Source organism: Sciurus vulgaris, assembly GCF_902686455.1.
Source record: "Sciurus vulgaris genome assembly, contig: HiC_scaffold_261_arrow_ctg1, whole genome shotgun sequence".
Lineage (NCBI taxonomy): Eukaryota > Metazoa > Chordata > Mammalia > Rodentia > Sciuridae > Sciurus > Sciurus vulgaris.
The window spans coordinates 7,352,012-7,423,225 of record NW_027632793.1 but is presented as its reverse complement, the minus strand read 5'-3'; the positions used below and the strand labels follow the sequence as shown (position 1 = coordinate 7,423,225).

General features: G+C 49.6%; 1 pseudogene across 1 annotated transcript; it reads left to right on the top strand.

Moving 5' to 3' along the window:
- Window positions 1-17,710: 17,710 nt before the first annotated feature.
- LOC306652514 (phosphatidylinositol 3,4,5-trisphosphate-dependent Rac exchanger 1 protein-like) lies at window positions 17,711-56,452 on the top strand (annotated as a pseudogene). The gene is made up of 30 exons: window positions 17,711-17,797; window positions 19,059-19,192; window positions 23,913-24,031; window positions 24,830-24,979; window positions 26,732-26,878; window positions 26,956-27,145; window positions 29,992-30,069; window positions 31,501-31,577; window positions 32,193-32,274; window positions 34,865-34,949; window positions 36,256-36,442; window positions 36,648-36,809; window positions 36,895-37,060; window positions 37,654-37,988; window positions 38,913-39,031; window positions 39,604-39,843; window positions 42,426-42,514; window positions 43,608-43,693; window positions 43,791-43,890; window positions 45,693-45,821; window positions 47,210-47,251; window positions 47,913-48,052; window positions 49,427-49,523; window positions 51,046-51,189; window positions 51,254-51,395; window positions 52,519-52,585; window positions 53,441-53,613; window positions 55,196-55,298; window positions 55,499-55,566; window positions 56,377-56,452. The product of its transcript is annotated as a phosphatidylinositol 3,4,5-trisphosphate-dependent Rac exchanger 1 protein-like (transcript).
- The last annotated feature ends 14,762 nt before the right edge of the window (window positions 56,453-71,214 follow it).

Sequence of the window (71,214 nt, the reverse complement as noted above, 5' to 3'; positions counted from 1 at the left end):
AACTTGCCCAGAACAAAGGGTTCCATGGATGTCACAGGAGAAGACACAGACGTTATGAGGTTGCAAGGTCCCTGGGGGTGGTTCACCCCCCACTGCCTTGCTCTGCACTATCTGGTCTGCCAACTCCCTCCTGGATCTCAGAGGCTCCACTTCTTTCCTTGGTTTGAAACTGCTTTTCCCAGGCCAAGATCTATCTAATTAGGAAATGTGCAAACAGTAAAGAGTTCAGGCTTTTAAGATAAAGGATATGACTCAGATTGCCACTTGCAATATGACTGGGAAGTTCATACCAATTCTGACTCCATTTCCCGGTCTTTGAGAAGCAGATAAAGACCACGGAGACAGCAGCCATCATGGCAGCCTCCCTCCTCACCAGGGTGTTTGCAGGGGGCCGGGGCAGCACAGCACCCAGGTTAGTGACTGCGGCCCTGTGTGTGTCAACCTGTGGGAAAGTCCTCTGAGCACCAGAGCTTGTAAACTTCTCACTGGGATTAGAGAGGGAAGAAGAGGAAGTCCACAAGCAGGTGTGTGATGTGCTGAGTCCACAGGAGTGAGAGACCCAGTCACCTTGCCCTCACTGCCAGTGGCTGGGCCTGCACATCATCTCTGCTCTGCTCAGGTTCCCTGGCTGGGCTGTTGGTGTTGCACCACCATGTCTGGGAGGCTGCTAATGAGTTGGGTTCTCTCTCTATTTTGCATATTAATCCCTTCTTAGATACATAATTTGCAAATATTTTCTCCCATTTCATAAACTCTATTTTCACTCTATTGATTGTTTTTACTTTTGCTTTGATGCTTGTGGGGTCACAACCCAAAAATCTTTCCCAAGACTAATATCACAGACCCCCACTTTTCTTACAGTGGTTGTACAGTCTACATTCTTCCTTTAGGTCTTTGACCTGTTGTGGGTTGTTTTCCCTTTGGCATAGGGCACCTAGCTCGCTCGTTGTGTGCAAACATCCAGTTTCTCAGTGGATTATTGGAGAGGAAGCTATCCCCATGAAAATACTCCTTCCCACAGAGGAGGACAGAGCCACATGACTGGCCTGGGCTTTCTGACACCCAAGTGGGTGCAGGTAGACCCCAGGTGTCCCTGAGGGCTCCCGTGGGAGACCAGGCAGGTGTGTCTGAGGGTCATGTTCAGATTAGGGGAGCTGCAGCCTACCTAGCAGATGGATCCCCCAAAGGATCAGGCATTGGAAGGACTGTGGTGGTAATTGCGGCAGGCAGGGTGTGGCTGCGGAGGTGACCAGAGGTGTCCCTTCAGCTTTGTGTTTTGTCCTGGTGCCCCACCCCTGCCTCTCTCTGCTTCCTGGGCAGGTCTCCTCTGCTGGGCCCTTCCCCATGACATGGGGATCACCTCAGACCCAGAGCCCTGCAGCAGGCCAGCCATGGACTGGGACCCCAGAAGCTAGGAGTCTGAAATCAACGTTTCTTCCTCTGAGTTCTTCTGGTCACATGTTTTTGTCATGGCCATGAAGCTGACTAGCACATGTTATCTTTGAGTTCTGCCTTAACACTTTGTGACTCTCCTTATGAAAGTTGACTTGTCCCCAGAAAAGGAAGCCTCAAGATGGAGCTCTTCCAGGGACCTCTGCTGATCCAGTTGGCAGATGGCCCACCTGGTCCTGACTCGGAACCCTGCTGAGCTACACAGTGCAGATCCACTGTGGAACACAGCCAGTCCTGGAGTCCCCATCCCCCCTCATCAGACCCAGGAGTCCGGCCAGCCTGCTGCTCCCAGCTGAGAAGAAGGAGAAGGCTGTGCTGAGTGCCAGGCTCCATCCGTCCAGATGACCCACAGACTGCTCTGCCCTGTGCTGACTCAGCTCCAGAGTGACTCCATTTGTCACCTCCAGGTTGCTGATTCTTGGTGGGGATGAAAACATAGACCAAGTTTTCCAAACAGAGGATCCTGAGTCCAGACGAAAGGAAACATAAGAAGCAGGGCTGGGTGAGGGAATTCCGAGGAATAGGAGTCCCCTTTCCAAGGTGGTTTCTGTAAGTGCTTGAAATTACTACAATTAAGCATCTAAGCCTCCCCAAAACATGGCTCAGACACGTGGGTAGCAGATGGTAATTGGGCTTGTTTTGAATCGAATATTTACCCCGAGTTTTCCTCCAGCTTTCAGTGAGAAGATCAACACCAAATATCTAAGACATGCTGTCTTATATTTTAAAAAAGTAAAGCAAAGGAAGGGGAAATTGCCAATTTTTTAACTTCAAAATTAAATTATAGATACACAGAAAAGTGTTCTCTTAATAGTTTTGCCTCCATGACTGCCCCACTCCTGCCTGGCCCCTTCATTAACTTCCAGAGCAGATGTCTGAGGTATCTGTGTTCTTGCTGCTGATTATGAGGAAAGCAAAAGTGAAGGTGAGTCCCAGGCTTCAAGAAAGAGACTCACTGGGCTGGAAAGGGGACAGACAATGACAGGTGGTGGCTGGAGCTGCACAGGAATAGGGGGAAGAGGTGGGGGTGACCGGGCAAGGCTGTTCAGAAGGAAGGGCCAGAGAGCACCTCTGGGAGACAGGCTCTCTGAGTTGCCATCTAAAAGAAGCATGGGGAGACCTGGAGGACCTCCAGGGGAAGGTGCTTCTATCCCCTTTGGTGATACACATGGTGTACTAAGGAAAAGTGATGAATCAGTGTGGCTAAGGCAGATGACAGGAGACTGTGCAGAAGCTGAGCTTGGATGGTGACTCTTAGTCCATTTTCTGTTCCTCTAATGGAGTATCTGAGGCTTGGTTATTTATAAAGGAAAGAGGTCCTTTGACTCTTGGTTCTAGAGGCTAGATGTCCAAGGGTGTGACCAGCTGCTCTCCACACTCTGGTGGTTCTCCTTTTGCTTCGGCTCCTGGTGAAGAACAGAAGGGCCAGCAGACCTGTGTGGAGGAGAGAAGAGGCCATGGCAGGAGGAGACTTTAGCCAGCTCTTGGGTCTCCACCTGTGGCTCACATTCCTCCCACACACCCACCTCCCAACACTGCCTCCCCGAGGTTTGAGGATCTGACTTATGACCTTCCAGGGCACTCCAGCCCCAGCAAAGGGCTTTGCTGAGGACTGTGAATATCCAGCATGAGGGGAATGTGCTGTAGAAACTTGAGGAGGGAAGAGATGTGATCCTGTCTACATGTAAGACTCCTTTGGTCTGCCATGCAGGGACAATCATCAGTGGAGACGCAGCAGGGCACCTGTTAAGCAGGTGCTCAGAGTTCACACTGGAAGTGAGGGTGACATAGAAAGAACTGGAAGCTGTGAAGACTGGGAAGTGTTTGACTTGGGATGAACCTTAAGGCAGAGTCCATGAAAGGCTCATGTCATGGGTGGGATCATGGCCTTCCAAAGGTGTGTCCTTAGCTCTGTCCTGGAACATGTGGATGTGGTCTTATTTGAAAAAGAATCTTTGCAGAGATAAGTTCCAGATCTTGAGATGAATATCCTGGATGACTCAAAGGGTCCTAAATCCAATGCATTATGGGTCCTCATAGGGGGCAGAAAGAAGAAGACAGATCAGGAAGAGAAGGCCGATGAGTTCAAGGCAGAGTGGAGCTGGCAGGGCCAGCAGGGTCCCCATGGTTTTGGCGGTGTACAGCCCTGGGTTCAGACTTCCAGCCTGAACTGTGAGAGAGTAACTATTGTTTGCAGCCACCAGCAGCTCTGGACAACAGGTTGGGAGACTAGGTATGGTGTGTGAGTCTGTAGCTCAGGGGAGCCCAGGGCTGGAGATGCATCTCTCCAGTTGGTATCTATGAATACTCGCTTTACAGCCGGGGCTCAGAGCATCTCAGGGGAGGTGGTGTGGGTGCAGGAGGGACTGCATGCCTGGTCCCAGAGCAGGCCAACTCCAGAGGTCAGCAAGAGAGGAGGCATGGTGGATGGAGCTGGGCCCTCTGTCAGGAGAACCAAGGAGGAACCTTGTCACTGAAGCTCAAGGAGGTGTATACAGGAGGGAGGGAGCATTGCTTCTCTAAAAGCTGACAGCTTAACTGAGACAAGGAGACTTTAGCCTGACAGCAAACCCAGCTCCTGTTTATAGGTCATATACAGAAGACACTTAGGCAGAAGTGATCAGAAAGACCAAGCAAAAGGCATAGCAAGTAAAGAGTCTCGGAAGGTATCTGTCAGGAGTCAAGCAGGCATTGACTCAGAGTAGAACCTCGGTGAGGGTGGATCCTCAAAACTCAGTGGGGTAGCCAAACTGGATTATCTATACACCACATAATGCACAAGCAGTTCACACAAGGAGAAATGCCTAGGATGCAGAGGAAAGAGAAATGCCCAAAATGCAGAGAAAGGAGAAACACCCAGGATGCAAAGGAAAGAGACAAACCTGGGGTGCAGAGAAAGGAGAAGCACCCGGGGTGCAAAGAAAGGAGAAACACCCAGGGTGCAGAGACTGGGACACACTGACATGTCCAAGTAGATAGAAGTTAAGGTTACAGAAGATCTGAGCAACATAAGGAGGCCCATTGTGTGTGTGTGTGTGTGTGTGTGTGTGTGTGTGTGTGTGTGTGTGTGTGTGTGTGTGTGTATGTGTGTGTGTGTTCACATTGCTTGATAACAAAGAACACAGCTTTCTTTCTAGCACACATAGGCCACTGGAGAACTTCACCATGTTGGGTCACAAAGAAAACCTTGCCAAGTGCCTGTAGTGGGCAGAATGTCCCCAAAGACATCTACGCCTAGAACTGGCACCCTGCCAGTCCTGCAAAATCCCTGCATGTCTGGAGGGCTTGGCAGGTGTCAGGAGGACTATAAACCCTAAAGTGTGGAGATTATGTTAGATTATTGGGGTATGCCCAGTCTAATCAAGGAACCCTGGACATCTGGAATGGTAGGGTTGAGTGGAAGGAGAATACTGAAGATTCAAAGCAGGAGAGACTCACTACTGTTGCTTGGAGGAGCCTGTGGAAGACAGAGGAGTAATGTGGGAAGCTCCATAAGCAGATCAGCAATGGCTGCAACCAGCCATGGAACAGGTACCACAGACCCAGGGCTGTGTGGACCTGAGCCCTGCCTAGGCCTCGGGAGATTAGAGACAGAGTCCCTCCAGATCCACCAGATAAGAGCCCAGACTGTGGGCCTCTTGATTTCAGCCCTGGAGGACCAGGACTGAGAAACAAGTCAGGCCCATCTGGACTTCTGCCTGCAGAATAGTGTACAATAAGATTGTCTTATTTTACTACACTGACTTCATGAGGATTTTTATGGCAGCCATAGAAAAATGAGACAATTTCAAATAGCTGAAATGATTTGAATAGCCATTTCTGAGCACAGGATACAACAAAAAATTAATTAATAAAAACAAAATTTGGGGTCAATGACAAACACACCCCAGACTGCAAAATTTCTGAAAGAAAATTAAAATGAAATTTTATAGAACTGAATTCTTAAAGCACAAAAAAGAAAATTTATAGCCTTAAATATTTATGTCAATAGAACAGAGAGTTAAATATCTACCACAGAAGAGTAAAAAATGTATCAAAATAAACTAAATGAGTAAAACAACATAATAAATCACTCTTTGAAAATTGTATAACAGAAATTAATCAGTAATTTTCAAAGTGAAAAACATTAGTACACAAATAAATGATAAAGGAAAAATATAATTTAGTAATTTCATAAGAAACTATTTTACACAAGTCTAAATACATTTGACAACCAAATGAAGTGGAATGTTTTCTATGGAAATACAATATGTCAAAACTGCTGCCTATGGAGAGAAATTTAAAAGCCAATTTCCATAGAACACATAGAGAAAATCTCAAAGATGCAGACCAGTAGAGTTTCATGGGTCATCTACCAAATCATTTTGTTGCTGTTGTTCTTTATAGACACATGTGACAGCAGACTGAATTTTGGCATATTGTACACACATGGAGTATGCCTTATTCTAGCTGGGATCCCATTCTTGGTATTGCACATGATGTGGAGATACCCTGGTCAAAAATGTGATGTCCGATTTACTCTACTGTCCTTTCCAGTTCCATCCTCCCCTTCCCTTCCTTCCCCTTTGTCTAATCCAATGGACTTCTATTCTTCCCCACCCCACCATCCCTGTAGTGTGTTAGCATTAGCATATCAGAGAGAACATTTTGCCTTTGGTTTTTTGGGATTGGCTTATCTCACTTACCATGATATTCTCCAGTTCTATTTACCCACAAATGCCATAATTTCATTCTTCTTTATGGTTATGTAATATTCCATTGTGTATGTGCACCACATTTTCTTTATACATTCATATTTTGAAGGATACTTAGGTTTGTTCCTTGGCTTAGATATTGTGACTTGAGCTGCTGTAAATATTGATGTGACTATGTCACTGTAACATGCTGACTTCAAGTCCTTTGGGCATAAACTGAGGAGTGGGATAACTGGGCTAAATGGTGGTTCCATTCCAAGTTTTCTGAGGAATCTCCATACTGCTTTCCATAGTGGTTGCACTAATTTGCATTCCTACCAGCAATGTATGAGTGTACCTTTTCCCCCACATCCTCACCAACATTTGTTATAATTTTATCCTTCATAATTGCCATTCTGACTGGGGTAAGTGGAAATCTGAGTGTAGTTTTAATTTGCATTTCTCAGTTGCTAGAGATGTGGAACATTTTTTCACCATTCATGTTTCTTCTTCCATGAAGTTCTTGTTCAATTCCTCTGCCCATTTATTGATTGGGTCCTTCCTTTTTTTTTTTTTTTTTTTTTTTTTTTTGGTGTTAATTTTTTGAGTTCTTTATCCTGAAGATTAGTGCTTTATCTGAGGTACAGGAGGTAAACATTTTCTCCCATTCTGTAGGTTCTGTTTGCGTGTTCTTGATTATTTCCTTTGCAGCAAAGAAGATTTTGAGTTTGATACCATCCCATTTATTGATTCTTAATTTTTCTTCTTGAGTTCTATGAGTCTTATTGAGGATGTCAATTCCAAAGCTGAGGTGGTGAAGATTTGGGCCTACACTTTCTTCTAGTAAGTGTAGGGTCTCTGGTCTAATGCTTAGGTCCCTGATCCACTCCCCTGCAGGGTGAGAGTTGGGGTTCAATTTCATTCTGTTGTATATGGATTTCCAGTTTTCCCAGCATCATTTATTGAAGAGGCTATTTTTCTCCAATGTATGTTTATGGAACCTTTGTCTTGTACAAGATCACTGTATTTATTTGGGTTTGTCTCTGTCTCTTCTATTCTGTTCCATTGGCCTTCATGTCTGTTTTGCTGCAAATACTGTGCTGTTTTGTTTCTATAGTTCTGTAGTATTGTTTAAGGTCTGGTGTTGTGATACCTTCACTCTTCCTGCTAAGAATCACTTTGGCTATTCTGGGCCTCTTATTTTTCCAAATTAATTTCATGACTGCTTTTACTACTTCTAAGAAGAATGTCATTGGAATTTTAACAGGAATTGCATTAAATCTGAATAGAACTTTTGGTAGTATGACCATTTTGATAATATTAATTCTACCTATCCAAAAGCATAGTAGATCTTCCATTTTCTGAGGTCTTCTTCAACTTCTTTCTTTATTGTTCTGTAGTTTTCATTGTAAAGGTCTTTTGCCTCTTTTGTTAGATTGATTCCCAAGTATTTTAATTTTTTGATGCTATTCAGAGAGGGATAGCTTTCCTGATTTCTCTTTCAGATGACTCATCATTGGTGTATAGGAATGCAATTGATATATGGGTGTTGATTTTATAGCTTATTGCTTTGCTGAATCCATTCATGAGTTCTAGAAGCTATCTGGTAGATTTATTTTTTTTTTTTGGATCTTCTAAATATACAATCATGTCATTGGCAAATAGTAATAATTTGAGCTCTTCTCTTTATATTTATATTCCTATAATTTTAAGACCAGATAATCCCACATGCAAATTAAACTTTTCAAGAAAAATTGTGATGGCCTGATAGATCTGGCTCCATGAGAATGTTATAGGCCAGACTATAAGGGAATTAACTAAACAGACTCCATTTTGCTCTGAGACTCCATGTTATGTAGGAAATAAGTTTCTCCCAGGGGAACACCCCACCTCTGTACCCATAATCAGTTACTTAGTGTGACATGTTTAACAATACAGAAGGACAATTCCTATATAAAGAACAATTGCTCTCTTTTGATTCCTATTGCTCCTAACCAATGCACCATGTAAACAGTAACGTGTGGATGTTAGTAACCATTCTTTAGTTTGTACCTAGGTAAGGGTCATTTTGACCCACTTCTCCCTCTGTTCATGAGCATTCGGTGTATAATAACTCACATCAAAGCAGGTTGGTAATAAACAATTTTTAATTAATAAGGGTATATTTTTAGGAAAAAAAACAGTTTTGTATAATAGTCACACACTTTTCTGCAAAAACATTGGCATAAAATCTGTGACAATTTGGGGATGAAATATAGTAAAATCTGGTCAATCTGGAAAGCCTCCTTGGGTCTCCCAGATTCCTCCAAGGCCCACAGAGCACGGATTCTCTGGGGCATCTTGGAAAACATGGAAAACATTTGAATACTCTCTGGTTTGTATGCAGTCTTTATTCTTCCTAGACTTTGAAATTAGTCAAAATAATCTTCTCAAATTAGAAATGTCTTACTATGTGCTCAGAATTAATTTTAAGTATAAAATCTCAAATAGCACTTGCGTGTGAACACTGAGTAGGGCACACCTGGACCCCTGGACCCCAGGGAGAGGTCTTGGGAACAGGATGCTGGAGGACAGGTCCTGCTCGGCCAGGGCCTTACCCTGCCTCCCTCACACAGGAAGCCAGGAGCAGCACAGTCCCGCTGGCTCCCAGCTCAGCACAGCTAACTGCTGGTGGGGTCACTATGAGTGGTCTCAGCTGGGCAAATGAAAGTGTAAAAGAAGGAGAGCAGAACAGCTGCAAGGCACTGGGGTTGTTGGTGACGAGGGGCCTCACAGGCAGGTCAAGGGTGATGCCAGATGTGAAGGACATTTACAAAATCAGAAAAATAGCCTGAGTGAAGCTAAGCCCTTATCATAAAGCAGTTCATCACAGATTTTCCCTGGGCAAGCCTGTCTGTGTGGGAGCCTCCAAGCCCAGCACCTCTGAGGTAAGTGTGTGCCCAGAGCTCTCAGGCACAAGGCCTGGCCATGCCACCTGTCCCAACCAGACATCCCCAAAGCTCAGCTGTTCTACAGTTATCCTTTTGAGATCTGGATTCAATGTTTGGAAACCAGAATCTTCAAAGCCAGGCATGTGGACAGGGTGAAGATGGGTGGGATGTCTGGCCTCAGTTTGGGCTGAGGGGTTGGCTGGTCTCAGCTTCAGTCTGCTGGAACCACTGGCATGCTCATCAATTGAGGAATTATTTGTAATGACAGTTTTAAGTTGGTTATAAAAATCTAAATTTTATAGGCCAGCATGTGGCTCAAAGGGGAAGCCCACTGCCCACGGCCCATGGTGTACCATCTCCCCATCCTGTGCCCCAGTTACAGCTGCTCAATTTCTGTGTGAAGCAATTTGGTTTATAAGAGTTTTTAAAAGTAGTCCACTACAATTTAGATGAAAATATGTAGCACACATAACTGAGAAAATAAATGTTTAAAATTTCCCCATTAGCTTTACACGTTGTGAATGGGACATGGATGTTAATCATGAATCAGACTGCCAAGGTGGAAATGAGTTCACCAGCATCTGCACTCCAGATCACAGACTGGGGTGAGGCTGGGAATGCACTGGGACTTTCAATTAGAGCCACAACCAGTCACCCTGCCTCCTAGTTTAATCTGGGTAATGATAGCTGATATTTGCTAAATGTCACTGCATGCTGGGTACCATACAGAAGCCTTATATGGAATAATTCAGTAGCCTGTGAGGCAGATGCTGCAATGGCCTAAATCTGGACTGAGGAAAGAGGGGGACAAAGACATGAAGCAACCCACCCAAACTCTAGCAAATAAATGACAGTACAGGTGAACCCAGGGTGTTCCAGGATGTACATGACTATTCATGGGAAGGTGGAGAATGCCTGGCTGCCTCCTGATGGAGTATGAGACAGAACCAGAAATTTAGTGCACTCTCAATACAGGTGTGAAAACTGTCCCAGGGAACGAATATGTTGATCACTGAGTGATCACTACCCAACATGTGCGTGCATTAAAAGGTCCCACATACCTCACAAATATATGGAAGTGCTATGACATCAATCAAAACAACAAATACAAATTGCACATGAAAGCAATCCAAACACTACAAAGTACTACATAAGGTACAGTGGCAAGCATATATAGAAGTGAGAAAATAAATGCTGAGTCTAAAGGCAGTATTTGATCACTGTGTTCCAAAGTACCTTCTCCAAAGGTACTTTGGAGAATCAAGACACATTGTATAACTTAAACTGGTGGATATATATTTCAATTAAGTACACTTATGTGCACACAACCAAGAAGTTAATTCCATACAATTTTCAGTATAATTACAAATATCTATATTTGATATCCGTTACTTGGTAAAATTAAGTAAAACATAAAATTAGGGTAAAAAGACACTCAAGTGCAAATATTTCCCATTGTGATATTTGGGTCTGTTATGGTTTGGATCTGGAATGTCTCCCAGAGTCACGTGTCAGAGACTGGATCACCAGGATTCTGACCTCATTGGAGGATTGATCCACCAGATGGATTACTGGGAGATGGTGGCAGTTGGGGGCAGGAGGGCCATAGGTGCAGGAAGTAGGTCTGTCTTGTTCCTGCCCCCTCCTGGCCACTGTCCCCAGCTTTCCACTGCATGCCCTCCCACCATCCTGTTCAGCAACCACAACATAGAGCAATGGAGCCAGCTGACCATGGACCCAACCTCTGAAACCCTGAACCAAAATAAATGTCTCCTCTCCTAAGTTGCTTTCCTCAGATATTTGTCACAGCAACACAAAGCTATGATGTGGATGGTCCCTATAATGAAATGCCATCTCTCAGGAAGAGTGGGAACTCACTAATCTAAGATGATAGGCAGGACTTTGGAGCAGGACAATGAGAGTGATGTAGAAACCAGCGTCCTGTGTCCCTGCTTTACCTCTGGTGGCATCGAAAACCCATGATTGTCACTGCAGGCAAGGAAACAGACAGGTGATGATGAGACCAGGGAAGTTTGTGTCTGGAAGATGAGTTCCAGCAGGAGGGAGTGAGTCAGAGGGACCCAGCCTTCCAAGACCCCATCCACAGGCTCCTGGTCACAGGCACATAAGCTGGGTCAACTGATTGTCACTGGTGTCCCCAGAGCAACCTAAACACTCACTTGCATGCAGCTCAGATGAAGACCCCAGCCCCTGGTGTCTAAAATAAAATACCATAAGTTCTGAGCTGCTGGACTCCATTAGTGAGGACTCCATTTCCCAGGAGGGAAGAGAAAGCTCCAGATGGGAGACCCCAGTCATCTGCCCTTCTGGGAAGACCCTGGACCCCAGGTTCTATGTGGGTGCAGACCTGTGTCACTGTGTCAGACACTGTAAAGGATGGAGCTTAAAGCAGAGTGGGCAGGTGAAGCTTGCTTCTGCCATTTGGGTCACCTCCCCTAGTCACCTCTACTGAGTCATCTCACCTAACCCACCTCCCCTGAATCCTCTCCCAAGTCACCTCCCCCAAGTCCTCTCCTCTGAGCAGCCTCCCCTGAGTCCCCTCCCTGATCTCCTCCCCTGAGTTCTCTCCACTGAGTCCCTTACCTGATCCCCTCCTCTGAGTCCCCTCCCCTGAGTCCTCTCCCCGATCTCCTCCTCTGAGTCCCCTCCTTGAATCCTCTCCCCACATCCCCTCTCCTTTCCTGATCCTTTGGACCCGTATAGCTGAAGCTCCCGCCATGCTCTGACAGTGTGGTGCCAGCAGGGTCTCACCACAAAACCTGCTCAGGGGGCCATTGGCCCATTGAGACAGGGCTTGTGACCAGTGCCCCAGAGCTCCTGAGCTACAAGGTGCCACCGGTGCTCCCCAAGCACTTCCATCCCAGGGGTAGACCCTGCTGAATTTGGGCCTGGGCTTCTGGACTCTGGGAAGCCAGAGCCCAGGACGGCATGAACATTTTCCAGGGGCAGACACTGACCAAGACTCCTAATTTAAAAGGCTATCTCTGCCTTGAACAGAGCCAACCCAGACAACTCTGAGAAGTGCTGACTGATGCACTGTCATGACTAACTGTGTATCGAGGCTGTGCCTGGCACACAAGAGGAAAAAGCAAACCAGGGTTGCCACGGCAGATGCCAACACTCCTGGAGACCCAGGGCACTGGGTGAAGTCACGCACTGCCCGTCATTTAACATCCTTGTAGGATGTTAAACCCTCCAGGGAGGGTGTTGTCAAGTGGTCCTCAGGCAGGTGGCAATGCCCTGGGCAGCAGGTTTTCTGAAGCAATTTTTGTCTTGTTTTCTCCCCTCTGAAAGCCAGAGGTGGGGCCTGACTGATCACACCATTGTTTCTGGTTCCAGTTCTTACCCACGATGGAGTCAGGGAGATATCTAACCCAGAGCCACGAGGAGCGAAGGGCACCCCTGGGTGACTTACAGACACGAATGGTTTAAGCCTGGTAACTGCTTTTCAAGGAAGGTCCTTTAATGGTCTCTGCAGAGGAAGAAACTGTGCCCAGGTTTCCCCAGCAGGCATGTGTCAGAGTCAAAACAGAGACCCAGGCACTGATGAGTCATGCCTGGCATAACGTGCTGCCTCCCACACCGACCTGCCGAGACTGACAGCAGGTGTGATCTGCACATTTCATTGTGCACTGAAATTCAGGTGACCACACAGTGGTCGTGAGTTCCAGGTACCTCTTTCTCCTGAGAGCTGGCAAGATCCAATAAGGAGAGCAGCTAAGGAGCTCTTGCCTCAAGGAAGAGTCTGAACAATGATGGTTACTTCTCACTTCAAAGTTCCTGATACAAATTTTCTGTTTTGCTTGTTGTCCCAAGCTTGATCTTTAAGCAGTACACAGTTGATTTTTTCAGGAAAGGTTGCCTGCACCCTCCAGACTGTCCAGGATCCTGGCAGCCTTCCCTGCCTCCTCAGCTTGGGCCTGGCAGAGCTAACTCTGATCTGAGCATCCTGCTGCTGTTCTGCTTCCTGGTTGTGGACCCAGCATCATCAGGCTCTACTGTGCTGATGAACTCAGCTCTCTCCCCTGCCTTTGGTCGGAAGAACCATTTGCTACTCAGGCCCTGAACTGAAAACCAATTTTGCATTGCACAAGTGAAAAGTGACATTTGTCACTTTCTGGAAAATGGAGTGCCAGTGACTATTTCTGTAGCAGCACTTGAGGAGTGACTGGCTGGGGCAGAGTTTCTGTTTTAACTGGTAGTGTGTAGGCAATACTAACCAGGGAATATCAGCAATCATGTGTCACCCGCACCATGAACCCACACAGAGAAGAAATAAAGACTTATGACTAGAATCTTCACATAAGTAACACAAAATTCTAAGCAGAGGCAATTTCCCACCCGGGGTTTCCTTGACAAAGAATCTGCTCAATTGGTTCTCTGATCCACTGACTAGGCAAGTATTTACTGGTTTGCAGTACTTTATGGTCATTCCCATAGGATGAGAATCCATAAAACAAACACAGATATAACACTATCACCTCCAAATTGGGGCCACAAAGCTGATTCTTTCCAATTGGTTCTTTATCTGAAATTTGATTAGCTATCATTAATGGATAGATTAGACTAACTTATGATTTTATTATAAAATTATCTTCAACAAAGCCCTCTTATGATAAAGCAAGGCAGTGGTTATTTATATTAGTGGTTCTCAGACTTGATTACCTAGAGTCCTTTGGGAGCCCATGTTCATCCAAGTTAGGATCATCAGCATTTCAGTGGGTCGGATACACATATGACACTGTTCCCCAGATGATGCCAACATATAGTTGAATTTGGGAACAATTACATACAGGGAGAGTTTAAAAACAGTAATGTAATTTAGTATACTTGGATGATGGGGAACGCTTGTTATCTTGTTCTTGGTGTGCACCAGGCATTGCGGACGAAGTAAAAGCTACTCCATATTATTGTGAATTTTATGTCCACCATCTGCATTTTATTAGCACTTATTAATATAAACACATTTAATCCTCCCTTTCACTCCATGATTGCTCTATTGCTGTCTCCATATTAAAGCTGGAGAAACTCAGGGTCGCTTCTGTAAAGTTGCCCACAGTACAAGTGACAATGATTTTTGCTCCATTCCTTCAGGTCTTAACCCGGTGACCTCCCTCTGGTGAACTTGCACATGTTCAGTGGAGTGGGAACAAGTGGCTTTGATCCTGCACTTACTGTGAACAGTGCACTCCAGAGAGCTTCGCAAAGAGAAGCAGAGATAGTAAGAAATTCTAAGTAAGTGCCACTCTTAGAGCAACTTCTCCATTTAACTAATGCTGATTTTGATCGTTCTCTCTCTGAATAAAACTCTTCTCCTCTCACCAGTTCCAGAACTGGTGACTGCTTGTTGGAAGCTCTCTCTGCTGCTGCTGGCTTCTCCTCCCAGGCCCTGGCCTCCCCCCTTTCTCCATGACCTCCTTTCAGCTTCATTGACACCTGGATTTCACAGAAATCATTACTGTGGCCCCTCAGGGCACATGGAGGAGGAGCTGCCTCCCCTGGCCAGCCTCAGTCCAACAGGCACCTCTGCTTGCCCCTCCCACTCAGAGTCTGCAGCAGCTCTTCCAGGTGGAGTCCCAAACCCTGTCAGTGGAGAAACCTTTAGTACCCTGCCCTCTGAGGATCACAAGTCAGCACATAGCACCCTTCAGAGCGTGGGCTATTCCCTCTCATGATCCTACAGCTGACTGTGAGCCTCAGTTTGTTGCCCTTGAACATCATGAGAGAGTGGTCCTGATTGTCACTAGCTTGGGAAGAGATCAAGAGTCCAAATTCAAGGTACATTTCTACTAAATGTCTTATATTCTCAGTGTTACAGTCAGGGACCTTCTGCACTTTCATCTTGTCCTGTGGGGACAGGTTGGCTCCTGGCACCTGTTCTTGGCTGGCCTGGGACCAGCTGGGTCTGGTTTGGCCCTGGAAAAGGCTCACAAGATCCCTTGGTAAGGTTGGTATATATGTGTGTGGTGGTGGTGCATGACCTGAGCTTGGCTGTGGTGGAGGCACATGGCCTGAGCTTGCCTGTGGTGATAGTGCATGGCCTGAGCTTGCGTGTGGTGGTAGTGCATGACCTGAGCTTGGCTGTGGTGGGGGTGCATGGCCTGAGATTGCCTGTGGTGGTGGTGCATGGCCTGAGCTTGACTTGCTCCCAGTGAGCAGTTGATTTATTTCTGTGTCCAACGTGCATCTTAGCTTTAAGAATCACATCTGTTTTTTTCTTCTCCACACCTGACTTCACATTTGAGCCTCCGATGTGGGCTAGACTGGGAATGTGGTCCTTTCCTCTTCCCTTACACTCTTTGGTGTCTGTTGTTCAAGTCCCCAACTCCAGCTGCCAGCAGAATGGCCACCTGTTGCCAGGTTTCCCTGGGCATCTGATTGGTCTTCTTGCCCCAGATCTACCCTCAGGCCCTTTTACCTCCAATTGCCAGGCGCTAGGTGTGCTTCACTTCACTGGCCCCACCGTGGGCCCTGGGGTGCTTCTGGCTGTTCTCCTTCCCAACCTGGCTATCCCCCAAGCTGCCTTACTGTCTGGCAGCCTTTCTCCCACTCTAACTGGGTTTTATGATAAATTGTTAACGTGTTACTGTCATGTAACCTAAGATAGTCTCGGTTGCTGGAGCATTCTCAGGACCCACAGGAAATCCCAAATACTTTAAATCAGCAGGGAGGTTTCAGAACTTGTAGTGCTCTGATCCAACACCAAATATTGTGATCTTTGTGAAAACTTCTGAAGCCCATGAAATCAATCACATTTTTCCTGCAGCCTCTCCTTTCCACAGGTGAGAAGAATGTGTATACGCTCATGGTGACCTGACTAATGCATGCACAGAGCATGCATGCCTGGCCTGTTGCCAGTGAGTGACTCATTTTGCATGTGCCAGGGATCCACAAGAGAAGGTTGTAGGGGCTCAAGCCTCTTCCTCCCACTGAGGCCAGGAACTCCTATTGACACATAGTACTTCAATTAAGAGAAATTATTTCCCACCTAGATGACTGAAGCCAGCTGAAATAAAGTGCCAGGCTTGCTTGTTAACTTTTACCTTTGCTGTCAGTGGAAGATTCACCAGATTAAACTGGAACCCTGAGACCCAGGCAATCAAAGCCTGTGTGCCCTTTTACCCCTGTAAGAGCAGGCTATCTCTGGAGCAGTCAGCTGCTCACCTGCACTGTACGAGGCCTTCAGGAGAGCAGGTAGGGGAGTGCCAGAGGGCATTTGACAGAAGAAACAGCCTCTGGACAGAGCTGAACCAAGTAAACCCAAGGAAGAGATGGTGACCAAAAAGCACTAAAAAACAGTTTTTAAACAAATGAGGTTCTGAAGAAAAACACATTCTCAGAAAATACCTCCCTGTCTGAATTCAGAGGAATGAATCCCAGCCACAGTCTATTGCCATAGGCAAATGATTTGTAGGATTTTAAAATGCAAATTATTTTAAAATCCACATTTTAAATTTGTGTAAGTTTCTTTTTAAAGGTATATTCTAATAGGGATATGGTTGTAGCAATACTAAAATAGCTTCCTTGCTAGTACTTTATTATATGATGGTTTAGGCTGTCTTATGAAAATCAGACTTAGTCTGCCTCTTGTTGCTCTGATTAAGTACAGATGGGCTCTCTTGAAATCTGGCCAGCAGAAGCATGGGGTCCTCTCTTGGTCTCCTTCCTTCAGTGTATGTGAGCTGGTGGCCACCGTTGGTCAGGTCTCCATCCCTGTTTCTTTGTCCCCCTCCCTGCCTAGGCTGCTGCCATTTGTTGTTGAGAGACTGGCTTAGTTAAGACCAGATGCCTCAGTCCACAGATCCATCCAGCTGACGGATGTGGGAGCAAAGCACGTTAGGCCACCTTGGAGGGGTGGCAGGCCCCCTGCACAGTGAAGGCCTGGACAGTGGTGAGCCTCCCTCACAGGTGGCTGGCACACTGGGCTCCCTCTTTGTAGAGGAGCAGCTTTGCCTGGAGCTGCTACCTGACCCCCCTTAGTCCACCTCTGCAGAGGGGCCTCCAGATGCAAGCCCTGGAGGGACCTTTGCAGGAGGGTCATGGTCATGAAAGGGACATGTGTGTTCTCAGTAAGAGGGAAGCAGGTGCCTGCCTTGCTGGCCCTGGGCAGGGGGCAGTCGACTGACCTGTTCTCATGGGACATGGTCAGGGAAGGGCATGAGGCTAGCTGCTCATGTTTGCTTTCCTCTATATTGAGCTTTGTCAGCCTCCACATTGGCCTTTAATGTTGGCTCAATCACTTTTAAGCATGACTGCTGCAGTGTGGCTGGGGTCTTGTGTCTGGGTGGATGCCTCCTGATGGATCCTGCCCTGGCTGGTGGACATCTTGGTGCTTGGCCTCTGCCTGTCCATCTGACCCTTAGGACCACCTGTGGCCTGGTCTCATCTCTCCAGGGAGACTGCAGGGCTGGCATGGAGGGGCTCCCCTGCCCCAGGAGTGTCTTGGCATTTTGGATGCACTTTGCTTATGTACTTGGCCACACAGAGGAGCAGCTTCCCGAGCTGAGTGTTCTTCTCTCCAAGGCCCCCTGGACAGCCATGGCTAGAGGGTCAGATCCAGGGCTGCATGACCCTGGGGCTCTGCCATTGCGTCAGATACCAGGTCCTCCAGAGCCTGGGAAGGATTCAGCAGGCATGAGTGAGGCGGGGCCAGAAGAGGAGAATGCTGCTCTTTGCTCTGAGCTGGGTGACAGAGCCTCAACAACCATGGAGCCACTGTTTGTGAGGACAGGGGTCCCAGCACACTCCATGGCAGCTCTGAGTGGATTGCAGCAGTTTCCCTGCCTTGCCAGTGGCCATCAGAAATCAGCTTTCAAGCTGGGTGCAGTGAGGTATGCCTGTGATCCCCGTGACTTGGAGGCTGAGGCAGGAGGATGGCAAGTTCAAGGCCAACCTGGGCAACTTAGTGAGACCTTGTCTTGAAATAAAATATTAAAAGGGTTGTGGATATAAATCAGGAGTCAAGTGCCCCTGGGTTCAATCCTCAGAAATTCAAATAGATAAAAATCAAAAATAAAACCAAAAGCTCAGGAAAACATATCTGGCTGCAGTGTGTGTGCATCCAGTACTGTGTGGCCCCTCGGCCAGGAGTCAGCAGGCCCCCTTTGGATTTCACAGCCTGACCCATGAGCCAGTGGTTCCCAGGACTCAGTGGGCTTCTGACTGTACTGGTGAATGGGATTTGCCCCCAGTGACTGGACCAGGGGCACAGGGAGTCAGAGCAGCCCCAGCCATGGTGAGATCCCATGGCCGGTGTTGGTAAAGCCAGTCCCCAAACTGGGTCTCAGGCCCTGTCAACAGGTCTCCCTGGGATATGAGATCCTCCTTGGTTCCTTGTTGAGTGTTTGTGGAGGAAGATCTTGTGAGTAACACTGACCCCTTTCCAAGTTCATTTCCAGGCAGGGACAGCAGGGTGCCCTTTGTTCTTCCCCTTGAGGAATCTGCTGGGTTTAGATTTCAAGGGCCCTGCTGTCCTCCAGTTGGATGTGTCATCCAGCCCCCGCCCTCCACAGTGCTCCTCCACCACAAGGGCTGCCTGCCTGCCTTGGAAAGGAGGCAGTGAGGGAGGCAAGCGTCTTCAAGTGGTGAGGCCAGCAAGCATAATGGTCTTACCTCAGTCAGGTGCCATGCCTGGGGGAGGGAGGCTACGGACAGTACCCAAGTGCAGCTAAAAACCCCATCCCCAAGATTGCAGAAGGAAGGTGAGTATCTGGTACCCTTCAGCTAGCCTCCCACATCCACCAGGAGCTAGTGAGGCCCCAGCTCCTGGCCCAGTCTCCCTGCTCGGTCTCCTGGCCCCCTCTGGCTTGTGCTCACCACAGTTGGAAGCCAGCCACCCGAGGGTGCTGGTTGTCTGCTGAGAGTTGCCTGTGGGGTGCATCCAGGCTCTCTTGGGGTGCTGAGGGGCACAGGAAGAGGAGGGTTGTGCTGGCTGCTCCTCTGGATTGGCCCACTCATCCTCAGCCCCTCCCTCCTCTCTCAGGGCTCCAACCTCAAGCACATCTGCACCCAGCTCCTCCTGCAAGGGACTTTGTTGAAAATCTCTGCAGGTAACATCCAGGAAATGGCTTTCTTCCTGTTCAACAACCTTCTGGTCTACTGCAAGTGGAAATCCAGGTGATTTGCTGGGGAGGCTGGCACCTCAGCTGCCTCTGTGGGCCAGGAGGTGGGGCAGGGCTGACCTGCTGCTTCCCCCCGGGGGTATCGTGGGCTTGTTGCTTCCCTCTCTGGGCCTCCCTTTTCTTCCATGATTTGAGGGGTTTGTTCTAAATCCATATGTAGTGAGAGTCACATAGCTATTACAAATTCTCTAGGAGCCATATTTAAGAAACTTAGAGACAGGCAAAATGAATTTAAACAGTGTATTTTATTTAACCTAATTCAGCTACAATTGTTATATTTAGTTGAAACTCTGTGTGTGTGTGTGTGTGTGTGTGTGTGTGTGTGTGTGTGTGTGTATGACAATAGTCAGTTTGGAAACTTGGGCGCAGGTCTCCCTCAGCACCGCTGGTGTGTGTAGCTGCGTGGTGAGTGCTCAGTAGCTCCACATGGCTTGCAAATGAATGGCCTTTCAGGCAATGTGTCTCTAGATGGTCATGAAGCTGGAGGTGACACCAGCATTCTGTGATTCTAAGATCAAAGGTCGAGGGTCCAGGGGAGGGAAGCTATTTCCTGCTGAGCTTCAGGAGGGAAAGAATAGGGTCTTTATCACCTTTGCCCCATCCCTGGAGCTCCCTGGTCTTCCTAGAGCCCGGGGATGAGGGGACATGAGGGGACATGGCCATGGTATTTGTGAGTGGTGGTGTGAATGGTGTGTGGGTGTGGCTGGGTGGCTGGAGGTCTGGGAGGTGGCTGCAGGGAGGCAACAGGAGACGGGGCTGTGGCAGTGGAGACATGGAGGGGCCTGCAGAGGTGCCGTTAGACATGGGGGCTGGCGTGTGGCTGCTGGGTGAGCAGGTGGGTAGGTGGCAGCTATGGATGGAGGTCTGGAGGTCAGAGGACAGATGGCCAGGTGACAGCATGCTGATGGACAGATGGGTGGTTGCTGGTGGTGGGTGAGGCAGATGGACTCTGGAAAGGTAGGGTAGGGTGGTGGGTGGGACATGGACCATGAATGGAGAGAGGATGGGTGGGAGGGACAGGGGTACAAATGGGCTGCTGAGTCACTGTGTGGTTGGTGGATGGAGATTTCTGCCTTTCTGTGCTCTTCTTTTTGGTGCCAGGGATTGAACCCAGGGTGCTCTACTGCTGAGCTTCATGTCCACCCTTTTTATTTTTTATGTTGAGACAGGATCTCACTAAGTGGCCAAAGTTAGACTCAGATTTGCAGTCCTCCTGCCTCAGCCTCCTGAGCTGCTAGGGTCCCAGGTGGCCCTACAGATGTCCTGCCTTTCTGTTTCCTGCTCAGCATAGAAGGTGGTCTCAGTGACCAGTGCAGGCTTTCCAGATTCTCTTCCCTGCTACTTTGTCTTTGAGGTGGAAGTGACTTTCCAGGGACTTCCTTGGCTCCCAGAGTCTGGGGTGCAGGCTGATGCAGACCCCAATCCCCTTCATCCCTGCCTCTGGCTTGCCCTGTGGTGCTTATTGTCTGGTAACTTATTGTCTGTTTCTTCTGGCACCTAAGGCTGTGGTGAAAGACCTGACCATGGGAATGCTTCCCACTGTCCCTGGGGGCCTGACTGAGCCTCAGTTTTCTCTTCTGTGGAGGGGGCATCAGCTGGTTTAGAGCTGGGTCCTTCCTCATCCAGGAGTTTTCTAGCCTCCGGCTTTGCCTCTTGCTGTCTACACTCATCTGTAAAGCAGGGTGCATGATCAGATGTGCCCCAAGGGTCACTATGAAGATGACAGTGCCCAGCCTGGTATATAGTAAGTGTATAGGACTTGGACTGTCACTGTCACCATCGACCTCTGCAGCCTCTTTGGGGTCTTGTTCAGTGGCCCTGTGAGTGCAGTCCTTATGGAGGAGGCTCTGAGCCATGGCCCCAGGCACTCACCCTTTTCTTTGTGCTCTGGGGCCAGGAGGCCTCGGTCTCCTCACTCTGTGGTCTCCCAGATACTGCCCCAGGTCTTCCTGCCTCATTTGCTTTGTTCTTGCCGCCCACTCCTTAGGGCCTTTCTCTTGCTCCTTAAGGTCTTTCACTTACCATCTCAAGTACTCCCATCCCCCCTCCACCCTGCCAGCTCCCTCCTCCCTCCTTGACACCTCCTGCTTTCCCTCAGGCCAATGAGTCCTCCCTTGGTGGTTGCAAGGCTGTCCTTCTCCAGCTATTCCTGCCAACCCCGCTGGTCTGTTGGAAGCAGATGCTTTTCCCAGAACACTGGGGTTTAGGACTGTCCTTTTGGGTCTCTGGGACCTGGTCCCAACTTGTGACTGAACTCACCCTCTGGCCTCCTTGGTGTGGCCCGTCCTCCTCTTACTATGAGTATGGCTGCTGGTTGCAGTGTCTTCCATGTGAGCCCAGGCCCTCCCTGGGATGCTGGGATCTCCTTTCAGGCCAGGCCCTGCCTTGGTCCTGAGGGGAGCAGGACAGGTTGGAGGGACAGTGCACACCTATCTGCTGAGAGCCTGGCAGCAGGCCATGTGCCTGCCTCTGGAATGAGAGCCAGAGCTGAGCCTGGAGGCCTAGAGACTGGGCCATGGTGAGTGGAGTCCCAGCCCCACTGGTGTGGCCACCAAAGCAGCCAGTGCCTACTGACTTTGGTCCCTGCTTGGGGTTGCAGGGCACGGCCTGTCTGGGACATGGGTCGGGGGGTCTCTGACAGTGCTCTGATCTCATCCAGAAGCAGAGTTCCATGGGTGTCATAAATGAACAGGAACACTTTAAAGTCCACCCTGCACCTTGGCACGGTGGCCCATGTCTGTAATCCCAGGGGTTCATGAAGCTGAGTCAGTAGGATTGAGAGTTCAAAGCCAGCCTCAGCAACAGGGAGTCACTAAGCAACTCAGTGAGACCCTGTCTCTAAATAAAATACAAAATAGGGCTGGGGATGTGGCTCAGTGGTCAAGCGCTCTGAGTTCAATCCCTGGTACCAAAAACACAAACAAACAAACAAACAAACAAACAAAAAAAAACAAAAAAACCTAAGTTCACCCTGTAGTTGTATAGGGGGAACTGAGGCTTAGCACATAGTGGTCCAGAGCATGGAGGCTGTCACTGGCCAGTCACCAACCTCAGCCATGTGTGGCTACTGCTCATGTGTTTTTCCAACTGGTCCTCCTTTCTCAGGGTTGGTGAGCAGGATGTGCTCAGGGTGCAGGTGTGCCCAGATGGCACATGGCCTGTGCTGTGGGTGGCGGGAGTGTTAGTGACTGTCTTCTCATGGGTGCACACACCATGCACACACCAAGTTTGCAAGGAAGGCTCCTCTTCATCCAGCTCCTGACCTACCCCTTCCCTCCTCAGGCCTTGCCTGCCCCCACAGAGGGACCTGAAGTAGGTGCTCTGAGGGAGAGGAAGGGTGTTCCCGTGGGTGTGTGTGCACCCCCCAGAAGTTGTCCCAGGGTGAGCTCTGAGCTCATGGACTGGCAGGTCCCAGGCCTGCAGCTGACACACTGAGGATGGAGGGGAGCCCATGGAGTTTCCTGAGAGCCGCTGGCTCAGGACCCAGCAGGAGCTCTTGTGTCTGAGTCTGAGCAGGAAAGAGCCCCAGCCAGGCTCTGGTCCCCCTGGCCAGCACTTCCCTTACTTCCCCCTCCTCACGGCTGTGTGAGTTTGCTTATGTCTCCAGCCTTGTTTGATCAGGATTCAAGGATGGGCTTGTGTGTGTGAGTGTCAGCGGATGGGGAACGCACCCAGAGAAGCTGCAAAGGGGGTCCAGGGCTGGAGGACACTCATGTGGAGCCCCAGGTTTGTGTCTGGCAAGGACTTCTTGTCTGCTACCCAGACGGTGACTACTTGTGCCTCATAGGGCAGAAGGGACAAGGCTGCTATCCTACAAAGAGATGAGGCCTCTTTTACAGAGTCACTGATCTGTTCATGAGGGTGCTGCCCCTATCCTAAACACCAACCAAAGGCCCCTTTCTAATACCATAGCATCAGGGTTCAGGGCTTGGGGCTCAGCGTATGAATTTGGAGGGACACCAGCAGATCATAGCATTGATCAAACTGGTGAGCTGAATTCACCTGAGTGAATGAATGAGTGGTGGGTGGGTGGGTCGATGGGTGGATGGGTAGGTGGGGTAGATGGGTGAACTTGTAAGTAGATTTAAGTGGACTGGCCTGTGGACAGATTGACTGGTAGATGGAAGGGTGGGTAAACTGGGTTGGTGGGTGGAGGGACTGGTGGGTAGATGGTGGGTGGGTAAGATGGGTGGGTAGATGAATGGACTGGTGGGTAGATAGATTTAAATGGACTGGCATGTGGACAGATTGGTGGATGGAAGGGTGGGTAAGCTGGGTAGGTGGGTGGACTGGTGGGTAGATGGTGGGTGGGTAAGATGGGTGGTGGACAAACAGATGGGTGGTGGGGTAGGTGGTGGTTGAGTGGGTGGATGATGGCCCACTCCAAGCTCTCCTCCATCTGGTCTTATTTCAGGAAGTACTTGTTAGGAACTCTGTGGGCCACTTTCCCCTTGCTAGTTAGGAATGGGTTTCTGTCACTTCTCTTTGCCCTCCCTTGACACCTCCCAGTGGATGGCTGGTGGCTGTGGGAGGCAAGCCAGGCTCTGAGCCTGCCTTTCAGATGAGAGCACCGTGACTGGGAGAGAAGTGGGTGGCTGACCGCCTGTTTACCAGCCCACCATCCACACTGGCCCAGCCTGATGCTGTCCCTGTCCCTGGCGTCGCTCCATGTTGCTTTCTCCTTCAGGGGATGATGACTTCCCAGTGTCTTTCAGGGTCACTGGGAGTAAGAAGTCCATCATGAGGACCAAATCCATCAATGGCTCCCTGTATATCATCAGGGGTCAAATCAACATTGAGGTCATGTAGGTGGAGATTGTGGAAAATGGCACAGGTAGGCCAGGCCTGCCCCTGCCACACTCCCTGTGGCTCTTAAGCATTTGCCTTTCCTGCAGCACATGATCTACCTCCAGAAAGGTGTCTGGAGCATGGGTACTGAAGGGAGCACCCAGGGCACATGGTCCCCGAGAGAGGACAGCACCTCCCATCCTCCCCTGCATGGTGTCCACCTCCCCAGGAGGAACTGCTATCTTAATTTTGTGATGATCACTTCCTTCTGTTATCCACCATGTATTCTTTACTGAACATTTTAATTAAAATTTCTGTGACTTTGAACCTCACGTGGGTGGTTATGTACATTTAAGTGGCTCTAGATGCATGTGGTCAGGTGTGGCTCCTACTCATGGATGTCCAGGGGTTCCTGCCACTGCCCACCCTGGTCCTGGCTCTCAGCATGCACAGCATTCCTTGGCTGGTGTCCACTGAAGGAGTGTGCCAGTTCACCTTGGGGGCCCTGCCCTTGGCTTGGTAACCCTCATTCCCAAGTGGCCCAGGGAGAGGCTGGGAGACCCTTCTGGGCTCCAGACAGGGGACTGTCTTCATGCCCTCACAAGGTGTCTTGAAGCCCCATATCATTTAGGAGCTGGGAGGGGTCTTTGTAGGTCTTCCTTGCCCCCTAGAGAGCAGACAGGAAAGGGGACATTCTAAGGATTGGCTGTTCACCTCAGGGCCCTGCCCCTGCTGCTGACCCTGCCCCTCCACACTGGCATGGAAGGGCGGGTCACCACCTGGCCTGCTGGTGGGAGGGGGTGTTGGGGTCCACATTACCCATCTCTGCTCTCGTCTCTGTCAGCCGATTACCATAGCAATGGCTACACTGTGATCAATGACTGGAAGATCCACAATATGACCAAGAACAATTTGTTCGTGTGCATGGCCAAGATGGCAGAGGAGAAGTGCAAATGGCTGGACACCATCATCTGCAAGTGGGAGCAGTGTGACAGTGAGTGCCAGGCCCTCCTGGTAGCCCTGCACCTCCAGGCGCCTGGGCTGTGCAGGCTGTGCAGTTCACTGCAGGGGCTTTCTAGAAGTGCTCTGTGGGTGCCTTGATGCCAGGGCCAGCAGGAGGGCTTGCCATGCCCCCAAATGCCTGCTTTCCCTGGACCCTGGTCAGGAACATTCTGGGCACAGACACCCCTGGCAGGTTGCAGAAGGAAGCATGGGGCTGGCTCTGACAGGCAGGTGGGCTGGGTTCTGAACTGGGGACACTGAGGGTTGGGGAAGAGACCCTGTGTATCTGGCAAGTGGCCTCAGCTTCCCAGGCCCCAGTGCCCTCATCTGAGGAGGACATAGATGTTCCTGGGCAGGGCTTGCACTTGAAGACCTTGGGAATCTGACACAGGGTCCTGAAAACCGCCCACTGCCAGGTTTGTCAAGCAGGAAGGAGGGCCTTGGTCTCCTCCTGTCAGTGCAGCATGGCTGTGTGGTAGACAACTTACTCCTGTCCCACGCAGAACTCATCACCCGACTGTATTCTGCCCCAACTGCTCTTCCCTCAGCCCCCAGGGAGTAGTCAGTGGGTCTTCCACTGGCCCAGAGCACAGTCTGACTTCAGGCCCATCCTTGAGCCTGCATCCCTGTGCCACAGATTCAGCTGATGGGCAAGGGAAACCCTCAGGTCTGCCTTCCACATGGGCCAGGTCCAGGGTCCCTGCTTCCCAGCCAGATGTCCATCACCATCACCTCTCGGGAGTGTGTGTCCAGGTTGGCCACCGCTGAGGGTTCCTCTTCTGGAAGAGCAGACACCTGGGTCTTTGGGAGGTACTTCCAGATGTTAAGTGTAGCATGGAAAGGTACAGAAGACCCAATTAACCACTGAAATTGGCCCCTTGGTGGGCAAAGTTGTGAGCCCTGAAACTGGTCAGGATATGTGTGTGGTCAGGACTAGAGTGGGGTTCAGCCTCCTGGCCTGGCTGGGTGGGGCCGATCGGTATCTTTGTGGTTGTAATCCAGAGCTGTGCTCAGCCTTGGGTGTATGTGAACCCAGGTCAGGTGTGGTCCAAGGGGCCATTGTCATTAGATTTGGGTGTTGTTTAAACCCTGACCTTGGACTTGGCACATAGGATGGTGCATGCTGTGGTCAGGAGCCCAGATCCAAGTTCAAATCCTGGATCAAATTCCTGGTCCACCATTTTGAGTTGGACCATGTGGACTGAGAACCTGACTTCTCTGGGCCTCAACTATGACGTGGGGATGACCACAATGTGTTACTGCAGGTTCTCTCAAGGGCCACTTGGCATGTCATTGCAGCGTAAAGGTGTTGGCCATGTTGTCTAGGTTGAACAGGCCCACAAAATGTGGGCTGAGATGAAGGCCAGGGTCCGTGCATCTGTTTGGATGAAAAGCCATCTTCCAGCCAGGCTGGAATGAAGAGGGTGGCAGGTTCTCTGCTCACCTGTGCAGGTGAAGCTGCACCCTGGGTTGGTCATGGCTCTGGAGCTAGGCTCGGAGTGAAGGCTGGATCCCGTTCCTGCAGGGCTCAACCTCTCTGGGCCTCCATCTTCCCATGTAGAGCGGTACTTTTGAGAAGTCCATGGCAGATGTCTGGAGCCATGGATGACAGATGGGAAGTGTTCGTAGCTGTACTGGGGTGGCCCTGGTGGGGCAGGTGGGGCGGTTTTCAGGAGCCATGGGCGGCTCCCTTCGGCCTGCTGGGTCTGGTGCCTTCTTCAGTGCCGATGGTGTCCCCATGTAGGCCTGAAGCTGGGCGTGGAGCGAGACGCCTATGTCATGATCTTGGAGAAGGGGGAGAAGCTGTACCACCTGATGGATGAGAAAGAAGGTGAACCTGATCAAGGACGGGCCACAACCTGAGCACCATGCTCAAGTGCTTCCTGGGCAAGTAAGTGGCACCGGTGACTGGCTCCCAGACCTCCATGGCCCCTCCCAGCCCCTCTCAGCCCTGTCCTTCCTGGGCAGAGTCACCCAAGGACCCCCAGTCCTTGTGGAGCTGCCCTCGGAGGTTAAGGGGGCCGGGGTCCTGGGTGGGACTTCAGCCACTGTGCCTTCTGTCACATCAGAGCCAGCAGGCACCCCGAGGGCTGGGTTGAAGCCAGAGCTTACTGTGCTGGTGCCCTGGGGCTGGGAGAAGCTCCTAGAAGAGCAGCAGGTGGAAGGCAGGTGGGGCTCTTAGGATGGTGCTGACTGGTGGCTGGGTATGAAGTCTGGACCTGGGGAGGAGAGATTGGAACCCCGGGGGTAGGAGGTCATTAGAGCAGCTGCAGACCAAATGGACCCTGGCTGACTATGTGTGAAGGAGGACAGAGGAGGCGGAGGGGGCACAGCAGCCAGGTGAAGAGGAGGTAGGAGAGTGGGAGAAGGTCCAGACCAGCGTGCTTGCCCCTTGGGGCCTGAGCCTGGAGTGGGAGAAGCTCAGGGTTGTGCCTGGGGTCAGACAGTAGGGGACACACAGCAGGTGTGTTCCAGAGGTGGCAGGGCCTTGGGTTGGGCTGCCATTGCCCTCCAAGTTCAGCAGCTCTCCCTGAAGTGTCTGGATAGGAGAAAGTTGGAGTCCCAGGATTCCTGGGCATGCTCAGGGCAAGGAGGCAGGGGGAGGGCCCTGGCTGGTCTTTGTCAGCTGGTCTTTACCAGCTGAAAGGAGGCTCCTCTCCTGGAGGGACTGCTTCCTGCCCTCTGGTCAGAGAACCTTCCTGCCTCTTGCCAAGCCCTTGCCCAGCCAGACTGGGTAGCCTGTCTGATGAGAGCTTCAGGGGCATTTCCATCTCCTCAGGAAGGATTGGGGGTTGTCTTCCAATGCCCCTGTGAATGGGGGCCAGGATCCCAGGATGGTTGGCCCTGGGGTCCAGGAAGCCAAGAAGGAAACCTAAAAAACACTTCGTCCTCTGCAGCTCCCTCCTCATCTGTCCTGGCAGGTGCCTCTTTCCCACCTGGGGCCAGCTCCTAAGTCCTCTGGGAGCCCTGGTCCCCTTGGGTGGAGGGAATTGGAGGCCACAAAGAGGGTTTATCCAGCCATGGTGGACAACTGCACAGTGCTGACATTCTTTCTGTCTCTGCTGCACAGCGCTGACATTCTTTCAGTCTCAGAACACTGTGAGGTGGGTCACTGCTGCTGTCCCACTTTAAGGGTGAGGAGAAAGCACAGAGAGGGGAGGAGTCTGTATAGGGTTGCACAGCACATGGGCTGGGATTTGAACCCAGGCTAGTGACACAGGATGTTCTTCTTCATCTCACAGTTTTGCCATGTTTATTCATTTTTATCCATGAATCCAGAGTGTCTGATTTATCTTTACAACTTTCAAATGTTAGACTTTGAGCCTCCTAACCTCTCTGAATTTCAATAAATGATCAGTTAAAGAGAGGATAAAATGTACCTCACAGGGTTGCTAGAGGAGAAAGATGACATGTGTGATCTGTGCAACCACACATAAGTGTGGTCTGTACATTAATCTGTTATCATGGAGGATACCAGAGGCATGTGCCTTCCACCAGCCTCAGCTTAGTCAGATGGTCAGACCCATCTATCGCTTCCTCCCTTGTGTTCACTGAGCCCCTACCCTGGGCCAGCAGGGAGCAGGACACAAGGAATCCGTGCCCTTAGGGACATACCTGTCTAGAGAGGAACCAGACAGTAGACCATAGGACAGAGGAGGTAAAGAGGGGGTATCAGGAGTTGAGGACATGGGAACTGCAAGGCAAGGAGGAAGGGGGGGCTGGTTCATCCAGGGCAGCATGGCCTCTGGGGGTGCTATTCCAATAAGGTCGAGTGACAGGCACCAGACTAGGGGACAGTGGAGGGAGCTCAGCTGGGAGTCCTGAGGGTGAATGAGCCTTGAGCTGTGGAAAGATAGGGAGGAGGCTGTCACCGCCACAGGAGGTGTCAAGGGATCGTGGGGTGGGAGGTGAGGCTGCAGGAGCCAGGGTGCTGAATCAGCAGGGCCTGGGTCCAGGGCCTAATTTTATTCTAGGTGCCCCTGGAAGGCACGGGATGAGGATGTGCCTTGTCACAGAGGCCAGAGGAGGGTGCTGGTGGAATGCTAGAGCTCTGGGACCAGGTGGGACAAGGTGTGTCTGGCAGGGTGGTCAGAGTGGGCTTCCTGGAAGGAGAGGGCCTTTGGTTCTGCCCTGCTAGTGGTTAGATGCCCCAGGGAGTGAGTGTGAGGAGGAGGATCATTGTCTGGCTGCCGTGGACGCCTCCAGCAGTGGAGCAACAGGTGGGTGTCAGCCTGGCCCCAGCACCTGGGCTCTTGGAGCCCCAGCACTGTAGGTGGCAGGCAGGATGAAAGCCTGCTGAGCCATGTGTGGACTGGCTGGTGGCTGTCTCCAGAAAGGCGGGACATGCCCATGAAACCCTCGCCCAGCACCAGGGCCTGGTGTGGGCCAAGTGAGTGTGTACTGGGGCCTTGCTCTAGCCTGCAGCTGCTTTGCTTTAATTTGGGCTACACATGCTCCCGTGACTTGGTCTGGCCCCCTCTGACCAGCCATAGAACTGCAGTGGGCAGGGTCGTTGAGTCCACCTTGTCTTCCGTCCCATGCAGCACCTGGCATGTATGAGGGGCAGAGACTCTGTCCCCAAAGAGCCCCAGGACCTTTTTCCAGCAGGAGGGGGGCTGCTGCTCCCTGAGCTGCTTTCCCACATCCATGGTCATGTTCCAGGTCTGTTTTATTCATTAAGTCATTTACTGAACACCTATAGTATGCCAGTGGATGGAGAGACAGTAACATGGAAGGAAGGAGATTGTCCCCTAGGCTTGCAGGAGGAAGGGGTGACAGACAGATTGGACAAATACACCAGGCTCTGGTGGGAGTGGGGTGATGTCCTCACTTCAGGTATCTACTGAGCACCTACTGTGCTCAGTTGGCCTGGTCTAGCTGCTGTCCTGCAGACCCCCCATCTGCACTCCACCCCAGTGGCTCTGGGACATGAGGATATGGCAGGAGCACAGTGCCATGGGGGTCAGGGTGGGGTGCCTCACCAGTTCTGCTCTGGGCCCTCAGATCCTGCCCCAGGAGGAAGACTATGGCTTTAACATCGAGGAGAACAAGGTCATGGTTGTGAGGGGCTCGCTGGCTGAGGTGAGGCCTCCTGGCTACTGGCAGGGGCAGTGTGCAGGTGGGAGGGGGCAGCGTGGCAGGTCTGGGGACATTGGTCCTGCTTCTCTTTCGTCCACTTGAGGAAACTGAACACAGGACCCCTGCAGGTACTGGGGAGCGGGGGTGCACCCCCCATTCAGTGTGCTCCTGCGTGGCACACCGGCGCCTTCTGCTGGCTCTGTGCTGAGGCACCGGGAATGCTCACATTCTGAGCCAGATTTCCAAAGAGCTTCCATGATAAAAAACCCAAATAGCGGGCAGCTCAAGCAGGAGGAGTTCCTTTCTGTGCCCTGGGCAGGGCTGGAGGAGGGCTGGGTGGGAGGCAAGACTTAGCCCCAGGCTCACAGCTTCTCCTTGGTGGGAGGTGGGGCTGCACCTGCCATGCCAGGAGCCCCTGTGAGAGAGGCAGTCACCAGGTGGCCACACCATTGGATGCCAAGCTTGGCCCTGCTGGGGAGGTCACTTCCTGTAGCTGCTGTCCATAACCTGTGCCTTCAGTGCTTCCCACAGGGGAGCCGCTGTGGCCTGTGGCTGCCCCTGTCCTAAGAAACACGAGGGGGGTCCTTCACTGTGGAAATCATGGTTAATAACAACATGCCCATCTGCCCTATGGTCCCCAAGATGGCTGGCCTGCAGGAGGGCAGGAAGATCTACTCCAACAACAAAGACCTGGTGTTGCTGCAGCCCTTCTCCTAGGTGGAGTCCCTCCTTAACCAGTGCTTCTGCTCCCACCACCCCCTGCGCCTCCTGGTGAACACCAAGGCCAAAGAATGAGTGTCGCCTGCTTCTGCTGGCATGCTGAGGAGGTGCCATGCTGGGGTGCTGATGGGGCAGGAGCTGGTGGCCCTTTGGGTGGCCCGTCCCTGCAGCCACCATGGGACGTGAGCTGACTGTGCCCAGGTGCCTTCAGGCCCTGGACATGTGGCCCTGTTGGTGTGGACACAGTTCCTACCCTTTGTGGACCTCCAGTCAAGTTGGGGGACAGGGCTGGAGACAAAAGTACACAGGTAGGGGCATGAGATACATCCCAAGCTGGGGCGGCTAGTGCACTGTGGAAAGACAGAGCTGGGAGTGGACTGGGCTGTGCAGATAGGGTGGACACAGAGAGGCGGACAGGAACTGGGGCTTCTTTTGGGGATTCTGGGGGAGGAGGTCCCAGACAGGGGTACCTAGGTCTGTGGTGGGGCCAGCCCTGGCATATTTGAGGACCAGCAAGGAAGCTGAGGGGTGCAACCGAGTGACAGGGCAAGGAAACCAGCCGGGCAGTGGGGCTGGCCTGTGGGGCCCTGAGCCCTCTGGAGAGCAGCTGGAGGTTCGGGGGTCCAGTGGCTGCAGGTGGTGCAGGTCAGGGTCAGGGCGAGTTCTCTACTTTCTAATTGTGCAGCTGGTGTCCAATTTTCCCTTTTACTCCAGGCGGTGTCCCCCGGTGGGAGTGTGGGCATTTTGAATGTGGTTATTTCAGTCAAAGGCGAGCTGGTTCAGGAAGTCAGGTCCCTGTGTGGTTGGCTGTTCCAGTAGCAGAGGGTGCCAGGCGTGACCTCTTCAAAGTTCTGAAGGACCTGGGACTGGGGCACAGGCTTACGGGATGGTTTCATTGAGCAGGCGGGAACAGGAGGAAAGAAGGCAGGACTGGAACATAGCCTGGGCAGGGCTGTCCCAGATAGAGGACACCCGCTGCCCATCCTGGCAGGTACAGCCCTTCCTGCCATGTTGAAGAGCAGGCCTCAGTGTGGCTGTGACTGAGATATCTAGCCCCTCGCTAGGGGCCCTGCTAGGTGTTTCTCTGGGGACAGCACCAACCTGAGCTGGACCACTTCTCACTCTGCCTCTTCCACAGTGAGTCACCACCTGCTGGTGGGGTGCTGTACTGGCCACTTGGGGCTCCTGGGATGGGGAGTGGTGCAGGCAGCCTGGTAGAATTTCGGGGCTCTTGGCCCCAGGATTGGTGGTGTGGACTCTGGTTAACTGCATTTCTCCTCCTGTGGGAGTGGCAAGCCTGGGCCGAGTTTCCCAGAAGCCTCAGAGGCAGGGCCCCCAGGTGGCCCTGGGTTGTGGGAAGTGTACTGCTTTCCTTATGTCTTACCTGTCCCTGGTGCCTGCTATAGGACCATCATAGTTCCCGACTACCCCAAGGTCCTGTGCTTCCAGATCCGGGGAGCCGCCCCACCCTGTGTCTCCACCATGGGGGTGAGTGAGAACCCCACTGACCGGCGGCGGCCCTGGGGAAAGGCTGTCTGCATCATACGAGTTCTGAGTGGCCCAGACCCTTACTGCCTGGCTCGGCTTGCTAGTGAGCCGTGGCATTTGTGTCCTTCCTGAAGCAGAGGTTGCAGATGCTGATGACACCTGGGTGGAGTGAGCCCAGAGGGATGCATGGAGTAGAAAGGATGGCTCAGCAGAGATCACATGTCCCTCCATGAAGAAGCCGATGCCCTTCAGGCTTCGTTTTCCCAAGCAGGAATTGGGCCCACTCCTGCCAGACTGGGCTTGTTGAGAGGAGACAGAAACGTGAATCTTTCTCCAGCAGGGACATGCTATAGCCCCGGGCCACCAGCTCTAGGCCTCTGCCCCTGCACTGCCTTCTCCTGTGGTCTCAGGGGCCCTCTGCCTTGGAGAGGAAACCGAGCAGGTCCGTGGTTCTGGGCCAGCATTGTACACACAGGCCTCTTATAAAGTTTCAACATTAATTGTCACTTTTGAGATCAGAGTTATGCTTCTAGAATCTGTTCACTAAGAAAGTACAAATAGTGACAAAAGGCTCCTGAAAAGTCAATGACGTTTTGAAGGGGTCATTTACCTTTAAAGCAGTGGTTCTTGACTGGGGGTGACTTGCCTCCTTCACATGACATCTGGCAGGACTGGGGAGGATTGCCATTAGATCTGGGGCAGACCAGAATGCTGCTGGCATCCCATAGTGCCCAGGGTGACCCTCCAGCCCTGATGGCGCTAGTGCAGGGGGAGGTCTCTCCTGGAGCAGTGGCCACATTTGTGATCTGCTGTGATACTGCAAGTGGGTGTCAGTCAGCTTTGCACCTGCTGTGACAAAACACTCAGAGCCATTGACTCATCGGAGGAAAGGTTGGCTGGGCACATCACATGCCTGTGATCACAGTCCCTCAGGAGGCTGAGACGGGAGGATCACAGATGTAAGGCAAGCTTGGCAGCTTGGTGAGACCCTGTCTCACAAAAGAAAGGGCTGACGGGTTTCCACATAAGGAAAACAGCATGCTTCCCACAACCCAGGGCCACCTGGGGGCCCCACCTCTGAGGCTTCTGGGAAAATCAGCCCAGGCTTGCCACAAAAGAAAGGAAACACCTCTTTGTGTTTCCACCCCCTCTGAGAAAGCACCCAGCTGGGTTCAGGCCTTTGGGGGACAGTCCAAGTCCTTTCCTTGCAGTGGGTGGACCAGCCAAGCATAGCAAGGCCACTGGTGTTTCCTGAGCCCTTGCCGAGAACCACTTGCTGCTGAACCTTTTCCTGTGCCAACTCCCCAGATCCCTCAGGAACCCCGTGATTGGTTGTGTCGATGTCCCATCTTGGAGACGAAGACCTGGAGCCCAGGATGTTGAGTAGTGCTGGATGAAGAACGGTGGAGAGCAGGGTGTGACCCAGCCCCAAAGCCAGGCTGCCCTTGTCTCCTTGCCCGCCCAGGCATGTCATGTCAACCCCAAGGCCTCGGGGGCAGGGGCTGGTGCTCGTGAACCATGAGAGGGTGGACATGCTCCTGGTGACTGGCAGCACTGGCTCGAGTCCCAGCTTCTGACGCTGAGAACTTGGGGGCTTCTGTGCCTCCCTGAGCCCCTGCTTCCTTTGCCACATGGGGCTGACCCTGGTCCAGGACCACAAGGTTGTGCAGGACCTTGAAGGAGACAAAGCTCTAGTGAACTTGAGCCTGGGTGCAGAGCCGGATGCCCCTGCCATGTGACCTTGGCTAGCTGCCCCATCTCCGAGCTGCTTCTTCTGCAGAATGGGGTGCCAGCTCCCTTGCTGCCCATGAGGGGCCCATTGGTTCCAGGGAAGGAGGTGCCCTGAGTGTCTGGGGAGTTGGGGTGGGTGCAGTTCACCTGGCGGCCTGCCATGCTCACCATACCATGTTCACTTCTGTCCCCAGGCTTTGTGGCTGTGACTGCAGGACTGAGTGCCAGCCAGTGCATCCTGAAGGTCAACTGCAGCAGCATGGCCAGCAAGGGTGCCCTGGGGCTCCTGGAGCACTTCCAGACATTCCGGATTTGCAGATAAGAGGTGCTGGTGAGTGGCCTTCGGCCAGGCAAGGGGAGCCCTCCTGGGAGTGTCAGGGCAGTGGCTGCCCCTCAGATGCAAGGACAGCCCTGGGGGCCCTATCCATGGGCCCGGGAGAAGCCTGGCCCCAATTCCACAACCTGGTATCCAGAACCTGGGTGGCGGGACAGGACCTCCCTCCTCACCCTTGGGTGTGGTGGCAGAGTGGTGGTGACAGCCAATGTGTCCTAGTTCAGGCAGGGGTGTGGGAGGGCAGCTACTCCATTGACTATCCCCTGGATCTCGAGGTGTTCCTTGAGTACCAAGGCTGTCACTTGGCCCTTGGGACACTGGAGGCCTGGCATTTTCCAAAGGCTCCCCTCCCCAGGCTGATGCTTGGGGCAGTCACTGTCCATGCTGGAGGCCCTGGGAGACTCAAGTGGCATCTGGGAGACTCTTCAAGGTGGCATCCCTGGCAGGCCTGAGCCCCAGGTGGTCCCCAGGCAGCTGGTCCCCATCCCTCCTCCTTGGACATCCTCTGACAGTGGCTCCCCCCAGGGCCTTTTCCACTGGATCTACCACACCTACAAGGATGCCCAGGAGGCACAAGCCAGCCAGGAGACCCCTGGCGAGTACCCCCATAGTGAGGGGGCCCCAGAGGAAGACCAGCCTGACTTGCATAGCAGGGAGGTGGGGGTGACAGGGAGTGATTGGGGTGTGTCCTCTGTGCCTGGCCTCTAAGCCTCCACAGCTGCATTGCTGTACCCATTCCCTGGGCCTCCGCAGACCCACAGAGCCCGAGGCTCAGGGTGACACCATTGTAAGCTCTGGATGGGAGTCTCCAGGCTCAGCCCAGGTGGCTGAGGGCCACATGCTTTCTGGGCTTGGGGGTCTGGGTCCTCGCCTGCCTGAGCTCTTGGAAACCCGTGCATCCCTTTGTTTGCATTGTGGTTCCACTGCCATGAGGGCCCTGTGTCATGGCCTGAGGTCCCTGTGGCCCCTGGGGACCTGTGGGAGGTCAGGTACTCCTGGTGAAGTCTCCTCCGCTCCTCTGGGGGCTGCTTGCTCTGCACTGTGCTCACCGGATCCAGGGGAGACTTCAGTGCCTCTGCAGCCACCTCAGCCTGAGCCCCAGTTGCCCACCTGTCCACTCAGCCTCCCCGCAGGATGCTTACAGGAGCTTCCCTTTAGGACCTGCCCCTCCATCCTTTCAGATTCTCGGCCCCACCAGAGTCCTCTTGGATGCCATTTTTTCTCCTACCCTCCCACTTCAATCCCAGAAACACCCTTGTCCACCCATTTCCTTCTGCCCCCAGCATTTAACCACTTCCCTGCACTGCCATGGCTTTTCACCAAAATGGTTGCAGTAGCCTGCTCACACCTCCTCCTACAGGTTCCCCAAACAGGAGAGCAGATCTTTGGATGACACCTTCCTGCTCAGGACAGAGATCAAAGTCCCCACCTTGGCCAGCTCCAGCCTGGCTCTCCAACCTCCCCTCCCAGCACTCTCCTGCTTGCCCTCTGCTCCATCCACTCCACCTGAATATGTCCCTGCCCCAGGGTCTTGGTACTTGCCTTTCTCACTGCCTGAAACACTCCACAGTTCCACTTCACTTATGTTCCTGCTCTCATTCAGATCTCTTCTCAGAGACCATTGTAGGTCCATTTGTAGGTCCAGCAGAACCCCAGATTCATCAGAGTTCTGCCCACCTTTGTGACTGAACTTCAGGAGGAGGGGACAGGTGGGGCCCCTTCTGAGTCACACAGACTGAGAATGGCCCAGGGGTTGATTCTAGAGGAGACTCTTCCAGGACAGGCGTGCACAGTGGCAGGCAGCAGAGGCGTACAGCACTGAGAACGGCCCACGCTCCCACTGGCTGCACGGGTTGCAGGGCCTGGCTGGCCATGGTGTGGTACTCTCCTCAGTGTTGATTGCCCTTGGCTTGCAGCCTGGCCCCTCCTGTCCCTGGGCCCCAGCTGAGCCTGCAGGAGAATGGCCCAGTGGTCAGCCTGATGGTGGATAATGTGGACCTGGAACCCGGGGTGGTGTATGAGTACATGAGCACCATGAGCATCCGGTGCCATGTGCTGGAGAGGATCATGGAGCCCCATGGCTGCTTTGGCCTCACCGCCAAGGTATCTGGGAGGGGTCAGTTCTCCCATGGTGGGCACCACCCACTGCACTTCCTCATTTGGGCCTCGTCCTCATCCCTGAAGGAGGGTGACTGTCCCTTTAGCCCTAGTCTGTGGCGTGGGCAGCAGGCTTGACCTGGCAGTGTGGGCAGAGCACTGAGCTCCTCACCGCCTGGTGAGCGCTCAGTCACTGCTGCTGTCTCTGCAGATCCTGGAGGCCTTTGCTGCAGACGATAGCACCTTCCTGCAGAATTGTGTGTGGCTCATGGCCATAAACAGTGCCATCATGACCACGTCCCACTATGACTTCCGCAACATCTGTGACACCAACCTGGAGAGCATTGGCCAGAGGATCGCCTGCTACCAGCAGGTAACTTCTCCCTGTGGGGCCCCACCACAGCTTCTAGGCATGGGATCTCACCTGGGTTGTTGTTGTTCAAGCTGCCTTCAAGTAGGCTGCCCTGGAGTCCCACCTGCTGTGCGGCCTGAACTTCTGCCCCACCAACTGCCACGTCAAACTCATGGAGTTGTCCTACCCCAAGACAACCCCCTCCGTAGGCAGGTCCTTCAGCATCCAATTCGGGTGCAATCCCTCCCTCATTGGCCTTGACACTGAGCAAGGTACTCACCTGTGTCTGTTAGAGATGGTGCTTCCACCCACACTACCCACAGAGAACTGTGTCTGAGGGCTGACAGTCCAGGGCTGGAATGTGGCTGCACAAGGCATCAGGGTCCAGGCCCTGCTCTCTTTCTGGTCTCTAGATGGGGACTCTGACTTTCAAGGCACCTCATGGTAGAGTGTGGCTGCTGAGGTACCAGCCACCATGTCTGCATTTCCAGGCAGGAAAAGCCACAGTGGTTAAAAGTGTATCAGTATCAAACTGAAACTGTCTTCTTGGGGTAACTTAGTGGATTTAGTTCCAAAAGGGGAGGTTGGGCCCTGTGGCACATGCATATGACTCCAGCTAATGGAGAAACAGATAGAAGGATCACCAAGTTTGAGGACAGCCTTTGCAACTTAGTGAGACTCTGTCCCATCATTAGAAAATAAAAGGCTGAGGCAGAACTAGCGGTGGAGCACTTGCCTGGCATGCGTGAGGCCCTCACTTTAATCCCTGGTACCATGAAAAAACCCAAGTCCTGTTTGAGAAATTCTCTTTCCTGGGTCCTGGGAGAGTCTGCCCCTGCCTCATGGGACTGGCTTTCATCCACAGGCCACCCAAACCCCATGTCCTACACCCAGCACTGCATCACCACTGTGGCCGCCCCATCCTGGAAGTGCCTACCTGTGGTGGACAGGGTCCCTCAAAGGCAGACCCTCAGCAACAGCTCTGGGATGGCCAGGGTGGCCCTCAGCCAGGAGGACTGGGACCTGAGCTCTCTGCTGAAGCAGGAGGACCATGAGGTGCAGGATGCCTACTTGCAGCTCTTCACCAAGCTGGATGTAGCCCTCAAGGAGATGAAGCAGTACATCACCTGGTTAACAGAAGAGCCTTCAGCATCCAATTTGGGTGCAATCCTTCCCTCATTGGCCTTGACACTGAGCAAGGTACTCACCTGTGTCTGCATGCCTCTGTGTGGGTACCTTGGAGGGGAGCTGTTCTGTCACTCTGGCTGACTGCAGCAGCCCTGAACTGCATTTTCAGGTACCCAGGCCCCCACCCCACTGTGACACCCAAAACATCTGCAGACTTGGCCAGATGCCCCAGGGGCAGATCACCCTCCAGTGAGCAGTGAAGGCTGCTGCGTCCTCAGAGAGCCCAAGGTCGCCTGGTGAAAGACCCGGGAATTAAACATCACAGGAAGGTGGACAGCTGGAACTGAGGCAACCTTGCTGTGATACTGCAGGACACATGCAGAACTCCAACCACGTCTAAGGAGTGCCTGGGGTCTGCTGGGGCCCATCAGGGTTGAATGGTACACCCTCAGATGAGCGTGGCCAGGCTAGAGCTGGACCATCATGCAGGACAGTGACTGTTGTGGGAGGAGACAGGCCCCTTAGCCATTAGGACCCTGGAGTTGAAGCCACCAGAAGCAGCCTCTGGATGGGGCTAGGGACCTGCCTCTGACACACCACCTGGAGGAGACAGTTTGGGACAGTTGGGGACACTTGAACAGGGATGGGGTCCCAGGGGTGCTAAGGAGCTGATTCTGTTCTGCAAGATAAGAGTTGTGTGGTCACCTTTAGGGCAGGGTGTCTACCATGAGCCTGTTGGCATTTTGGGTGAGTGGTTCTGTGTGGCAAGGCCGCCTTGGGCAGCGTCCCTGACCCCAACCGCTAGGGGCCCAGCAAGTGCACTCCCTGTGGTGACAACCAGGCTATCTCGACAGTGTTCCCTTGCAGCACATTTCCTGTGGGAGAGAAGCATTTCTGAACAGGCCTGTGTGTCAGAAGTGTATGGGCCTTGCTCACTGGGTGGGAAGCTGCAGAGCCTGCATGCCCTGCACACCTTCTCTCTGCTTTCCCCTGCAGGAGGCTGGGTTGCAGGCTCTGGAACCAGAGGCATGGACTTTACTCCTGGCCCACGACCTGTTGGCTGCGCGATCTCAGGCAACCTCTCTGACCCTCGGTCTCCTCATCTGCAAAGTAGAGTCAGTTGTGACACCCACCTCATGAGAGGTGAGATGACGTCTAACCCGGGTTTGTGGATCCCGTGAGGCACGGGATGCTGTTCTGTCTAACACACAGCATGTTCTATTCCTCCCATCTCCCCCAACCCTGGAGGCACACGCAAATTATCGTATTTTACTGCTGAGGTTCAGAGACTGAACAGTTTGCTTTAGGCCTCTGATTCAGGAAGTGGTGGCCTTAGGGCTAAAACTGTCTTTGGAATGACACTTCCTTGTGACTCAGCCATGCCATGTGTTTACCTGCCACCTGTCTATGGGGCTTTCATCCATAGTGGCAGAGCCCAGGGTGGTCCCGAGGCCCCGCAGACTGCTGACTGAAAGCCTTGCTCTCTGGGCCTCGTCCAGTGCCCTGGCCTGCACACAAAAGCCAGAGCCCAAGCTTAGCCAGAAGCCACGGTCCTGCGTGTCTTGGCCCCAGTGGGTACCCAGCTGGGCATCTTCAGAGTTGCAGTGGGCCTTTCAGGGGAGGGACACAAAGCCCTGGATGGCTCCCCCTGTGCAGGGTTGAAGGTCAGAGACTGGTGAAGACACAGCCTGGGTCTTCACCTTGAGCCCTTGCCCTGTATGCTGCTGTCCACCATCATGGAGCCCACTCCTGATGGGGCCTGCAACATGCCTCTGCCTGAGGAGGCCTCTTCCTCCCTGCTTCTCAGTGAGGACAGTGAGATGGACAGGACTGACCACAGGGGCATCAAGAAAGTATGCTTCAAAGTGTCCGAGAATGACCAGGAAGACTAGGGCCATGACACCATGAGCTACCAGGTCTCCTACGAGTGGGTGTGGTCACCGTGGTCTGAGGCTAGATGGGACAGTCAGCAGGACAGTTGAGCCTCTGACCCCTGGGGAAGACAACACTCACCCCAGAGGGCCCCCAGCTTCTTGTCCAGGCAGGCGCTTCCAGCCTGGCCTGATAGATGCTGCCTGTGCAGCTATACATGCTGACGGAGTGTTGGAGAAGGTGTCTGATGGAATGCATGGTGTGCTTTCAGACTCCTGTAAGACTGTGTTTTTTTCTAGGTACAGGGACACATGCCTGTGATCCCAGAGCTGGGGAGGCGAAGCCAGGGGAATCCCAAATTCAAGACCAGCCTGGCCAACTTAGTGAGGCCCTGTCTCAAAATCAGTAGACAGATAGATTGACAGATAGAAAGATGGACAGGAAGGGCTGGGGTGTAGCTCAGTGGTTGAGCACACCTGGGTTCAATGCCTAGTGCTGCAAAAAATACCATGGTTTTTGCAGCAAACACTGTTTACTTTTACTTGATCCAATAAATAAGGAGGTTTTCTTTTTCTCCTGAGGGGCCGTGAGCTGTATTGCTGCTGATAAAAGTAATTGTAACAAGAACAGTGGGGCCTTGGTTAGTGGTTTAAGTTAACTAGAGCTGGGTCCCATACTGACCCTGCGATGGGTGTGGATACCTCCTCATCTCAGCCCAGGGAGAGCTGAGCCACCTCCGCCTGCTGCTAAGGGTGTATTAGGCAGCTCAGGCCATGGGCACACCCAGAGCAGCAGGGAGATGCAGTCAGCAAACCTGCTTACTGTCCCGAGGGCCATGCCTAGTCCTGGTGCCCAGCTCCCTGGGGTCTATAGACTGGGCCTCCTGGCTGCCTCTGTGCCCAGGTCATGGAAGCTTCAAGGGTCAGGGTTTTTATGGGCCTTTGGGTCTTCCTTCTTACATCTCTATGTCCTTGGGCTTTTCCTTTAATTGTCAACCAGTGATAGGATGCAATTGTGGAACAGTGACTTTTGATTACGGAGCTTCTTGGTCAGGTGGGTGGGAAGGTCATACCCAGGGCAGGGTTGTCCCCTGAGAAGAACCAGGCACTCAGGGAGCACTAGGGACCCTGGGCAGTGGTGACAGGCGAGTGTGGGGCACTGGCATTGGTGACAGGCAAGTGTAGGGCTCTGGGCGGTGGTAACAGGTGAGTATGGGACCCTGGGCAGTAGTGACAGGTGAGTGTGGTACCTGGGCAGTGGTGACAGTTGAGTGTAGGAACCTGGACTGTATTGACAGATGAGTGTGGTACCTGGGCAGTGGTGACAGTCGAGTTTGTGACCTGGGAAGTTGTGATAGACATATGTGGGACCCTGGGTGGTATTGACAGGCGAGTGTGGGACCCTGGGCAGTGGTGACAGGTGAGAGTGGACCCTGGGCGGGGGTGGCAGGTGAGTGTATGACCTGGGCGGTGGTGACAGCTGAGTGTGGGACCCTGGACAGTGGTGACAAATGAGTGTGGTACCTGGCTAGTGGTGACAGTCGAGTGTGTGACCTGGGAAGTTGTGATAGGCAAGTGTGGGACCCTGGGCGGTGGTGACATGTCAGTGTGGGACCCTGGGCAGTGATGAGAGGTGAGTGTGGGACCTTGGCAGTGGTAACAGGTGAGTGTGGGACCCTGGGAAGTGATGAGAGGTGAGTGTGGGACTTTGGCAGTGGTGACAGTTGAGTGTGGGACCCTGAGCAGTGGTGACAGGTGAGTGTGGGATCTGGGCGGTGGTGACAGGCAAGTGTGGACCCTGGGCAGTGGTGATAGGTGTTTGTGGGGCCCTGGGTAGTGTTGACGGACAAGTGTGGGTCCCTGTGGGAACCTGGGCAGTGGTGACAGGCAATTGTGGGGCCCTGGGCAGTGGTGACAGGTGATTTTGGGGCCCTGGGCAGTGGTGACAGGCAATTGTGGTTCCCTGGGCAGTGTTGTCAGGCAAGTGTGGGGCCCTGGGCAGTGGAGACAGGTGAGTGTGGGGCCCTGGGCAGTGATAACAGGTGATTGTGGGGCCCTGGGCAGTGGAGACAGGTGAGTGTGGGGCCCTGGGCAGTGGAGACAGGTGAGTGTGGGGCCCTGGGCAGTGGTGACAGGAGAGTGTGGGACCCTGGCCTCTGGTTACAGGTGAGTGTGGGACCCTGGGCAGTGGTGACAGGTGAGTGTGGTACCTGGGCAATAGTGACAGTTGAGTGCAGGACCCTGGACAGTGGTGACAGATGAATGTGGTACCTGGACAGTGGTGACAGTCTAGTGTGTGATTTGGGAAGTAGTGATAGGCAAGTGTGGGACTCTGGGCTGTGGTGACAGGTGAGTGTGGGACCCTGGGCAATGATGAGAGGTGAGTGTGGGACCCTGGGCAGTGATGAGAGGTGAGTGTGGGACCTGGGCAGTGGTGACAAGTGAATGGAAGCAACTCACCCCTCCTCTTTCTGCATTTCCGTGCTGGCTGCAAAGTGTATCCTGGCCCTCAGACAGGAAGGACCACTGGGTGGTCATTTCCGTGGGCCAGGGTTTTGACCACGCCCCAGAAGGGGGTCTGTGTCTGAGACCAGGGGTGGGAGCAGAGGGTGACTTGGCCATCTCTCATGCCATGCAGCAAGTGCAACAGCAAATAGGATTCAGTCCTGTCCTACACCAGAGTGAGAAGCAACAGCTCCTACCTGGGCAGTGATGAGGTGGGGTCTGGTGAGTGGCCACTCAGCACAGGGGGGGCCCCTGGCCATTTTCTTAGTGGGCATTTCTGAGCCCCCTTCCATGTTTGCAGTGTGTTGCTTTGAGTTGCTTGGAGTCTCCTTCTGTCTGCTCATTCAGCAGGTATTTAATCAAGCACCTGTCATGCTCTGCATGCTGGGACACTTAGTGAGTGAAATCAAGATCCCAGACACAGAGCAGATAGAGACCCTCAGGCAATCATGCATGATGGTACACGGTCATGTGGGGAGTGGGTGTGGTGGGTGCCGTGAATTACCTCAGACCCCGGGAATCGAGGGGACCTGACGCACATGCCAACCAGAAATCCAGGCAGCACAGGCAGATTTCAAGACCAAGTCCCCTTGGCTCTGAACCCTCACGCCCCCAGGTGTACCCACCTATGGTACCTGGAGAACATGGGCATATGTACAGAGGCAGGCCAGCAGCTGGGCAGACAGACAGATGATACCAAGGAGGGCATGCTGTACTTGCAGCGTTTCCTGAAAGTCAGGTGTGTTTTTTTATTTTAGTCTTGTTCACTCAGGTTTAAAAATGTACTTTGTGAGTAAATAGGTCAGACATCCTCACAGTCCATGATTGAAAGGCCCATGGTGGGCCAGGCGGCAAGTCCCTCCCACTGTCACTGCTGGGTCCCACCAGAAGAAGTCTGCGTAAAATTTAACTTTATCATACATCACTTTAGCAGAAGAAAAGGAAGTTCAGGAAGACAGAATATGTCGCTGGATGTTAATGTCTTGTGACAGATCAGGCCACCGAAGTCCATCCCCAGGGAGGTTTAGTGGCAGCTGGTTTTACTGGAACAGGGGACAGTGACCCAGTGGGTTTGTGATCCAGCTCTTTGTTCTCAGAGGCCTCATTTATGGAGTGGGAATATCGACACCTCACCATCTTGTTGGGCGTTAGTTCCTCTTGCCTGGTTTTCTGATTAAGAAACAGAGGCTCAAAGAGGTCCAGGGATTTGCCCAGTGACTCAGCGGGGACCTAGGCCTGGCAGGGTGCACATCCCCTGTGGGTTCAGAGGAGCAAGGTGTGCAGCAACAACCAACAGTGCTCTTTTTCCGGCCAGGGGACGAGCTGCCCTGTGACATGTGCATCCTGTGGGACAAGAAGGACAAATTCCATGGCTGCCTGGTGCACATCTTCAACCACGTTGTCTTGTCCTGGGGTGGGGTCCCTGGGTCCTTGCAGTCCCCAGGCAGTGGGATGGGTGGGATCCGCACTGTGCCACGCTCACAGAACTTGTCTTCAGGTAGACATCAAGGTGCTGCTTAAGGGACTGGTGATGGGCAGGACATTAGAGGAGACCAAGAATTTCCCCATGGAGCACAGCCTCCAAGATGAGGGGCAGTGTGGGGGCAGCAGGCTGGATGCCGGAGCACGCACTCCTGTTGGGTGGCCCTGACTAGTCCAGGCCAGCGGATTCCTGCCTGTGGGCCAGATCCAGCCACAGCTGCTTTTGCTTAGAATCGGATAATGTCTTTCATTTTTTAAAAAAATTTTTAAAGCATCATAAAAATGAAACAATGCCCAGTAGAAGGTGCAGGTGCTGCAAAGCAACTTTGGTGGTCCGGACCTGGTCCCTGTTCCCTCTGGGCTTCCCCATTGGGGCCACAGGGACAGGCCTGGAGAATACTCCCAAATTCAGTCACACCACAGGTTCTGCTTCATCTTCATACTTACAGTCCATGTGCATTTGCTGCCTGGTTTATTATTGATGCAAATTTTATTTATTTATTTATCTATTTATTTATTTGTTTCGTATCTCCTGCTGGGTGCAGTGGTGTATGCCTGTAATCCTAGTGACTCGGGAGGCTGAGGCAGGACTGTTGCAATTCTGAGGTCAGCCTTGGTAATTTAGCAAAACCCTGTCTCAAAGAAATTAAAAAGTAAATAAATAAAAAACTACTGGGCTGCATGTGGCTCAAAGGTGAAGTGTCCCTGGTCCATTTCCCCAGTACCTGAAAGAACAAATAAGTAAATTTTAGAAAGGTATCTTCCTTTTGGAAAGTTAATTTCTAAATGATTTTATCTTATCCTCCCCATATATGAAGAACCAGTGTAGTAGGCAATAAATTAATAACAACCATAATGAAGAACTTAAAGGAGATGGCAACACCATCATTGCACTGCAGTTGTGAACCATTACCTGCCTGAGGCCTCAGAAGAGGGCTCTGTGAGCGGACAGCTAGGGCCGTACCAGCACCAAGCTGAGACTTTCTTCTTGCAATGATTGACATGAGAACTGGAATTTCTCTGTCCTCCTGCCTTTCCTCCCACTCGTTCACCCTTCTGCCCACCATCTGTCCACCCTTCCATCCCCCAGCTGCCACTTCATTCATGCAACTCTGCTGCCAATAAATAGTTCCCCAGAGCCAGCTCATGCAGGCCTGGTGCTGGGTGCTGGTAACCCTGAAAAGGATGGACACTGCTGGCCTCGGGGGCTATCAGTGGTGCAGGAGATGGGAATGCAGACAGCAGCTGCCTCCAGGCAGGAGCTGGTCCCTGCTCAGCCAGCCCTCTGCAGTGTTAGGACCCCATCCAGGGGTGAACCTCAGGAAGAAAAGCAGGGAGGGTCCCAAACCACACATACCTCAGAAACCTGGCAAGAGGCCAAGAGAATAGGGGCCTGTGTCTGCCTGGCCTTTGGCCCTGTTAAGGCCACATTCAATTCCAGTTCTCCCTATACCCTGTGTGACTTTAGGGAAGTCACTGTGCTGGGCTTCCTTCTCTATATAGGGAAGGTCTAGGTCACAACTCATGTGCCAGCTAAGTTGATTGTGGCTTAGTACCTGTGACCTAGTACCTGAGAAGTCTTCTGTGGCTACAACATCCAGATCTGGGAGCAAAGACTGCTGAAATTGATTTGTGCTTCTGCACTGGATTGGCTGTAGGTGTGGATCATGGCCTCAGACCAGCAGGAAGGGTGCTGAGATTGATTAGTGATGTCTGTGATGGGAATGGAACATTGATATCATAGCACACTTAACATATACTTATCCTCTGAGGCCTGGAGTATGTCCAGAGTCCTGCTAACTCACTGGATCTAGGGTTATGAATTTTGCAATCTGGTGATGGGGTAGGGGCCTTTGTGTCACTGTTCTACAAAGCCACCTCTGTCCCTTCCCTGGCCCTCATTACTTTCCTGCCCTAGAGTTCAAACAGAAAGAAGAGTGTATGGTCCGTGTCTGGAGCTTGATCCAGATCAGCATCCAGGAGGAACCCTGGAACCTCCCCAGCTCCATCAAGACCCTGGTGGGTAACATCCAGAGAGATGTGGAATGTCAGCAGGGAGGGAGGGTCATGGTGGGGGTTGTGGCCTTTGCCTGGGACTTGAATGCAGTGGGGTCCATCTCCATACCCCTTCCTCTACATGCTCAGGGAAGGGCAAGAAGCGTAGGTACGCTTTCTCAGCTGAGTGACCTGCTCTGGCAGGTCTGGGCTGTGTGCCCTTTGCCAGGGTGTTGTTAATGCCAGTTGCTAGTCATGCTAAGCCTTTCTCGTGAGTCCAGGCTTCAGAGGCTGAGCTGTTCTTCAGAGCTTCCAAATGGGGCTTGGTTCAGTACTTTTGTTTATCCTTGAGGTCACAGCTGGCAGGTGGGGCCACCAACGGATCTGATGCTGCAGGATCAGAACACGGAGTGCCAGTGCCCACTAGGTTTCCCTGGGAATTGGATTTCTCCTGGCTGCTCAAGGTTGCAGAGGCCAGCTGTCCTGCGCTCATGTGGGGTAGGTGATGAGTGGCGGCTTCCCTCTTGGGAGCTCTCCAGTTCCCGCAGCCTGGTGTCTGTGCCCCACCTCTGATGTCACCACCTTGGTCTTCATTGGGCATTTGAGTCTAGGTCTCCTGGGTTGGAAGTACCTAGGCCAGGGGACATTGGACCAGGAAAGCTGGATATAATGGCCCAAGGGCCCAACAACCGGGCAGTAGCTGCCTCTGAGCTGGAATCTCTGTTGACTCCAGCTGTCCTGTTTACAAAACTGTAATTGGTAAAGGGTTTGGGCTTTGTGACCAGAGGGCCAGTTCTTGAATCCCAGGCCACGCACATTTGGCCATGTGACCTTGGCACACCCTTGACTTCTCCAGCCTCCATGTCTGCCCATGTGAAGCCCCAGGGCTCCTGGTCCCCTGCAGTCATGAGGATAATCCAGTCTGTACCCATTAGCACTTAGTGCCCTCCCTAATGGGGGCATGCCCTCAGTACAGCATCCGCTCTGACTGTCGCCACAACTGACCAGGCCTCCCTCTGGCCTAGGGAAGACAGTACCTCAAGTGACATAGAGGCCATTCAGACTTTCCTTCAAAGGCTTTTCTGGCCCCAGGGCACCTTTGAAGGAGAGGCGCCTGGCTGGGTAGCAGCCACAGGAGCAATGGCCTTCTCTCCAGGGCAGCCGTGCTGTCCAGGATGCACACTCATGTGCACTTGAGGTCTGCTAGTGTGAGTGGGTGTATCACAAATGTGTGTGTGAGTGTCCATAGGGGCTCTGGCTCCAGAGACGGAAGCACTGGTTGTACTCCCTGCTGGATGGGGACCTGCACCAGCCTATGGTAAAAACCGCCAGAGTGCAGCCTTAGCACTGTTCTGGGAGGGTCAGGCACATGGGCTGGGCCAGCTCCACTGTCCCCTGCCAACCTCACTTAGTGCCCTCCCTCTTGTCCCCTCCTTCCAGATAGGAAGAACCAGCTGCTTCTGGCCTTGCTGAAATGCACAGGTGAGTGCACATGTCCTGGTGCACCAGCAAGGCCCTCCTGGCTGTGGGCATCACAGCCCTGGAGGCCTCTTCTGTGGCCAAGGTGACTTGTCCTTGACCTATCAGGACCTGGACTGGGGAAAGCAATATTTTGGCCTCCTGCCCCTCCAGAAACAACTTTAACCTCATGTCCAAGGGACAAGTCTTGGGACCCTGGAACTGGGATTCCTGTCTTGGGCCCTGCTACCAGGGTAACTGTTGACAAGGATGCAGAATAGAGGAAGAAGGGTGGGGAGGCTCTTTGTTTGTAGGAATCCAGCCCCAGCTGATAGTGGAGCCAGGGCTGCAGGCGGGGAGGGGGACCCTGGGAGACGACTGGTGTCCCTCCCTTCTCCCAGAAATTTTCAGTCAACTGAGGGTCCAGGTCAAAATAGAAGTGCTGCTCCCCAGATAGCACCGGGGCTCCAGGGCTGCTGCAGGGAACACACAGGCCCGCCCCTTTGGCAGATGCTTGGGTCTGGGCTTGCAGCCACCTGGCTTGCTGGCAGAGGGGAGTTTTGTGGACCTGGCTTTTGACCCCAAGTGAACTTTGGCCTCTTCACCCTATGGGCTCTGCAGGGGGCCGGGGCCAGACTCTGGCAGCCTGCTGCCAGCACTGCCCAGCGGCCTGTCCCCACCTCAGACACAAAGCTACAGCTATGCAGGCAAACCATCTTCTGCCAGGCCCTGGTGGCCGCCTTGTGCACCTTCTCCAAGCAGCTGCTGGTGGCCCTCAGCTACTGCTACAATAACAATGGCGAGTATGAGGAGAGCAGCCACGACGCCAACAGACCTAGTCTGTTCACACAACAGTTATTAATTGAGCACCTACTGTCTACCTGTTAGGAAACTGGGGTATACCGGTGATTAAAGCCCCTGTACTTGGGGATCTTATCTCCTGGTGGGAGAGAAACAGACCAGGAGCCATAGCTCAACTTAGGCAGGGTACACTGGCTGCATCTGGAGACATTTTTAGTCATGGAAACTGAGGGATCCAGGAGTAGTGCTACTGGCACCTGCTGTGCAGAGGCCAAGGATGCTGCTTACTGTCCTAACACAGTCCCCAGGACAAATGCCTGTAGTTCAGGTTGGCTCTTTGCTGGCCAGGCCCAGTCACTGGCTATTTTGTGGGATGTGTGGCCTCAGAGCGCCCTCTGCTGGCCGAAGTCACACACAGGCGCTCTGCTGGTGAGAGGTCTGCTCTCCCTAAACCCAAAAGGTAGCAGGGAAACCAGTCCTCAATGTCTTCTCAGAGCCAGAGACTGCCTCATCCACTTTTCTCTGATGTTAGGAGGTGCTCGGTGCTGACTGCTGGGGTCTGCAGGTCACCTTCCAACTGGGGAAACTGAGAAGAATGGATAGAGGAGGGAGGGGAGACTGCAGGAAAAGTGAAAGACTGTGCGTGGAGTTGCTTGGGGACCCAGAGTCAGAGCTGGTTGTGTTGAAAAGGTGACATTTGAACTAGTTAGGTGGATGGTCAGAGGAACAGAATAGGGAAGAGGGAGCGGCATGTGCTCAGGTACCCAGGGGAGGCAGCGTGCCCTGGAAGCAGCAAGGCAGTTGGGAGGAGAGGTTTGCAGGCCCTGTCTGTAGGACTGGGGCTTAATTCTGGGGAAGAGGAGGCAGATAGTCTTGGGGGCAGGTGAGAAATGGGATTTGGTTTGATTTAAAAAGGTAACAGCCCAGGGAGATGTGGGTTGTTTTGGGGAGAATGAGGGGGATGTGTGGTTTCCTTCTGGGATGTGGATATTGCCCCTGTGGGTGTTGGCTGCTAAGTTGGGGAGTATGTGGAGCATGGTCCACCTGTCATGGCTTGGCCCTGTTTGTGTATGGGTGAGGGGAAAGAGAAATCAGGTGTTGTGATTTCCTGGAGGAGCACAGGAGGCAGGCAGGAATGGTTAAGTCAGTAACCATTGTCTGGGTAGGAAGGAGGTGGCTTTACAGGTCACTCAGCAAATCAGAGCAGAGGCGAGTTCTGACCCATGGGGCCACAGGACAAGCTGCAGGGTGAGCTATGATTTCACCTGCAGAGCACACCTGGACCTGGTGCTCAGGAGGCCCCAGTGTAGCCCGATGCCTAGATTCGGATCCCAGCACTGTGAGGTGAAAGCCTGGTGTGGGTGGCACATGAGGTCCCTTCACTGTGTCTTCTTGCAGAAGGAGGAAAGGACCATGCTGGAGGACATCTGGGTGACCCTGTTGGAGCAGGACAGTGTCACCTCTTTTAAGCAGCTGGACAAGAACTGTGTGGCCAGTGAGTGATTCCTCCCACCCCCACTGTAGGAGTTGGGATGCTGAGCCCGAAGGGGATACTTGGGGCCCTGGTCTCCTGTGTGCAGGTCAGCTGCCCAAGGTGAACCTGAACCCAGCACATCAAGCTTCAGGCCCCAAATGGAGTGGAAAAAGAGGGGTTCTCTCACATCAACCCAGCTGTCTTCACCAGGTCTTAAAAGAGGTCTACAGCACTTCTCATTAAAATTCCACCCTGGAGTCATCCTTTGGAGCAAAGAATTCAGATTAAGAACTAATGCCATAATTGACTGAAGTTTCTCAGTCCTTTCTCCCTTTGTCCTGCCCCCCCATCCATCTGACCACCCACTAACCAACACCCATCACACACATATCCATAGAAGTGAGCACTCAATAGTCAGGGACATGATCTGGGCCACAGTAGAGGCAGCATAGCCATGGTCCCACCCTCCCCATGGGTCTAACCTGGAGTCAGCTGGGGGCATCCAACATGCAGATCCCAGTTGCTGGCTGCTGTGCATGGGTCCTGGGAACTTGCCAGAAAGGCTGATTCTCAGAACCTATCCCAGACCTCCTACCTCAGAAACTCTGGAGTGGAACTGGGGTGTCCGTATCACAAGCCATCCCCAGGACTGTAGCGCTTGTGAGGCTGTGGGCCACACTCTAGGTCAGTACTTCCCTTCCTTTTGTTTCATTCCATGAAAAGCCCCTGAGGCCCCTTTTTCTCACTGCCATACCCCCTTGAAATTGCAGTGCTGCCATGACCTGTGTGTCCATGTGCTGTGTGTCTGGCTCGTGAGGTCTGCCCTCCCTCAAGGACTGACTTGTGCCTCCTTGGGGCAGTGTGTCCCTGCCAGAACTGCAGACTGCTGCACAGGGTTCTACTTCTGGGGGCCAGTTTGAGCTGACTGCAGTGCCTGCCTGTCTGGGGCTGGGCTGGGCTCAGGAGAACCCGATCAGCTAGTGATGCAGCAGGGGCTCCCATAGCTTCATTTTGCCCTCCCTGCCTTAAGCTCTTCCTCATATGGTGAATAAGATGCATGTGCTGTTTGAGGGCAGCTTTTGCCAGATGTGCCTGAGCTACCAGGCAAGGGGTGACTACAGCACCATCAGGGGGCGCTCTTACTATGCACTGCTCTCTTGCTTGCTGGGCAGTGTCATGGCAAAGAACACATGTCAAATTTGTCCAAGAGGGAGGTCACAGGCTGCTGCAGAGTGTGGGGCTGTCTGAGGCTACACCTGTGGGACAGGAACTCTGAGGTTGCCCCTCTAGGCTGGAGGGAATATGTGGTCATAGGATGCTACTCTGGCATCAGTGGACATGGAAGTCCCAGGGTGCCATCCTGAGGCTTCGAAGAACGGTTCTGAGGCTATCCCTCTGGAGCAGTATCAGAGGGCAGGGAGGTCTGAGGCTATACCTCTGGAGTGGGGAGGGCAGAGAGATGCTAGGGTGCCAATCTGGCACCAGCGGAAGGGAGATCTAAAGCTGCTGTGGCAGAGGGAGTGGGGCTCTGAGGCCCCTGCAGACACCAGCGTTTTCTACCACATAAAGGGCAGACACCAGGTGCTCAAGTTTGTCTTCTACCTCGAAAGCTACCACTTCTCCAAGCTACCCTCCTGCGTGGAGAGTGGGGTCAGCCTCCAAATGCATGTCATGCTTTTCATGAAAGGTGAGCTACAGGCTGTGGGGGACTATGGGGGCCAAGTCAAGGCCACCCAGCCTTTGGGACCCAGCCCTGCACTCCCTCCTCTCCTCCATATCTCTGGAGAATGTGGAAGGGCCTCCTCCTCCAGGCAGACAGGCAGCAGATTATTTTCAGCAGGAGATCAATGCCCAGTCCCTGGAAAACGTCCAGCAGTATTACCACAAGCTCAGGTATGTTTTTAGGCCTATGTCAGGGCAGGATTCAGAAAGCCGCCACAGCAGGTGGCAGGCAGACCCACAGCATGAGGAGTGGGCCAGATGCTCTTTCTGGAGCACCTTGCCTGCATGAGAATCTTATGGCAGTGTGCACTGTAGGTCATGCTAATCCATTCTTCAGATGTGGAAGCTGAGGCTCAGAAGCATACACAGCATGCCCAAGGTCACATAGCCAACAGTCTGGCTTCAAAGCTGGTCCTGTCTGCTGAGCCAAGCTTCTGGCCCACTCTGCATGGGGGCAGGAGCTGAGATGGGGCCCTGGGCTTCTTGGGCCTTGAGAGAGGGGTGTAGTGCCCTGGGCCTCATCCCATTCACAACTCACACAGGGAGAAGTGGAGGGAACAGATTTTGTCAGGAGGAAGCACAGGTCTAGGGGAGTAGCTCCTACGTCCCCAGCAGCTTGCCCATGGCCCCTCCCGAGTCCTGCCTAGGTGACAAAGGGTGGTTGAGAGGGACTTTATCTTCTCTGGGCCTGATTTTGCCATTTGGAAATGGGAGACTGATGCTTCTGTCCATTTGCTGGACAAGAACATCTTGGCGCGCTTCTGGATGGACCAGGCCATGAGTCTCTTCTGTGCTGTTTGTGGAGTGTTATAAATACGGGCTCTGGTCATTCACTTTTTTGGCCCAGCATGGGTTCATCAGGACCTTATGCAGACACACACTGTCCCCGTGTGTGGGAGTTTGTCCACTTCTGGGGCAGGAACTGCCAAGACTAGCCAACCCATGCTGTGAATAAAGGCCTATCAGCATGAAGGTGGCTCGCTGCTGTCCTCCTGTCTGTGGTCTGTACTACATTCCACAGCCCAGCTGCTCAGTGCCCCTGAGACTGCCTGGTTCCCAGAGCCTTGGGCTTTATGGTCGGCCAACCCTTGTGGTAGAGGGGAACAGAGTTGGAGCCAGTGAGCACAGAGGTGCATCCAGCACCAGGTAGGGGGATAGGGCTCCAAGGAGGAGAGGAGAAGAAGGCTGGGTGGAGAGCCAGGTGTGGCTGTGAGGCTGCCTCTGAGTGGGGAGGCCAAGCTGCCCAGCTGGGAGCTGGGGGTGGGGCCCCCTTCAGCCCGTCTTTCTCCATCAGGACATTTTACCTGGAGTGGTGGAATCTGCCCTTGGACATAAGCACCACTGCCGTGAAGACTGACCAGGTGTGTCCCCAGCCTGAGGCTTGGCTGGGCAGGCTCCCAGGATGAGGATTCCGCTGGTGGGGTTTCCTCTAGACACCCCACTGGCCATGCCCTCCAGTCCTGGGAGTCCCCATGGTGGTTCACGCTCACCAAGGCCTCAATCTCTCTCATGCACTGTGGTCATCACAGGTTTCTCTGGAGCTGGGGCCCCTGCAGGCATCCATGGACCCCATGCCAGGCATGGCTGGGCCCTGCTCTGGTTTCCTCCTTCACATTTTTTACTAGCCTTAGAAATTGAAAGATCTCATAGAAACAGAGGCTTCCAACTTTTTTGAGAAGTGGAGAGACATGAGATCTGATTTGGGGCTTCTTCCCATTTGCTGTGCTTGGATTGCGCTGGGCGTGACTGCCCCTTGGGCCCGCTGGCCCTGGGTCCTGCTGCTCAGTGGAACATGCCTGGCCTTCCAGGTTTGAGGCAGGCTTCACCCTGGGCCGGTGTGCTGGCCTTGGGGCTTTTGCTGCTCTGAGAGAGGGGGTGGGCATGTGCTTTGGGACACTAATGTGGCCAGCAGGATCTTACAGAGCATAGGAAGGAGGAGCCAACACTTTTACCTCCACACATGGTTGGGGAAGCATGAACAGGGAGGGCTCCTCCTCCTAAGGGTTTGGAGGGCATGGCCTGTTTGTGCTTAGTCAGGGACACTCTGGGCAGTTATAGAGAGCAGGCTGGAAGATGAGACCTAAAATACATGGCGAACATTAAGTACCAACTTCAGGGTAGTAGGGATCCACAGATTGATCTTGAGCAGGTGTTATGGAATGGCTCTTGCCCTCAGCTGCATCCCAGCATCTCATGTGTCTGTCCCATACCTGCAGCTGATCCACGCTATCAACACCGTGGATGAGCTCTGCTCCCTCATGAAGTCCTTCGTGCACCCCAAGCCTGGAATCAGCGAAAACTTAGGCTCTGGCCTCGTCCCCATCTCCTCTGAGCTCTGCTACTGCCTGCAGGCCTGCCAGATTACCATGTGCAGCATGGGCATGCAGAGGTGGGCTGCACCAGGGCCTGGGGTTCTGGGGGGCAGGGACAGGAGGCAGGAAGCCTGTGTCCATGTCTTGAACCTCCTGGCTCACTGGACCGGGACAGGGCCTCCCAGCTCTGGACCACAGGTTATCTTTAAACTGGGTTATCTGTGTCAGTCAGTGGGTGGGAGGGCTGCAGGCTTCCTGGGTCCTGGGCCAGAAGACATGAGGGAGACTGAGCTCTGAGCCTCCATACCTGCTGTGAGTGGGATGGCTCACCTGCAGGGCAGAACTGCCTCCGGCCTCCCTGGACACTCCTCCTCTGCCCTCTGCTCGGCTGCTGGCCCCAGGGAAAGACAGCTCCTTTACTGGGAGCCCTTCCCAGTCATGTGTCCTCATGTCTCTCATGCCTATGGATAACCACTGCTCCCAGCATGGGTTATTTTAAGCGGCTGGCCGCCGCGGTTTTTGCTCTTTTGGCCCAACCAGCGGGACAAAAGACAAATACTCTTCAGAAGTTCATGAAGCAGCTTTCCCGTTTAATCAGATAACACACTCAATATATAAGCAGTCTCATGCATAAGCAATTGTAACCAGATATGTCCATCCAATCCTGTTAAAGGTCAAGCAATCACTCACTCAAGCATGCATGTAAAGTATATCTGTCCACATGCTAGGCAGCTGAACTGATTATCATATAGCCAATTGTAAAAGCTTCCTGCCTTTCTCCAGGCATAATCAGGATGCTGTTTGCTCTCTGCCAGTCGCCATCTTTGGATGCACGTGGTGTAACCCTGGGCCCCTGGTTTTGCCCACCACAATGCCTGCCACTCTGACAGGCTCTGCCACCCTGGAATGGGCTGTCTGTGAGGGCAGAGACTCTGTTCTCTGCTGTGCCCAGCGGACTGGTGCCTGGCATCAATGGGTCTGATAAACAAGCATCCAGTCATGTCTTCTCACTCTGTGGTGTCTGTGCCCCCAGCCTGTGTTCTCTGCTGCGGGCTGGTGCAGAAGGGTCTGTTCCAGAGGTTGTCATCCAGGGGCAGTTTTGCTCCCCAGGGGATGTTGGCCATGTCTGGAGACATTTGTGGTCATTACATCCATGGACTGTGGCATCTAAAGGGTGAGGGCTGGTTCTCAGCATCCCACTGTGCACACAACAGCCTCTGTCTGGTCCACTGTCAATGCTGCTCCAATTCTGACTCTAGTCAGGGAGACTGGGGTGCCCTGTCAACTCATCTGTCAGGGATGCAGGGAGAAGGGTACAGGCTGGCTTGAAGTCCAAGGCCTGGTGCAGAGTTGTGCTCTGACAGCCTGAGCCAGGGGGCTGTGCCCAGGCTGCTGAGCAGGGGCCAGGCCTCGGGAGTCACCCCACTCAGCTGATGAAAATCAGGGCCCTGCCTGGCAGTGTTGCTGTCCTGGGTGCAGACCCCTGCAGGGACAGGCCGAAGGGTGGAGGCTGCCAGGAGGGGCTGGTGGGGAGGAGCAGGCAGGTAGGGAATGTCAGCCCGGAGAGGATACAGGGCGGATGACCCACACAGCCATAGAAGGGGAGGTGAGGCCTGGTGGGGGTGGCTGCTGTCCCATGGCCTCTCTACCCCTCCACAGGCACACCCTGAGCATGCCCCTGGAGCAGGCAGCTATCCTTGCATGGAGTCACAGGCTGCTGCCAAAGTGCATGATGCACGCCATGGACATCATGAAAAAGTAGGTGAGGCCAGGCTGGTCTGAAGGCAGCTGCATGCACCCTGTGTGGAGTGAGGCCACCTGAACTGGACACCTTCAGCCCAGACCTGGCCTGCCTGGGGGTCGAGGGTATCAGCTTCTGGAGAACTGCATCCCCCAGCCAGGTGTCCCTGCATGTTCCGAGCTCCTCCAGGGGCCCCAGGCCTGACGGCTCTTTCCTTCCAGGGCCCCAGAGTGGAGATTCTGGCCAAAAATCTCTGAGTCGAGGATCAGATGCCCAATGGTGCACCACAGTGAGTGACCCCTTGTCCCTTCTCCTCCAGGGGACCATCAACCCTGGCAGACCCATGGTTCTGCCCTGTGCCCCACTGTGCTTTTGAGGACTCAGCTTCAGGAGCACCAAGCCGGGACCAATCTGTACCCTCACAAGTGCTCCCTTTCGGGGAAGGCTTGAAAAGGCCCCTACAGGCCCTAAGGTGAGCCTCAGGGTGTCTCCCCATGGTGTTCAGCCACTCTGCAGCCCTGAGATCTGGGCTCAATTCAGGCAGTCTCTGCTTTCTATCTGTGCCCAGTTCCTCATCAAAATCTGCCCACAAGCTTTAAGTAACATTTCATTTTGAAGTAGTCCCAGTATGCAAAAGTAGTGTGACATTCCTACACACCCTTCAACTGCTTCGCCAGTGGCCATGTCTCCTGTGGCCCCAGCATGGGATCAGGACCAGGCTGCCCTTTCAGACCCCCTTGTAAACCTGGTTTGTACCTTGAGAGTCTCCACATGTGCTCTCTAAGCCTCTTTTTCTATTTTTTTTTTTTTTTTTGTGGTTTCCATACCCCAGACCCGGGGCCCGTTTGACACAAACAGGAAACAGGAGTGTTGTGAGCAAGGTCCTGCTGTTATTCCCAGTTGAGAGGTGGGAGTACTCAGGCCCAGAGGAGTTAGGTATCTTGTCCACAGGTCACACAGCTAGGAGACAGCAGAGCTGGGTTTTGAATCCAGGCCCAGCTGTGACCTTAGTCACCTGGAGGTTGGGCTTTCCCATGGGCAGTGGCCTATACCTGGCACTCCTGTCTCCACAGTCATGACCCCTCTTGTCCTGCTGCAGATCCAGCAGTGAGATCCCGTCCCAGGGGTGCAGCAGGGACATGGAGGTGTCTGCATCCCCAGGAATTATGCAGTGACTCTCACCAGACCAAGTGCTCACAAGTGTCCAGACAAGGGCAGGAGGCTGGAGTCAGAACTTTGCTCTCCAGGGATCTCTTCCTGTTGGGTGCCTCCGGCCCCTAAAGCAGACCTTGTGTGGTTTGGGACTCAGACACATGTGGTGAGTCCACAGTGGGCAGAGTCATGTGGGGGCGTGCCCAGGCTGCCTGTACGATTTGCACATGCCCAGCTCTCAAGTGGCTGAGGGGTGTGACTGGACAGGTGGATGCACAGTGCAGGTTGGGACGTGCCCACTCCATGTGCGCCATTTTTCTGGAGGTCTCCTCGACATGTCAGGTTATGGCATCTGGCTGCTTGGGCTCTGGCGGAGACATATTGCCCGGACATGTATCTCTGTGCCCTGCCCTCATGAAAGTCCACACTCAGAGAAAGGCAGCCGCCTTCCACTAACACCACTGCCCCAGGGTAACGCTGCCTACCGCTGCCTTCAGGTAAGTCCACCTGGGTAATGCAGCTGCCCTAGGGGAAGGCCGCCTCCCTTGGGAAAGGTCTTTGCCCTCCGTGTGGGGTCTCAGGTAGGTGTGTACTGGGGTGGAGGGAGCTCGATCCGAGAGTGACCCCAGGGGTCTGGGCCTGGTGTTCTGGGATCTGGGACAAGGAGGCCTTGAGGGCTGGGCACAGATGGACAGTAGGCCAGGGACTCCATGTGCTGGACCCATCCTGTGTCAACGACCGCCATCGGTGATACACCCTCTCTTAGTAAGGTTGCTGCCCCCAGGTCAGGCTACCCACCAAGTCAGGGCAGGGCAAGGCAGTGCAAGGAATAGCAGGGAAGGGCAGATTGGGTTGCGGGGATGGGTCATGGCAGGAAGGGGGTGAAGAGATTTGGAGCACTATTGAAGGCTGCTCAGTGTGGGTCAACTGTGTACACATTCCTGTGGCAGAACACTTACTTAGCATGTGAGAAACCCTGGCTTGGTTCTCAGCAGCACGTGGGCACACACACACACACACACACACACACACACACACACACACACGTACCTACCCCACATGCCCCAATAAATCTTCCTAATTCAGATGACTTTATTCTGTTTTTTAATTTTTTAAAATTTATTTTTATTGTAAACAAATGGGATACATGTTGTTTCTGTTTGTACATAGAGTAACAGCATACCATTGCATAATCATACATTTACATAGGGTAATGATGATTTATTCATTCTGTTATGTTTTCCTTCCCCACCACCCTCCGACCTCTCTTTTCCCTCTACATAGTCCCTCCTTCCTCCATTCTTGCCCCCCTCCCACCACCCCATTATGCTTCATCATCCACTTATCAGTGAGATCATTCGTCTTTTGGATTTTTGAGATTGGCTTATTTTACTTAACATGATATCCTCCAATTTCATCCATTCACCTGCAAATGCCATAATTTTATTATTCTTTATAGCTGTGTAATATTCCATCATATACATATATATATATATATATATATATATATATATATATATATATATATCACAGTTTCTTTATCCATTCATCAATTGAAGGGCATCTAGGTTGGTTCCACAGTCTGGCTGTTGTGAATTGAACAGCTATGAGCATTGATGTGGCTGTATCTCTATAGTATGCTGATTTTAAGTTCTTTGGGTATAGACCGAGGAGTGGGATAGCTGGTTCAAATGGTAGGTCCATTTGAAGTTTTCTAAGGAATCTCCACACTGCTTTCCAGAGTGACTGCACTAATTTGCAGCCCCACCAGCAATGTATGAGTATATCTTTTTCCTCAAATCCTCTCCAACACCTATTGCTGCTTGTATTCTTGATAATCACCATTTTACTTGGGGTGAGATAGAATCTTAGGGTAGTTTTAAATTGCATTTCTCTTATTACTAGAGATGTTGAACATTTTGTCATATATCTGTTGAATGCTTGTACATCTTCTTCTGTGAAATGTCTGTTCATTTCCTTAGCCCATTTGTTTATTGGATTATTTGTATTCTTGTGGAAGAGGTTTTTGAATTCTTTATAGATTCTGGAAATTAGCGCTCTATCTGAAGTATGAGTGGCAAAGATATTCTCCCACTCTGTAGGCTCTCTCTTCACATTGCTGATAGTTTCCTTTGCTGAGAGAAAGCTATTTAGTTTGAATCTATCCCAGTTATTGATTCTTACTTTTATTGTTTTGCTAAGGGAGTCCTGTTAAGAAAGTCTGATCCTAAGCTAACATGGTGAAGATTTGGACCTACTTCTTCTTCTATAAGATGCAGGGTCCCTGGTCTGATTTCAAGGTCCTTGATCCATTGTGAGTTGATTTATGTGCAGCGTGAGAGATGTTGGTTTAGTTTCATTCTGTTGCATATGGATTTCCAGTTTTCCCAGCACCATTTGTTGAAGAGGCTATCTTTTCTCCATTGCACATTTTTGGAACCTTTGTCTATTATGAGAATATTGTATTTATTTGGGTTTGTGTCCATGTCCTCTATTCTGTACCATTGAGCTATCTGTCTATTTTGGTGCCAACACTATGCTGTTTTTGTTACTATTGCTTTGTAGTATAGTTGAGATTCTGGTATTGCGATACCCCCTGATTCATTCTTCCTGCTAAGGATTGCTTTAGTGATTCTGGGTTTCGTATTCTTTCAGATGAATTTCATGATTGCTTGCTCTATTTCTGTAAGGTATGTCATTGGGATTTTAATTGGAATTGCATTGAATCTTTATAGCACTTTTGGTAGTATGGCCATTTTGACAATATTAATTCTGCTTATCCAAGAACAGGGGAGATCTTTCCATATCCTAAGGTCTTCCTCAATTTCTTTCTTCAATGTTTTCTAGTTTTCATTGTAGAGATATTTTACCTCTTTGATTAGATTGATTCCCAAGTACTTTTTTTTTCCTGAGGCTATTGCAAATAGTGGTGTTTTCCTCATTTCCCTTTCAGCTGTTTCGTCGCTTGCATATAAAAATGCTTTAGATGTATTCGTGTTGATTTTATAGCCTGCTATTTTGTTGAATTCTTTGATGAGGTCTAGAAGTTTTCTGGAGGAGGCTTATGGATACCCTAAATATAGACTCATGTCATCCACGAATATTGACAGCTTAAGTTCCCCTTTTCCCATTCGTATCCCTTTAATTTCTTTGGTCTGCCTAATTGCTCTGGCTAGATTTTCGAGGACAATGTTGAATAGAAGTGGTGAAAAAGAACATCCCTGTCTTGTTCCTGTTTTCAAAGGGAATGGTTTCAGTTTATCTCCATTAAGAATGATGTTGGCCACAAGCTAAGCATAAATAGCCTTTACAATGTTCAGGTATGTTCCTACTATCCCTATTTTTTCTAGTGTTTTGAGTATGAAGGGGTGTTGTATTTTGTCGAAAGCTTTTTCTGCATCAAATGAAATAACCATATGACTCTTATCCTTAAGTCTATTGACATGATGGATTACCTTTATTGATTTATGGATATTGAACTATGCTTGCATTCCAGGGATGAAACCGACTTGATCGTGGTGCACACTTTTCTTAATATATTTTTGGGTATAGTTTGCCAATATTTTGTTAAGCATCTTTGTGTCTATATTCATCAAGGATATTGGTCTAAAATTTTCTTTCCTAGATGTGTTTTTGCCGGGTTTGGGTATGAGTGTGATATTAGCTTCATAGAATGAGATCGGTAGGGTACCCTCATTTTCTATTTCCTGGAATACTATTAGAAGTATTGGAATGAGTTCTTCTTTGAAGGTCTTGTAGAACTCGGCTGAGAATCTGTCTGGTCCTGGGCTTTTCTTGGGTGGTAGATTTTTAATGGCTTCTTCTATTTCATTGCTTGATATAGATCTGTTTTACTTGTGTATGTTACCTGGTTCAGTTTGGGAGGAGCATATGTCCCTAGAAATTTGTTAATGTCTTCAGTAGTTTCTATTTTGTTGGAGTACAGATTTTCAAAGTAGCTTTTCATTATGTTCTGTATCTCAGTGGTGTCTGTCATAATATTTCCTTTTGAATCATGTATTTTAGTAATTTGAGTCTTCTCTCTTCTCTTTGTTATTGTGGCTAAGGGTTTTTCTATTTTGTTTACTTTCTCAAAGAACCAACTTTTTGTTTTGTCAATTTTTTGAATTGTTTCTTTTGTTTCAATTTCATTGATCTCAGCTCTGATTTTAATTATTTCCTGTCTTCTACTATTTTTGCTGTTATTCTGTTCTTCTTTTTCTAGGGCTTTGAGCTGTATTGTTAGGTCATTTAGTTCTTGACTTTTCATTCTTTTATGGAATATGCTCCATGCACTGAAATTTCTTCTTAGTACCACATTCATAGTGTCCCAGAGATTTTGATATGTTGTATCAACGTTCTCATTGACCTCTAAGAATTTTTTTAACTCCTCCCTGATGTTTTTTGTTATCCATGTTTCATTCAATAGCACATTATTTAGTCTCCAGTTGTTGGAATAATTTCTGTTTTTTATTTTGTCATTAATTTCTATGCTCAGTCCATTATGATCTGATAGAACACAAGGCATTATCTCTATTTTTTTCAATTTCCAAAGGGCTGCTTTATGGCATAACATATGGTCTATTTTCGAGAAGGTTCCATGTGCTGCTGAGAAGAAAGTGAATTTGATCATTGATGGATGGAATATTCTATATATGTCTATTAAGTCTAGGTTATTGTGTTATTGAGTTCTATGGTTTCTTTGGTTGGATTTTGTTTGGAAGATCTATCTAGTGGTGACAGCAGTGCATTAATGTCACCCAGAATTATTATGTTGTGTTCTATATGACTCTTGAAATTGAGAAGAATTTGTTTGATGTACAGGGATGCACCATTGTTTGGGGCATAAATATTTACTATCTTTATGTCTTCCTGATTTGTGGTTCCCTTAAGCAGTATGAAATGTCCTTCTTTATCCCTTCTGACTAACTTTGACTTGAAGTCCACTTTATCTGATATAAGGATGGAAACCCCTGCTTTTTTACTGAGTCCATGTGCATGGTAGGTTTTTTTCCCATCCTTTCACCTTTAGTCTGTGGATGTCTTTTTCTGTGAGATGGGTCTCTTGCAGGCAGCATATTGTTGGGTCTTTCTTTTTAATCCATTCTGCCAGTCTATGTCTTTTGATTGAGGAGTTTAGGCCATTAATATTCAGGGTTATTATTGAGAAATGATTTGTATTCCCAGTCATTTGGCTTATTTTTGGTTTTTAAGTTGGCTTGGTTTCTCCTTTGAGTGTTTATTTCCTCTAAGGTATTTCCTCCCTTTGCTGATCTCCATTGTTGTTTTTCATTTATTTCCTCCTCATGGAATATTTTGTTGAGAACATTCTCTAGTGAAGGCTTTGTATTTGTAAATTCTTTCAACTTTTGTTTATCATGGAAGGATTTTCTTTCATCTTCAAATCTGAAGGTTAGTTTTGCTGGGTATAGGGTTCTTGGTTGGCAACCATGTTCTTTCAGAGCTTGATATATGTTGGTCCAGACCCTTCTAGCTTTTAGAGTCTGTGTTGAGAAGTCAGCTGCTGTCCATGTTGGTTTCACCCTATATGTAATCTGATGCTTTTCTCTGGTGGCCTTCAAAGTCCTATCTTTATTTTGAATGTTAGGCATTCATTCTAATGTGCCTTGGTGTGGATCTGTTGTGATTTTGTGCCTTTGGTGTTCTGTAAGCCTCTTGTATTTGATTTTCCATTTCATTCTTCAGGTTTCGGAATATTTTTAATATTCTTTTATTAAAAAGTTTTTTATTCCTTTGGTTTGTATCTCTGTGCCTTCCTCATCCCAATAATTCTTAAATTCGGTCCTTTCATGATGTCCCATAGTTCTTGGAGATTCTGTTCATGATTTCTTACCATCTTCTGTTTGGGCAACTTTATTTTCAAGATTAATATTTTGTCTTCATTGCCTGATTTTCTGTCTTCCAAGTGGTCTAGACCACTTGGAGTATGATGGTTTCCATTGAGTTTTTATTTGGTTTATTATTTCCTTCATTTCAAGGATTTCCATTTTTTTTTTTTTTTTTTGAGAATCTCTATCTCTTTGTTGAAATGATCTTTTGCTCCCTGCAGGTGCTCTTTCAGATTATTGGTATTTTTATTCATTGCCTGCATTTGATCTCTAATCTCATCCTTTGCTTTGCAAATCATCTTAATAATGAATAATCTGAAGTCCTTTTCTGACATTTCTTCTAACATACTGTCATTGGATTCTATTAATACAGAATCTAGATTTGTTTGGATCTTTTTCTTCCCTTGTTTTCTCATGTTGTTCATGTATCTTCCATTCTTGCAGTGCAGATCTGGGGTGTTGCAGATTTCCCCCTATAGGCTTATAATGGACCTATAGGTTTCCAAGACCCTCTCTTTAAGGGGAGATCAAAATTAGCAGTGCCCAATTCAGACACTATGCAATCCTAGACCAAATAGGCCCTATGGGGACAATAACAAAATTGTCATAGTAAACAGAATGAGTTCAAATATTATCTTTGGTAAAACAAACAGGTTTGCAATAAGGTCTGCAGTTTCTAATGGAGGAGAAAGAGGATGCAGAGGGATGTAGAATGTGGCCGTTAATGTGATAAGAGAAGAATATACAGAATTTCTAGATAATAGAAAGTGTGAGAGTGTAATCAAAAGAAATTGGATTTTAGCATGCAAAAAATGGAGAAAGAGACTCTGAGGGAACAGGTAAACAAAAGGAAAATAGAGCAATAAAGTAAAGAAATAAAAACTTAATTTTTTTTAAAAAGGAGAAAAAAGAAAATCTACAGTATAACATTCATATACTAATGAAACCTCCTGTTCAGTATCCTAATGCATGAGAGGTACCTGACAGTGAGCTTCAAGCCTCAGCAGGTGTCTCAGGATTGGATTTGCCCCACCCAACGATAGTAGCAATGGCTTCCAGGATTATCCAAGATGGCTGCTCTGGCTTCGAAATGTGTTGGCAAATGGGGAGTTGCAGCTCAGGAGTGGACGTGGTCAGCTGGAGGTCTTGGAGGTGGGATGCGGTTGGTCTGGCAGGGGTCCTGGAAGTCTGGTGTATTTGGTGTGGTTGTGGGATCCTGGATGCCGGGTGCAATCATTCGATCTGGGTTCCTGAGGATAGGGTGCAGTCAGTTGGTCTGGGGCTCCTGGAGGCAGGGAGCAGTCAGTCGATGTGAGGGCACCAGAGGCAGGGAGTGATCGGTTGGGCTCAGGGATCCTGGAGATGGGGCTCAGTCAGTCTGGCCAGGGGTCCTATGGGGCCTGGCTGTTGTCTCAAAATGGCGGCAGCCACATGTAATGAAACCTGCAGGTGCTGTAACAGTGAACTTCCAGGCAGCAGCAGGCAGCTGGTGCTCCATTGGCGGTCGTCGGAGATCAGTTAGCGGGCTGTTGTTGGATGACTGGGAGTTGAACCTTGTTCATTGGGTGATGGATAGGTGTAAGGCAGGCGATGAACCGACCAGAGGCAGGCAAATGGCAGATGATAGACCCAGATGACTTTATTCTAAGAAAAATTTTCAAATACTTTTAAGAAGATAGAAGCAGAATGGTTATATGTTTAATGTCAGCAATTATATGGCATGATATTTAAAACCACTGTATGAAATTTCCTCAGGACTCAAATCATTATGGTATTTAAGAGACAAGACAGCAGTTGCTTTTTGTAATTCTGATATATTTATAAAAACAATCTTTTGAAAATCTTTTTCTTTTATAATTTTCAAACTTAGAAAGTGTATCCATTTGTATTCGTAAAGTTGAACATTCATCAGAAAATTTTTCTCTTATTCCTTGCCATCAAGGGGATGGGCCTGTTGTCACAGGAAGAGCGATGACTAGGTTTTATCATAATACCAGTGCCCCTATGGCTTTCAGATCAAAGTCATGTATTCCTCTCATATTTGTTGAATTTTTTAACAAAGAACATACAATTTTTTATTATATTTGAAAGGTCATCAAATTTGAAGTAGTAGAAGCAGGGGTTTGACATATTATATTATGAGCTAAAAACAGTGCAATTTAGTTTGCTCATTTTGGGAGGTTGGCATAATGACTTCTGCCCTGTTCTGTGATAAATGTCTGGCCTGCACCATTTTTTGGCAGTGAGAATTGAACCAAGTGACTATTATAGGATGTGCTGAGCAAACACTGAGCTACATATTTCCCCCACCATTTAATTGTTTAATTTTGAGACAGGGTTTTGCCTAACTGCCCAGATGAGTCCCAAATATGTCATCCCCCTTTCTTATCCTGCCAAGTGCTGGGGTAAGAGATATGTCAAAGTACCTGGCTTGTATTGGAGGATTTGATGTCACTATCATATGTTTCTAATGTGTCCTTTCCTAAGCTAGACCACGTCCATTTTCCCCTGTCAACAGTCAGTAAAGGATTTTTTGTTTTGATGTATGCTTAAGATGAACATGTTTTATGATGAGGCACTACTGTTCATGATAGTCTAGGTGTGCAACTAATATATTTTCACTCTGAGAAAATATTTTTATCTTGATGGTGTCCACTCTTTCATGTCTAACACGTTTTTCTAGAAGAAGCGATTATTCATTTTGTACTTGATTATATAAATAAGACATAGTATTTTTTTTTTCTTTTTTGGTGCTGGAGGCTGAACCCAAGGCCTCCTGCATGCCAGACAAGTGCTCTTCTGTTGAGCTGTATTCCCAACAACTAGATCTTTTAGTTATCATAAATTTTATGACCATACAGACTGATAATAAAATCACTTAGAAGTTCAACTCAATTTGGAACTATTAAAGAGTTTGGGCTTCCAATAATGTCTTGTGATTTCTAAAAGGAAAAATAATTTTCCAAAACAAGCAGCATCTAAGATTGTCCTGCCTCCCCCAGACCCACAGCCTGGGGTTTCCGCAATTTCTTCACTTCCTACTGAGCATCATGGAGGCAATGGACTCTGGTGTCCTTCTAACCTCTTCTGCTCACAAGGCATCATCCACTGTGGTTGCCAAACCTGTTTATCTCTTTCTTCTCTTTGACTATTACTCAAATGAACAATTTGAATCTATTACTGCTAAAGAGTATGAATAGAAATAAAAATAGGACAAGTATTCTTTGGGATAAGTGATCTAGTCACAGTGAAAGTCCCTCTGTAGAGGAAGTTCAGTCATGAGTTGAAATAGTCTCTAAAATGTTATTTGAGTGCAAAGTGGTCAAGTTTTTAGAAGCCACACCTAGTACCTAGTGACTGTATGAAAATATAAGTTGACCTATGTGTGTTCTTATTTGGACATAAAATCTGTAAAAGTGGAACTATCTTGAATCATATTACATGAAATGGTTTAATTTTCTGTTAAAATACTTTTTGAATTCATAGTAAAATAACTAGTTAGAATGTCAGTTATCAGCAGTTATAATTGTATAAACAACCAAATGTTTGAAAACATATAGCCATGTATTAAGGATTTATTTTTGAGTAGCTTTTATCTTTATACAGAAATTGCAAAGAAAGTGCAGAGATTTCCCAGGTAGCCTCATCCTCATTTTTCTTTTGATATGATTTATGTGCACTGTCTCACATGGGTTAACGTCCTAGAAAATTTGTCATGAAGAACCAACACTAGTGTGTTATCACTAAGTGCAGTTGCATTTCCTTTGTCTCCTCAGGTCTGCCTCTTCGTGTTCCAGGACCCCAAATGATATTCAGTTCCTGTCTGTATAGATACTTTTTGCAGGTAAACAGTTTCATGGACCTACCTTGTTCCGATGCCCTTAACGAGGTTGAGAAGTGCCTTTCAGGTACTTTTCACATTGTTCTCTATTGGGGTTTACATTTTATTTTCACATTTATCCTGGGGCTGTGGGTCTGGGGGAGGCAGGTCACAGAGGTGGACAGCATCTCTGTGATCTCAGGCCCCAAAGGGGAATATCCTGTTAGTATTGACTCTGCTCATCTGGCTGAGGCAGGGCCTTTCAGGTTTCTCATTAGAAAGTTTCTATCTCTGTGTGTCCACATTGTCTTTGATCTTCTGGAGGAAGTCACCCTGCATGGCCTGCACATAAGGAACAGGGAGTTAATTCCACCTCCTTGAAGGCTGAGTGTGTGCCCCAGTCATCTGAAATTTGTCTGCACAAGTAGTTTCCAGTCAACCCATTTATTTATCTATTCAGTTACTTATTTATATTACTGTGGACATTGGGTAGTTACCTTATGCTCTTATTTATTATCCAATTCTGTAGTTCCTCATTACTTAATTCATTCTTGGTTTAACCTTTGGGGTATATCCACTGGGATCTTTTTTCCATTATCTCCTGTTGTCCTTTAGCATATTTTCATGCTTTGTCCCAAAGTTCTTTCTGATACTTAAATGTTACCCTAGCTTTATACTTACTTTCTTGGTTATAGTATCTGCCACTTCTTCAAAGAGCCCTGATTCCTTGGATTAGAGAATGATATCAAAATCTTATTTCTGACTGGGTATGGTGGCACACACTTGTAATCCCAGTGGCTTGAGAGACTGAGGTAGAAGGCTTACAAGTTCAAAGTGAGGCCCTAAGCAAGTTAGACCCTATCTCTAAATGATGTAGCAAAAAGGGTTGGGGTGTGGCTTAGTGGGTAAGTACCCTTGTGTTCAGTCCCTGGTACCAAAATAAATAAGTAAATGAATAAATTAATAATGCACAAATATCTATTAAAAGTCTTTCATCTGACAATTAATTGTGCACACTGCATTTTTTAGAAATATTATATATACATGTATATACATATATATGTATATACATGTATATTTATACATATATATGCATATATAAGCTGTCTTATTTATTTATCTAATTTTAGCTGCAGACAGACATGATACACTCATTTTCATTTATTTATTTTCATGTGATGGTGAGGATCAAATTCAACGCGTCATGGGATCTAGGTAGGTTCTTTGCCACTGAGCTACACCCCCAGCTCCTGCCCATTGCATCTGTTTTTTTCTTTTCTTTTTATTTTTCTGTATCATGTCCTGGTTTTATTAACTAGCATGAGGCCACCACGATGTGGGAGGTAGTCTCATTCCTCTGATATTTTAGCTTAAAAGGTGTGATTGCCATAACCTAGCTTAAGCACCAACTACATATTTAAATTTATTCCTTTCCAAAAATCTCTGTTCTCGGGGTACCTGAAGTATAACATCAACAAGATTACAGTTAACTGTAGATTTTGAGATTATGACCTGCTTTTCATTCCCAGCCACATCCAATCACTGTCAGTCCACATATGGTAAAACTCAGTTTGCTTTTACAAGAGCATTCTTCTTTCATAACCAGTCACGTCACTGCCAATATCCTGGTTTAGTATTAATTATGTAAAACTATGCCACGTAAGGAAATTTGGTGAAGAGTATACAAAATGTATTATTTTACCAACTTCCTGGGATTCTGTAATTATTTTAAAATAGTGTTTTACTTTATTCTGTGGTGATGGAGTTTGACCCCAGGGCCTCCATCACACTGCCAGTGCTCCACCACTGAGCAACATCCCCAGCCCTTTTTACTTTGAGACTTGTCATTAAGCTGCCCAGGCATATTTCCCAATCATGTGACCCTCCTGCCTTAACCTCCCAGAGTAGCTCATATTAGAGGTGTATACCACCACACCTGGCTTAACATGTTTTAAAAAATCTAAACAAAAATGTTACTTGTAGTAAACAACAAGAGGAGGAAAACACAGAAGTGAAAAAGAAAATAGGAGGGGACTTAGAAGAGAGTTTGGGAGTCACCTGACCAATGGAGGATATCTGTCAAGGGGATTGTGTCACCCTGTGAAAAGGATGAAGGGTTTGATATAATAGCTGCTCTGTGACCTTTAAGATTGAGGTAATATCCATAATCTAGCATTTAAAGCTAATTTATAGTATCTCTTTGGCTCTTATTTCAATGAACTATCACTGCTATTGCATGTTAAACTAATGTAATAGCTGTCACATCGCCTTTAATATTGAAGTAATCTCCCCACTGTAGCAACTTATACATCTATATTTGCTGTCCTGTGACCTTTCATATAAATATGATATCTGTTATGTGGCACCTCAAACTAATATAATAGCTGCCTGTTGCATTTCACACTGATATAATATTCATACTATAGCAGCTAATGCTAATGTAATATTTGTCCAGTGGACTTTAGTACTACTATAATCTCCATAGTAGAGTATTTATACTTGATAAAATAGTTACCCCATGGCCTTTCAGAGTAATACAATATCTATAATATATAATCCAAGACTAATGTAATAACATTTTAAACTCTTCTAACAGCTGGTCTGTGAACTTTAATAATAATGTACTGTCCATACTAGAGCATCTCAATTCAATATAATACCTGACTTTTGGTTTAGTGCTAATATAATATCCATAGTGTATCATCTAAAACTAATAAAATAACTTCCATATGGCCTATGATAAGCATATGATATCCATATCATAGCATCTAAAACTAGTATAATAACTTCCCTGAAGCCTTTAACTTTAATATAATATCAATACCATGTTCCCAGAAACTAATATAATAGTTGTCCTGTGGTCTTTAATAGTAATATAATATCCATACTACAGCATCAAAAACTGCTGTTATAGCTGCTATGTGGCCTTTCATACTAATATAGCATGCATATTGTGGCTTCTAAAACTAGTATAATAGCTTCTGTGTGATCTTCAATACTAATTGAGATGCACTATGGTACCAAAATACTATAATGGAAACTCTGTGATCTTTAATACTAATGACATCCATTCTGTAAAATATAAAGTTAATACAATAGGTATTATATTCTTTGGTCTTTAATACTACCAAATGGTCCATCCTGTGCCATTTAAAACTAATTTAATAGTTGTCCTGTGGCTTTAAAAGTATTATAATACTCATTTCATAGTATCAAAGATTAATGTAAGAGCTGCATTGTGGCATTTATATGAACTAAATATCCATACTATAGCACCCAATACTAATATAATAGCTTCCTTGCTATTTTTTACAGTAGTATTATATATATAATATACCATTTGAGGCTAAGGTCCTGTGGACCTTAAATCTAATGTACTATACAAACTGTCTCATCTCATCTAATCTAATAGATGTCTTTGTGTTCTTTACTACTAATGTAATGTCCATTTATAGCACTGATATCCAATGTATGCCTCTAATACTAATATGATGTCCATACTGAAGTGTCTGATGTAAATATAATAATTACCCTGCAGTCCTTAATATTTATGTGATATCCATTACATAGCCTCTATAACTAAACTGATGTAATAGCTGACCAGTGACCCTTGATATTGCTGTAATAGCCAGATTACAGAATTGCATACCAATATATTACCTGCTTGTGACCTTTAAACTAATAGACTGTATCCTATAGCTTCTCAAATTAGCATAATAGATGTCATGTGATCTTTAATATTAACTTAATATCCATATGATAGCATGTCTACCTAATATATTAGGTGCCCTGTGGACTTAAACATTAATATAATATCGATAATATGACATCTTAATACCATCTGTATTCTGTGCCCTTAGTACTAATATTATATTCATGCTATAGGATCTAAAATTAGTATAAGGGATGACTCATGGCCTTTAATGTTAATATGATAAATGTATTGCATTCTTTAAAATTAATACAATATGTGTCCTGTGGCCTCAGATATTTATGTAATGTCAATAATATAGCATCTAAAATTAATATAATAGCTATCCTGTGACTATTAATATTCATACAATATCCATACTATAAAATCCAAAACTAATGTAATAACTGACCTGTATTCTTTTGTATAAAAATAATATCCATACTCTAACATCTCAAGCAAATAGAATAGCTGTCCTGTGGCTATTAATAGTAATTTAATATCTGTATTACAGCATCATAAACTAATACAGTGGATAACGTGGGCCTTTGATATTAATGTATTATCCATGCTATAGAATCAAAACACAACATAAAATGTGATTTGTAGATTTTATTTAATGTAATATCTCTACTTAAACAGTTTAAACTAATGTACTATATGTCCTGTAACCTCATATACTAATATGATATCTATATTATTGAATCCAAGGCTAACATAATACCTGACATTTGAACTTTAATATTAATATAACATGTTTACTATTCAGTGTAAAAGTAACATAATAGCTGTTTGGTGGCTTTCATTATTAATTTAAATCCATACCTTGGCATCTAAAAATAATAGCTTCCCTGTGGCCTTTAATACTAATGTAATATTCATATTATAGCAAGCAAAACTAATGTAATAGCTCTGTGCCTTTTAATATTAATATAATCTTCATAGAATAGCATCTGAAACTAATATAATTGCTGCTAGACTTCAATGTTATTCAAATATCCATTCTCTGGCCCCTAAAGCTAATATAGCAACTGCCCTCTGACCCTTATTCTTGATATGATATCCATAGTACATCATGGAAAACTGATAGCTGCTCTGTGGCCTTTAACATTAACACATGGATATTGTCATATTTAACACTAATGAAATAGCTGTGTTGTGACCTTCAATACTGTTATAATGCCCTTAATATAACATCTAAAATAATCCTAACAATTGCCCTGCAGCTTTTAATATGGATATAATATACATACTGTAGAATCTTACATTAATATTTGTCCTGTGGCCTTTAATAGTAATATGATAGCCAGACATTAGTACCTCAAACTGATGAAATAGCTGCCTTTCACCTTTAACATCAATGTAATACCCATACTTTGGTATCTAAAATTAATATAATAGCTGCCCTGCAAGATATCTTTTTAT